Source organism: Papaver somniferum, chromosome 5 (assembly GCF_003573695.1).
Source record: "Papaver somniferum cultivar HN1 chromosome 5, ASM357369v1, whole genome shotgun sequence".
Taxonomy (NCBI): domain Eukaryota; kingdom Viridiplantae; phylum Streptophyta; class Magnoliopsida; order Ranunculales; family Papaveraceae; genus Papaver; species Papaver somniferum.
In genome coordinates this window covers 99,506,159-99,578,247 of record NC_039362.1, presented here as the reverse complement: position 1 = coordinate 99,578,247, position 72,089 = coordinate 99,506,159, and the positions used below count along the sequence as shown (strand labels likewise).

General features: G+C 38.4%; 2 protein-coding genes, 1 long non-coding RNA gene and 1 pseudogene across 3 annotated transcripts; 2 read left to right on the top strand and 2 right to left on the bottom strand.

Annotated features, from left to right (window-relative positions):
- The first annotated feature begins 9,741 nt into the window (after positions 1 to 9,741).
- LOC113279385 lies at positions 9,742 to 10,713 on the top strand. Its single transcript, XM_026528078.1, has one exon. It carries the CDS (start codon positions 9,742 to 9,744, stop codon positions 10,711 to 10,713), a length of 972 nt encoding a protein of 323 aa, XP_026383863.1.
- A 17,799-nt stretch (positions 10,714 to 28,512) lies between these two features.
- On the top strand, positions 28,513 to 30,476 carry LOC113278633. Its single transcript, XR_003325589.1, has 3 exons — positions 28,513 to 28,585; positions 29,339 to 29,416; positions 30,058 to 30,476. It is a non-coding gene; the product is annotated as an uncharacterized LOC113278633 (long non-coding RNA).
- A 12,384-nt stretch (positions 30,477 to 42,860) lies between these two features.
- Positions 42,861 to 46,709, bottom strand: LOC113279384 (annotated as a pseudogene).
- Positions 46,710 to 68,150: 21,441 nt separating this feature from the next.
- On the bottom strand, positions 68,151 to 69,397 carry LOC113277681. The gene is made up of 2 exons (XM_026526716.1): positions 68,549 to 69,397; positions 68,151 to 68,307 (listed from the first exon to the last, which is right to left on the bottom strand). The coding sequence occupies exon 1, from the start codon at positions 69,345 to 69,347 to the stop codon at positions 68,640 to 68,642; it is 708 nt and encodes a 235-aa protein (XP_026382501.1). The 5' UTR covers positions 69,348 to 69,397; the 3' UTR covers positions 68,151 to 68,307; positions 68,549 to 68,639.
- Positions 69,398 to 72,089: the final 2,692 nt, after the last annotated feature.

Sequence of the window (72,089 nt, the reverse complement as noted above, 5' to 3'; positions counted from 1 at the left end):
ATATTCTTATCTTAAAGATAATAAATCATTTACCGGTGGAACCAAATTTCCCGCAAATATTCTTTTTGAATGTTGAAGATGAAGGGTGCCTCTTATCCTTCTGTTGGGGTGCGATAGTAATTTGGGTGTTGAGAACAAATTTGGGATGCACATAACCGCGGGTTCCCCTTAGCCAAATCTGAGGTCCGCTTAGCAAATGTCCTCCGGGGGTGCCTTTAGCAGTTTTTCGAGCCGATTCTTCCAAAAACGTTTATTTTCCAAAAATACCTACAAACACACAAAACACCAAAATTAGTACAAAATCGAGTACCAACAATACGAAACATTGAGGACAAATTAGACATAAAAATGCGTCTATCAAATACCCCCAAACTTATTATTTGCTAGTCCTCGAGCAAAACTAATAAAAAATAAAACCGAGTTAATCTCGGGAGGGTTTACCAGAGGTGTACCCACAAAACCAAGACTTCTAATTGGTCACAAGTATCCAAAGAGCTATGAGGACATACGTATTCTCAACCTATCGCCAAGTAACTAGAATGCCAGAGAAATTAAAGGTGCCAGCTCTAAAGCTGACTGAAGAAAAGGGGAGACACATCCGCAACACTGCTAGATAAAGAGATATCCGCTACACAACTAGATAAACATTGTAAGATGCGTCCGCTGCTTTACAGCTGGATAAGATTAGGAGAGAGATAAAGATGAGAGGGACATCTGCTACACAGCTGGACTAATTACGTGTGATGAGTTAAACCAGTGCTAGAAAGATCTTGTGCCAGATTGAAAGCGGACTAACAAAGCAACCAAATGTATCTTTCTTCGACTCTCTCATAGTGCTCAGTAGAAAAAACGTCTTCTTCGGTCTTCAACTGTTGATGATAAACTACGAACCTCATAGAACCTTGACAATTAACTCTTCTCTTCGATTTCTTGCTTGACTTAAAAATTTCTACTTCCCTATGGCCTTATTGAACAAAAAAACAAAAAACTAATTATATAACAAAAAGAACGTAATGATGATTTTCTTTTCTTTCATTTTTTTTTTTTTTTTTTTTTTATTTTTTTTTTTGAAACAAAAATTTACATGGCCATGAGAGAAGGACTTAGAACTTGGATCTTCGCAACTTGTGATGTCTTGGTATCATGAACTTCAACAACTTAAATCGCTTATTTTCTTTGCTCTTGTAACTCAGTCTTCAACTTTGATTTTTGAATTATTCTTTTATATTGTTGCTTCTAAACCTTAAACGTCTTCAACTTTCTTCATAGATTTTAATGTCGCTTCGCTTGTTGATGATGATAAGTTTCTACTGAGAGAGAGTCGTAATCCAGTAACTAAGACTACATTGTGAGGTTGCTTTGTCTTTCTGGCATTTCCTGACCTACTTGCCTTTCCATCATGGATGGTTAGGTCCATCACGGTTACCCTCTAAAAGGAACAAGTTCTCTCCTGAATTTCAAGGATCTCAATGTCTTTTTCTCTAATGTCTCAAAAGATTGTTATCTCTAGCATTCCAATTTCTATCTTTTCGGTGAGAAACAATATGTAAACTTAGCTAACCGGATACTATGTGACGCTAGAAGTTTCTCCCTTACCCCCAAACTTAAATCTAACATTGTCCTCAATGTTCTAAAGATAAAATTAAAAACATGAACAAGGAGAAACTATTACCACTTGAGGGAAAAGAAATAAGGAAGAATATTACCGTGTCGCATGAAAATGGGTTACCTCCCAAGAAGTGCTAAGTTTAAAGTCTTCAGCCAGACATTGGAAGAATTAGTCACCTCGTAGAATCGTATAGCAGTAGCCGAAATAATTGTGGGTCATCTGGATCAAAAAGTGTTACCCACAAGAAGAGGAAACTGCAACAGACCAAGAAGATACCGAACATACCCTTGCTTAAGACAACTACATCTAGTTGTGGTTCAGGTTCAGGCTCTATAAAAGGGTCTAAATAAAAGGTTTTCATCGGTTGGATTTCCTCAAAGCTAAGATCCGGTTCAGGTATTAGAGTCTGGAAAAACTCAACTAAGAACTTAGAAGCACATAACAACAACCTGAATAATTGGGGATCCTCTAAGTCAATTAGATTTGACTCACAAAGTTGACCATAATAATGGTCATTCTTAAGAAAATGTGTCGACCCTAATATCCTAAAGTAATTAGGTTTAGTCTCAAAACTTAATAACCGACACATCTGAAAATCATATGTTCCCACAATTGGAAGAAAAGTTTTTGGTGGGAAAACAAAGTCAATTTTGGTATCATAGCCTGGGTTAACCACATCAACCAGAGGATGGGTTTCTAACGACTGAGCTTCTTTCTGGACATCATTAGGTTCGGGAAAACATGTATGAAGATAATCTTGTAAGATGGTTGAGGCATAAATGTCAAGTCCTACACGAGGGAACTTTCTAAGAGTTAAAGCACATGGAGAATGATAATCACCCCCAAACTTAGAGTTTTTGTGTCTCTAGAAAGACTAGTCACAACTTCCCTAATTTAGGTCATCAGATTCCTGGAAATGGTCAATTGATTCTTCTAAGTTGGGTTCATCCTCACTCATTTCTACGAGTTTATCATCTTCTAAGACTAGTGTTTCTAAATCGCTAGATTCTAAAACAGTATTCTCAGGGTAAACTCTTTCCTCTAAACCATCATCACAATCATATAAAGGATTATCAGCGGAATTTTCTAGTAAAGGCTCATTAACTAAGGTGTTAATCATAATAACTTCCTCTGATTCACTGATAGGCACATCAAATAATGGATTATCCAACACACAGCAGGCTAAAGGATCATGTACTGCATCGTCTAAAACGGTGGTATCTCTAGTCAAATCCTCATCCTTTTGAATAGGTGAATAATTATTAAAATTATTTGGATTTGAACTAGAAACAACACTATCATTATAAAGCTCAATTGGAGTAACAAATTCCTGATCACTATGCCTACATATTTCATGTTCTTCATCAATACTATCCTCATCATAGTCATCATTATTATAACATGAAAATGATCGAACCTCATCTAAACAAGTTGTGTCACCAATTCTAACCTCTTCATCTTCATTATTATAAAAATTATCCTCATTTTCACGGGTGAGATAGGAAAGAATATATTGGCAATCACGAGTAATTCGAGCAGTTCTTTCTTCCGTCTCTAATTTATGCATACGTGTTAACTCAGCAAACTCACGTGTTGACTCAGTTAACTTACATGTTGACTCAGCTAACTTCCTGAGGTTATCTTCTAAAGAAGGTTCACTCACCGTTAAAGTTCTTTCGTCCATAACTAAGTCATCTGTGTCCGCTAACTTATGTGTCGACTCAAGTAACTTACGCGTTGACTCAAGTATCTTACTGCTTCATCTAGAGGAGAGGAATTATAAGAATCTTGCTCGCATGACTGGTATGCATGTGGATAGTAATTTGGCTCACCATGGTATGACCCATATCCTTCAAAAGGATGGCGTTCCCAACCACTATTCACACTCTGGTCATAATAGGAATAATGTTCATACTGCTCAGTCGGATACTCATTGTATTGGCTATTATAATACCAGTTCGACATCCTAACTGCAAGGGAATTCTAAACAAACACAAAGAAGGCTGACTCGACCACAACAAGCCTAATTTATCTAGCAAACAAAAAGCATGATGGCTCCACTTAGATTGTTTCTAGACCAGCTTCTAATCCTTCGAAAGGGAATTCGTTACAATTTAAGCAAACCCCTCTGGAATCAATCCGAGTCAAAGTAAGTTGAATAGAGGCGAGGGAAGCTGCGTGGAGCTTTGATACCCAAGGCCTCACCGCATTACAAGGCGGCGCAGTCACGCATTCAACTCACAGAAACCATCATGAACTTTGAAGTATGCTTAAAAGAGTAACCAATATTTTTCGAATGACTTTCCTATTAAGCTCGTTACCCTATCGGTCTCGTTCTAGTCAGTATTTTAAGCTTAGGTTCGCGTAGGTTACGTGTTCCTAAGACGGGCAAGAAGGAAACGGTGATGAAATCCGAGTCCTTATCTTGATTTGGCCAGGCCTTGCCCTTTACTAGAAAATTAAATCCGATTTCAGGTCCTCAACATATATGCATACAAAATCATCCAGTAAACCCGCTGACAGGGGATTCGCGGGTGTTTAGAATTCTTACCTCCCGTTCCAGACGGGGGATGAACCGTTGAAGTCGACTCGGGCCACAACTCCAATGTCGTGTACGAACCCGAGGGGCCGAGACGATATCGTAATCGTCGTCCTTCTCTGCACACAGTTTATATTTAAAACTACCCTTCCGTAGGGTTTAAAAAATAAAGTCCCAAAGTTCAATGTCCGAAAATAAAAAAATGTCCAAAAATAAAAATTACAAAAATAAAAACCTTAATTACAGTTTCTAAAAAAAAAAAAAAAAATATCTATATACAAAAATTTTCTTCTTCACTCCTTTTGGATTCCTCCTTTCTTTTCTTCTTTGGCTTCGCTTTTGTTTTCAGCACTTTCTCCCCTTTTCTTTAGCTCAGTTCCAAATCTGAAAGCAAACAAGAAATACCAAAAGGCGTAAAAAGGAACAAATAAAAAAAAAACTAAAAACAAATTTATAAACAAATCCACGTCGGCGGCGCCAAAAATTGATCGAATTTTGAATAGTGGTAAATAAGGTTGTCGTTCACTCGGACTTGTTGAAATTGATTCTAGGCTTAAATATAAAAATACTAAAAATAAGAAATTATATACAAAATATGTCACGGGATGAAGAATTCACTGGGACTCAGGATTTCACTGCTTTCATATTCAAGTGGTTCAAAAATTAATCCTAGACATTCATCGCTCAAACAAAAGAAATATCAACTCTAATATTATGCCAAGGATAGATTTCGAAAAAAAATAAATTGTAAATTACAAGCATAGTGTATCTAAAGCACCTAAGACTAAGCATACACTATCTAACAAGATGACAATTGATTAATAGAAATCATAATCATTTAAAATCGGGTGCAAAAAGTAAATAAAAGAATTAATCAAATTACCACATTGATGAAATCCAGCTTCCTCCGTCATCCCAATGTTGGGTTTAGCTCATTAGGTTGGAAACACGCTCGAAATATAATTTCATTGCTCAAAGTGTTTACAAATAATGAAAATGGGAGAAAATTATTAACGCAATGATTTTATTTTCTCTCCCCACTCTCCCCCTCAAATGTGCTCTCTAGCTCTCTATTTATACACACAAATACACATTACTCAAATATATTCTTCCATAACTCCAAAATCTTCTTCTTTTTAATTAAAAATATCTTCAGGAATTTTTCCTTCTCTTTATTCTCCATATTTCTTTACTAAACTCATATCTTCTTTAATTCGCAGAATAAAATCCAAGATAAAATCTTCCAAGGATATATGTCTTGTTTAATACGAGATAACTTCATTTTTCTTCAAATTCTTCCTGTTTATAAGGCAAGAAGATATTCTTATCTTAAAGATAATAAATCATTTACCGGTGGAACCAAATTTCCCGCAAATATTCTTTTTGAATGTTGAAGATGAAGGGTGCCTCTTATCCTTCTGTTGGGGTGTCGATAGTAATTTGGGTGTTGAGAACAAATTTGGGCTACACATAACCGCGGGTTCCCCTTAGCCAAATCTGAGGTCCGCTTAGCAAATGTCCTCCGGGGGTGCCTTTAGCAGTTTTTCGAGCCGATTCTTCTAAAAACGTTTATTTTCCAACAATACCTACAAACACACAAAACACCAAAATTAGTACAAAATCGAGTACCAACAATACGAAACATTGAGGACAAATTCGACATAAAAATGCGTCTATCATGACTCCACAATAATTTGTTCTACTACCATATAGTTAAGTTATTGTGAGGTGATTGATATTTCTAGGTTGTTCTTCGGGAATACAAGATCGGATTATCAATTGGTTCTTGTTCACCTTGATTTATCAAAAGACGGAAAAAAAACTTCGTAGGTATTTCTGTGGGAGACAGATGTATCTATCAGAATAGACTTTTCTGTGGGAGACAGATTTGTTTATAAATTTTTCGACTTTTGGTCATAACAACTCTTAGTTGTGGGTGAGATCAACTAAGGGAATCAAGTGCGTAGAGTCCTGCTGGGATTCAGAGACGTAAGGAACGCGACTGTACCTTCATCAGTGTGAGACTTGGTTTGGGCTCAACTACATTCCAGTCTGAAGTTAACTTGTAGTAGGCTAGTGTCTGTAGCGGCTTAATACAGTGTGGTGTTCAAATCTAGACTAGGTCCCGGGGTTTTTCTGCATTTGCGGTTCCTCGTTAATAAAACTTCTGGTGTTTGTGTTATTTCTTTTCCACATTATATTTGTTTATATAATTGAAATATCACCGGTTGTGCTTAGTTCAATCAATTGGTAAATCCAACATTTGGTTGTTGATTGAAATTGATTGACATTTGAACATTGGTCTTTGGTACCGTTCAAGTTGTTTCTCATAATAATCAGGCTCACGGATTTCTATCTGTTTGATGAAACAGAGATATAACTCTTGTATATATTTCCTTGATTGAGTCTGATTGTTTGGTTGATTCTCTTGGAATTATATTGGAGTTAGTCCATACAGATTGTCGAACAAAATATTGGGAGTGGTTGTTAGACACCCACTTTTTCTATTGGAATTATATTGGAGTTAGTCCATACAGGAGTTAGTCCTACTCCTCAAAACAAAAGCTCCTGCCCCAGTCACCACAGCTCTCTGCTCCCTTTTTTGGTCATTATGGATAGCCAGGAACGACCCAGTCTATCGCCACCAACTTCCAAATCCGACGAATATAACGTAGATGACCATCAAACTCCAGCCGGAATATACCTGGGCTAAAAACCACCTACCGCAGGTACTGCCTGAGATGCAACCCTATCCAAACCTAGCGCAAATAACACTAGCAACAACAACTATCTTCGTGGGATGGCTCAAACCCCACTTAGATTGGATCAAAATTAACACGGACGGAGCAGCAAGGGGATATCCCGGAATAGCGGGAGTAGGTATTATATGTCGAAACAAGGGGGCCGACACAATCTTAGCAATAACACAACCACTGAGTATCACCACTGCACTTACATCGGAAACTTGGGCCATGCTCACTGCTTCTAGGACGGCAACGGAACGGGGATGGCCAAAAGTTCAATTTGAACAGACTCGTAGAACTTAACGTGATTTTTAACCTCGGACGGCGACGCTCCATGGTATATTTCTGTTCAGATTGCAGAAATCAAGTATAAATTTATCCAAATTCAGCAATATACCATTAGACACGTATACAAATAAGGAAATCAAGTAACAGACGGTCTGACAAATCGAGCGGCAGATGATTGCTTTATGAGGAAGTTCACAACAACAATGTAGGACAACGTAATCCTCCCACCCATAAGTTCGATTGTTATAACAGACTCTATGGGCATAACATTTCCATGTACAATCTCAATTTAACTTAATAAAATGCATGTTTCATAAAGAAAGAAGAAGAAGAAAAAGAAAAAAAAAACAATCTTAACCTAGCTTTGGAGTCGACTTGTTGTATTCGAGGGATGTAAAGTATTAGTATTTGAGGGACACTTCACTTTACAAAAGCTTTAGTATTCGAGGGACACTTAACTTTACAAAAGCTTTACACAAAATTGGGTAGTGCAACTTTTTTTCCCTTTGAGATATCAAATGCACATGCTCTGCCTGCACTTGGGTCCTTTCTTTTGAGCCCACCATAAACAAATTTTAAAGTCTTACATCCGAAAATATTACTTTCAAAACTATACTAATAAAACCGAACATTCGTCGCATGGTTGAGCTATCTAGAATGAGAAATATGCTGGTGTCGTACGCTTAATCAATGCAATTATATCCAACTTAGTAAAACTAGGGGTGTTTAAATGACAACTATGCAATAATCAACGATTGGTTACTACTCAATGTTGGCTATCAATGTTTTTGGTAATACGACTCTATGATTAAAGTGGCATGGCTCCATAAGCAGTAGTATGATCCTTTCTACTCAATATTCGCGCATCATAATCTAGTGGTACTTCTTTCACTTGGGTCACTGATATCGTTGAGCTTCCGATCTTGAGTCAGATAAAGCTTACCAAAAAGTAAGTTAATTTAGGAGTGGCTTTACTTTTACTCGAAGATGCCTGCCTGCCGTATCCCTTCTGTGTTCAGTGGTAGTGGTACTAGAATAAATTACAAATTCTTGTTGGGGTTTTCTATTTGACATTATTGTTTTGGTACCATTCATTCAACAGCCATCACCATATGTTATTAAAAAAAATGGACCAACCCATTCCTAATTGTATTCTTAGCTGCTCGCCTGTCATTGATGATTATCGAACAAAACAAACAACATACCCATTGTTTTTATGGAAAGATTGAAAAACTCAAATGAAAAAGAAAACAATGTGTAGTTATCTTTCTGTCTCAACCTAATGATAATTGAGGATGAAATGTATTTTTTTCTCTCGGATTTGTTCAGTCTTCCTAATTGGTAATACTACATGATTACGAATGCCGAACCACCGATTAAAGAAACCGATAATCTCTTTTCCAACAATTAGGAATGTATATAAGTTACAATTTAATTTTGCAGCTACTCAAAGTTGAATCAATTTTTTTTTTGTCATCAAACGAATAAATGTACTAGTCGTTAGCAATCATTTACGGGGTATTGATTGTTACCGCTTTATCTACTCACCTTAAACTCACAAATGCATAGTAAAACACTTTAGTTTAGTCAGCTCTGCAGCTACAACTACAGACATAGTTTCAGCAATAACTATACCAACCCAAGATTCTCTCTATTTTTCGTTTTTTTTGTCACCAGAAAAGAAAAAGAAGAAGGGTTAACCTATGGAGAACAGTGGTTCGGTATTTACCATAAGGTACGATGTTTACCGTAAAAAAAACCTCTGAAAAGATCTCCTGAACTCCTTTTGGACAGTTCTATGAGAAGCGAGACACACCATAATGTTGAACCACGGTCAGTTTAGCATTTCTGTGTTAAAATTGTCTAAAGATACACCATGTCTTATGGAGCCGCAAACACATACCCACCCCCTCACGGGACAAACCAACTAAGGTAAAATTTCATCTCCATTATTCTTTCCGAAGCATATCTTTTTTATAAAGCCCGTTAACCATTAAATAATTATTCCTCATATGCCTCCAAAAACTCTGTGCATAAAAAATCTAAACACCATATCTAGTGAAAAGGGGATTTTTCTCTCCTTTTTACTATGAAAGAAAAAGGCAGACATAAACCAAAACAGTATCAAAACCATCTTGGATTTAAAAAGTGGTTTAATACGAAACAACTAAAAAGATAATAATAACATTTCAAAAATAAGTAGTGGGCTCTTTCTTTAAAGGTGTAAGAATTTGATGAATATAAGCAGGCTTCTTACTTATTCTTTCACTCATCACTACTCACCTGCCTTCTTCTTCTTCTTCTTCTTCTTCTTCTTCTTCTTCTTCTTCTAATTGTCAGTTTGGAAGTATTCAGAGGCTTTTCTTATTTTATGGTAAATGCTTCCAAGAACACCTCTCTGGCACCAGATCTGTCTACCGTTCCATTTCCATCTAGTCTTATATTGTTTCAGCTACCAGTCTCTCTATATCTTCTACATTACAAGTTCATCTTCATTTCCAACAGATTCTATATTTCCGGTTCTGCGTTTTCAAAAAAGGTTGATTTTGTATTTGTTAAATATGATGCAAGACCCGATTGGAATTCCTACTTGTTTTTCATATGGTGATAGATTCACGGATGACCCCGCTGCGGTAACGAGGTCAGGTCAGAGTGTTTTCATGTCTATATACCAAACAAAAGTCGCAGGTCAGTGTCGTCTGATAACCATTACATGGTGTAAGAATATGTTGCTTCACGGTCTGTCGATCTCTGCGGATGGGCAAGACGGCGAAAATCATTACAGCTGCAAAGTTGAGGTAAAACCGTGGTATTTCTGGAGGAAACAAGGGTCTAAAGGATTTCAAGTAGACGGTGAAGCAGTAGATATATTTTGGGACCTTAAAACAGCAAAGTTCAATGGGGAAACTGAACCACAGTCAGATTTTTATGTTGCCATTGCTTGTCAAGATGAAGTTGTGTTGCTTCTAGGTGATCAAAAGAAAGATGCATACAGAAAAACCGGTTGCCGGCCGGCACTTATCGAACCGATATTAGTTTCGAGGAAAGAGCACATATTTGGTAAGAAAAAATTCACAACGAGAGCTAAATTTCTTGACAAAGGCAAGTCTCACGAAATCTCTGTTGAGTGCAATAACAACAGTTGCAGTAGCAATTTTGGTGGGTTTGATCCAGAAATGGAGATAAGAATAGATGGGAATCTAGCTCTTCATGTTAAACATCTTCATTGGAAATTTAGAGGTAATGAATCAATCTTTGTTAGTAAAGTAAGAGTAGAAATATATTGGGATGTTCATGACTGGTTATTCAGTCCTGGTTTAAGACATGCATTATTTGTATTCAAACCAATTTCATCATTGTCAATGTCTCAGTCATCGATATTATCTAGTTCAACATCCTCATCATCTTCAACACCATCAGTATCATCAATGACATCAACGCCATTGTCTTCATATCATCAAACAGAAGGTTATAATGGTAATGGGTCATCGCTCGGGTACACCTTATTTCTATATGCTTGGAAAATTGAATGAGCTAGCTGAAAGTAAATTCATTTTGTAAGTGTGCTGCTAAGTACATTTTGGTGTTCATATCAATATAAAGTTTTTAAGGATTCAACAACAACAAAAAAAAAAATCATTGTTGGAATTTCACTGTAGTTTCCACCTCTAAAGAAAATTACACATCCACAATACGCTATAGTATACACATCCACAATACGCTAAAGAATAAAGACTTGGATATTACTGTCGGTGTCCGAAAATGAAGATGAGGTTTTTGTGTTGCAAATACTGCGGAGAGGAGAATGAATTATTGGAGGAGAGGAAGTGATGAGCTAATCAGCTGTCCTGTCCAAGCTTGGTCCATTTATTGAAAATCCAGAGCTAGTTGTAACTAAATTCCATCATATTTCATTAGAGCCAACTCGAACACATGTGATGACCACATTGGCTTGTTTCTTTTCCTCTCTCTCTAGATATGTACTATTATTATTGTTTAATTGTTTTTTGTAATAATAAGAAAAACATTACATGGAGGTGGTAGGCAACCGCGACAAGCTACGCGCCGACAATTGCGGGATGGATTCATATATATATATACTAGATTTTGTGCCCGTGCTACGTATCGGGCATACCCGAAACCATCCATCATCATTTTTTTTCTTCTTTTGATTATATTGTGATTTAGTATAATTGATTTCGTCTTGTCCCGTCGTACATTTTTAGTTTGGTTTTGCGGGGCTTCTCTCCGCCCTATTGCAATGCATTTTTGATTTGGTGTGTCTCGGGTTCGCCTCGCCTTGTCCCGGTGCATGCTTAAGTTATTTGGTGTGGCTCGGCTTCGCCTCACCCTGTCCAGATGCATGCTCAGGATTTTTGATTCGGTGTGGCTCGGCTTCGTCTCACCCTGTCCAGATGCATGTTTAGGATTTCTGATTGGTATGGCTTGGCTTCGCCTCGTCCGTCACCATGCATTCATGTTTTTTGTATGATATTAATTTTTATTCAGATTTTTGTGTTTGAAAACGATTCTTTCATAGTAAATATGTGGCTCGACCCACGGGGATGCCATCCCTACATAAAGAAATGTATATCGACTCTTAAGGCCGTCTATGCTTGAACATGTTTCCCGATAACTGTAGGTACACATTTCATCTTCCGCCACGTGTCCACAAAGACACGCGACACGCGTGGAGGACATGCGGTTGAGAGCATCAAGATATGATATCACACGTGGACAGCCAAGAAACGCGCCTTGTCGAGATAGCGTCGCCACACACCAGATCCAACGGTAGAGGATCGAGGAAACAGAAACACTAGAACACTGCGAAGCACTGGAGGATAACCCAAGAGTCACTTTATCCTATCCCCAGAAAGATCTAAGATCTACGACTGGGGATAGTCTAACTGACGCAGACAAGACAGGGGAAGAGGACAGCTGTCTACCGCGGACAGACATCTCAACTACCCGCATTAAATACCGTCAAACAGCATACGTGTCAGTCAGCCTGTGGAGGAAGCGCAGATAGCACTGCATATTCAAACGGAACACGCAGAGAGAACCGAGAACAGGAATATTTCTGCGTAAGCGGCACAAGACACAAGAGGATAAGGTTATAACGGGTTTCAGAAGTGGACCCCACGTAACCACCCTATAAATACCCCTCTCTCCCAAGTGAAGGGGGGATCAGAGAAGATTGAGAGGAGAATAGGAGAGAGACAGAGAGAGATAGAGAAAGTGTAAGTGAAACTCCTCCTGTTACGCAGGCCTACGTTGATCTCAAAGTCATTCGACTATTTCTGTAACCATCGTACACATAATGAAAAACCCAAACCCGCAGACAAAGATCTGAGTGCTGAATCATATAAGTTAATCGTTTCATCTATATTCATGCATTTATATTTTGCATATTCGATTCGATACTTATGGTACATCATGTTCGTACGTTTTATACTTCATCCATTATTTATCTTATTATGCGAATTAAGAAATATTATTGTAGTTGATGAGACGAGGAAGAGTTTTAGGACTCTGAGTCAAGGATTCAACATAACCGATTCATCCCCCTCAGGTGCAGCCTATTTACTATATTGTCATGAGTCTGCGCGCATTATTTGTGAACACACCGATGACAATGATCTTTGTGTTCACAATCTGGCGCTAGAAACAGGGATCTTCATCCAGGTAAAAGATTTATCTTCTCCTGTGATTTGTTTCAGGCTTCGTTCTCTGAAAATAACGATGCATAGAACACTACAGTTTTTTCCGTGCATAATTTCAAAAACCAAAATTATGAACAGACTACGTTTACCTAAGTAGATCTGATTTTCCATGTTTTCAAAGTTTTCACATCTATGAAAATCAAAACTTCGAACAAATCTACGTTTATCTAAGTAGATCTGCGTTTTCATACATTTTCAAGATGTCACGTCTTTGATAATCAAAACTATGAACAGATCCACGTTTATCTAAGTAGATCTGATTTTCCATGCATTTTCTAAGTTTTCACATCTTTGAAAATCAAAACTTCGAACAGATCTGCGGTCATCTAAATAGATGGGCGCCTTATGTATTTTCAAGATTTTACACCTTTGAGAACTCAAAACGCTAATAGATATCACGTGGGGCCCATTGTCTTCGTAATTTTTTCTCTCTCTTTCAAAACATTGAAAGATGGAGAAAAGCAAAGATTCGGGAAGGCAAAAGCTTCGTCAAAAGAGACGCCAAGGACAACCCCAGTTGTAACCAGGAGTAAGCAGAGAGGTGAAAATCTAAGGTAGCGGATAGGGTACAGGATAATGCAGAAAGCACGACCCCCATCAATGCCAACATCATCGCAGCAAACGCATTAAATGCCGCGGCAGCCAAAGCTGGAGCTTCAAGAGCTGGCGGATCCAAAGTTGGAGCTCCCAGAGTAACCAATGCTCGACTACATGAACATCAGGAAGTCGTAGCAGAGTCAGGAATACCACAACCCCTCTATGGGATGCCCTTAACCAACGAACAGAACATACCCTTTCCAGCCAAACAACCGCTTCTAATAGCAGGTCAACCCGCACAACAACCGTCGGGATCCCAAGGTACACGGTTAGACCCACCAGAACCAGTGATACAGATCGTGGATGAGGAACAAACCATAGCCGCTGATGAAAATTGCGGGCAGGAACACCAAATCAAGGGTCAAATCATTCCGCTCAGATGATGGCCGAGCTGACAGAATTAAGGAAGAACCAGAAGGCATACGCAGATGCTGTGGCGATATTAGCACAAGAGAACCAAACGCTCAAGGAAAGAATCATTCATAGCGCAGAGGTAGAAAACCAACGCGACGAAGCTAACTCCAAGGCCCTAGCACCTAATCAAGACAGAAGAATGGTGGTCGCAAACAACCCACTTCCATTGAATCGAAGAGGAGCAAGGAGCAGCCAAAGATCAGACCCTGATTACAATCCTGAGAACTCGGACTACTACGACGGTACCACCCTCCTACGAGCGAAATCTACCATTCATGAAGAGCACCAGATCGCAATGGAAAATCTGCGTGCTGAGATGCTGGCAGAAATCAAGGAGCTAAAGACTAGGCAGGGAGGCGGAAGACTAGAACAAGTGATGAAGGAAGCAAACACTACCCCGCTGACGCAACACTTGGCCAGGGCTTCCATACCGCAGAAGTGTTCGGTTCCCGCCTTCGATTGCTATGACGGGTCAACTGATCCTGCGGCTCATCTTCGATATTATAATCGAATGATGGCCCGTTGGGATAACGAAGACTCCATACTATGCAGATACTTCCCATCAAGTTTAAAAGGGTCCGCGTTGTCATGGTTTGATAACTTGCCATCAAACTCCATCGACTCCTACGACCAACTCACAGAAAAATTTCTAGCAACATACATGTACAACAAGGTTGTCAATACCGGCATGGACAAGCTATTCTCGCTGGAGATGAAATACAAAGAGACCATCAGAGAATATACTGATAGATGGCATAAGATTTGCCAAGCTATTGGCAACGTAGATCCCGTGGTTAGTATCAACTGCTACAAATGGGGGATGGACAGGATGAGTCCTTTGTTTGTCGAGATCCACGGAACCATCCCAACCACCGAAGGAGATCTCCGGATAATCATAGAAAAGCATGCAAGGTTAGAAGAAATTCAGCGTGAAAATCCCAGAGCTCATACTCAACGTCCCACACGCACAAATTCCGTGGATCAAGCCAGCGGGTCCAAAAGAGGAATCACAGAAGAGCGTCCCAACGAAGAAAGGAAAGAACGAAGGGATGATAGACGAAAGATGATCGAAAATTTGAAGATCAAGTCTATACCAAGCTGAATACCAGTTATTCGCGCATCCTGAGAGAGATCAAGGGAGAGAACTCGATTGGCCATGGTCCAAGGGAAAGCAGCCTCCTAGATCAGAAAAATCCAAGGAATACTGTGAATACCACTGTTTCAACGGTCATCAAACAGAAAAGTGCAAAAATCTCAAGATAATGATTCAAAAACTAATCGACGCAGGAGACCTGAAGCAATATATACAGAAGATTGATAACGAAGATAGAACCAAGAGAGGCAAGCAGGTTCAATTACCGAAGGCAACCGCACCCTCAACACGATTTCATGTTCAGAGATTCAAGGACCATCCCTAACCGCCCAGATTGGGAAGAGATTGAGAAAACAATTCGAAGATTATTGTGAGCTTTATAAGATCGATGGGAAAGAGGTAAACGAGCACGAACAATGGATGGACGCGCCCATGACTTCGATGCAGACGATGTGGAAGAAGACATGGAAGACCATAATGATCCTCTAGTCCTCACACTCCCAATAGCAGGGTGCAATGTCAAGAAAATTCTCATCGATGGAGGAAGCTCGTCAACGTCCTGTTCTATGACACGTTCAAGTATGGAACTCAACGACGAGCAACTGCTGTCATCTTACTACACCATCTACGGATTCAACGGCGCAGCTACAAAGCCCCTAGGGGACATTGTCTTGCAAGTAGACGCGGGCCCATGAAAGTGGACACTCGATTCAGCGTCGTAGATGCACCTTCACCCTACAATGCCATCATCGGAAGAAGATGGGTTCACAAGCTCAAGGGAGTAGCTGCAACCTACCATCAATATCTCAGATTCCCAACACCTCTGGGAGTCATGGAAATTAAAGGAGACCAAGTAACTGCGCGGGAATGTCAGACCTTACAGAATCAGATCAATAATGAGCAGGAAGAGAAGCACCAGTCCCGAAGAGCCAAAAATAAGAAGATAACCATAGATGCATATCTGGAAGAAATCTCCGGAAAAAGCCTTCTGAACGTAAGCACCACGGCAGCGCAGAAGCAAGCACCTCCGCGACAAAAGAAGACGGAGAGCCTACCAAATAGCAATAAAGAATGTTCCTCTCTTGGGGGAACCAAAACCCACGTTTACACCCGTCGAAGCAGCTAAAGAAGTCAATATAGGGACTGAGGAAACCCGAAGATGATCAAATAGGCACCTTGATGGATGAAGAAAGAGAACCGCGCTAATCAAACTTCTAAAGGAATACGCGGACATCTTTGCTTGGAAATTGGGGGACATGCCGGGAATTGACCCAAATTAGTTCATCACGAACTTCGAATAAAACCAGGTACCCCCCCCCCTTTTAGGCAGAAGGTGCGCAAAGTAGCTCCAGAATACCATCGAGCAGTTGAAGTGGAACTCCGCAAACTACTGGACGCAGGATTCATCAAAGAAGTTAAGTACCCAACATGGATCTCTAACATGGTCATCGTACCGAAGAAAAATGGCGGAGTAAGGATATGCATCGACTTCACCAACCTTAATAAGGCTTGCCCAAAGATAGCTATCCACTGCCAAGCATTGACCAACTTGTCGAGGCAGTCGAAGGATACGAAGAAATGTCATTCATGGATGGATACTCTGGATACAACCAATTATTCCTAGCAGAAGAAGATCAGCAACATACAACATTCTATACACCGCACGACCTCTATTGCTACGTAAGAATGCCCTTTGGACTTCGAAACGCAGGGGCAACCTACCAAAGAATGGTGGATGCAATTTTCAAACCGTGGATTGGAAGTACACTGGAAGTATATGTGGATGATATGCTCGTCAAAAGCAAGCTGCGCAAAGATCATCACCAAGACCTAAAAGATATTTTCCAAGCAATGAGAGAGCACAACATGAAGGTAAACCCAGAGAAGTGCACTTTTGGTGTACTTCCGGAAAGTTCCTCGGATATTTGGTGACGAAGAGGGGCATTGAGTCGATCCCGCTAAAATTGAAGCCATCGTAAGAATGCCATCCCCAAAGAATTAAAAGAGGTTCAGAAACTCAATGGTTCACTGGCTGCGCTGGGGAGGTTCATATCCAGGTCCTCGGATAGATGTAAGCACTTTTTTAACATTCTCAAAAAAGGAAGCAAATTCGAATGGACGGCAGAGTGCGAGGAAGCTTTCAAATATCAAAGAATACCTAGCTGAGATCCCTATACACAAAAACCAGACCCGATGAAGTGTTGGCACTATACATAGCAGCAACAGAAGATGCAGTCAGCGCAGTATTGGTTAAAACCAACACGAAGATAGAGCAGCCCATCTATTACATCAGCAAGACTCTGAACGCAGCAGAAAGGAACTACACGAAGATCGAAGCTCATCTTGGCATTAGTATGGGCAACCCTGAAACTCAGAACTTACTTTTTGACTCACTACGTCCGCGTCCCATGCAAAGCTCCGCTAGAAGCAGTCCTTAAAAACGCAGGGAAAGTAGGCAGAATTGCAAAATGGAATACTCACCTAGATCAATTCAATATCATCCATGAGCTACAACACTCTCAGAAGTCACAAGTATTAGCAGATTTCCTAGCAGACTTACCGTTGGATAACTACGAAGAAGTCATCATCGAAGGGAAGGCAGCAGGACTACCAGAAATGACGAAGGTAAAGACCCTATAGACATCTTGGAACCAAAAAATCCTAGGCAATGGGAAGTCTTCGTAGATGGATCGAAAAATAAAGAAGGGGCGGGGATAGGCATCGTAATCACCACCCAACAGGAGACAGGATCATACATGCTTTCAGGTTAGAATTCAAGGGGCATACCAACAACATAGTTGAATATGAAGCAGTGGTGCATGCCCTTCAGTTGATAATAGAAATGGGCATAACTGACGTGCGTCTGACAAGCGATTCGCAGCTGGTCATCCGACAAATAGGGTTGCAATATAATGTTTATGACAGAACATTGTCAGCATACATGGAATTGGTGCAAACACTGGCATCACAAATTCCAAACATCAAATTCCGACACCTGGCAAGGAAGGAGCTCAGGCACGCGGACGCCCTGGCCTACATATCATCGATGCTCAGAAACGAGGACGTCAAAGCAATCAAAGTAACCAGGATTTACGAGCCTTCAATTGATATTCAAGAATTGCGCTGCACAGCAAGGAACACGCAGAAGAAGATATTGCAGATGATGACGTGGGAGAATTCATCGCGGATGATTTCCAAGAAGACGACATCATGACTAAGGCAGACCAAGATGAAGACTTCAGCAAAGAAGAAGATTGGAGATCCGAGATTCATCTTTTCCTAAAAGAAGGAATACTACCCTCGGATCTAAAGCAAGCCATAAAAATACAGTCAAAGGCAGGAAGATATGATCTGAGAGAAGAGATTTTGTACAAAAAATCTTTTCTCGGACCGTTATTACGCTGTCTATCCAGATCTGAAGGCCATTTGATTTTGAAATACATACACCGCGGCGACGCAGGCAATCACAGCGGAATGAGATCCCTAGCAGATAAAGCGAGAACTCAAGGATAAAACTGGCCAACAATGATACGAGACACTGCAAGAATGTCACGAAGATGCGAAGAATGCCAGCGTTTCGCCAAAAAAACCACGCACCCGCAACAATGTTGAACCCAGTAGACAGCCCTTGGCCATTCTCAAAATGGGGCATAGACATCGTGGGTCCCCTAATCGAAGGATCAGGGAAGAGAAAAATTTTGATAGTGGCCACGGACTATTTCAGCAAATGGGTAAAGGCTAAATCCCTGGAAAGGATCCGAGACGCATATGTCTTCACATTCATCTTTCAAAACATCATTTGCAGGTTTGGCATACCAGCTGAGATTGTATCTGACAATGGCAAGCAATTCAAGGGAAAAAACATCGACTTACTCTTCGATACTTTCAAAATTCGAAAGAACAAGTCAACACCAATTTACCCTCAAAGCAATGGTCATGCAGAGGCCACAAACAAAACCCTTGCACCCATCCTCAAAAAGCAGTTAGACGAATACAAGAAGCGTTGGTGCGAGCAACTACACAACGTTTTGTGGGCTTATAGGACAACTCGAAGATCAGCCACGGGAGAATCCCCATTCTTACTCACCTATGGAGCCGAAGCTATTATCCCAACAGAAATAATCATGCCAACTACGAAGACTGAAGCATGGGAGAAGAACCTCACAGCGGACATGATGTTGGAAAGTTGGATGATCTAGAAGAGAGGAGGGAGGCAGCACTACAAAAAATGGAAAACTATCAAAGGAAACTAGCAAGGGAGTACAATAAGAGGGTTAAGCTTAGAAATTTCGTAGAAGGGCAGTATGTGCTGAGGACCATTCCCCAATACCAACGAGAAAAGAAGTGGGGAAAATTAGCACCAACATGGGGGGGACCCTTCGTCATACATGATGTTGCAGGAAATGGATCTTATTATCTACGCAACCTAAAAGGGGAGATCCTCAACACCCATGGAATGCAAAATATCTCAAGCCATACTACCCGTAGAAAGCAACGCAGACCTGCATCTGCGTGAAGAGCACCAGAAGAAGAAAACGACGCTTGCGATCGACATGTTTCTATCTCTGAGAGAGGAATAGCAAACCTCAACCTATCAATCAAGCAAACTTTTGGCAAAAAAATTCAAAACATGGAGCAACATAGTAACAAGACGACCGCGTGTAAATACAACACCTCACGAGAACCCTACACCTGTAAATACAGAAATGACCTCCGCGTCAATACTTCATTCTCCTATTTTTTGCTATTTACTACCTCAGAGGTTCCATCAATGGAATTCTTCTAAATGTAACTCAACAAACTAAAGACACTTTTCACCCGTGGACGTAGACACTCTGCTGTCGAACCACGTAAATACTTGTGTTAATTGTTGTTTTATTTTACTTGGGGAAAGTAGTCACCTACAATCTCTCGGGACTCCCCTATCAGCGTCTATAAGTGTAGGACCATGGGGAAGGCATCCAGCAGAAAGAGATACCCAACCAATCTTATGGCAGCGGGTTGACGGAATGAATGTACATTCCAAACAACTCATATCCTAGAACGCTGCCCCGACCCCCACCGTCTGGGAATCCTCTGGCCCAGGATTAGCCAGCGGGGTGACAGGTCTCAAGACGTTCACGAAGATACACATATCTTCGGGTTCGCACTCAAACACTTCGCTATCCTTGATTACATTCAGTTATATTCCAAATTAACCGTAACAATACTTAAAAGGAAATCGGACAACACAGATAAAAATTAAAACGATGATCAATTCATTAAAAGTTGATTACAGGCTTGGCAATGATACGCGGGAACAAGAAAATACAAAAGGAATCTCACGAAGCCTTATAATCAACAAAGATCAACTTCTACAAAATCTACTTGGATAGTTCAACCCCACCAGCAGGTTTAGCAGTCTTCCCCTTCTGCGATGAAGGTACGCTCCCACCCGAGGAAGGCCCTGAAGAACCAGACATAGGAGGGGGGTTTCTCACGGCGCGGATAGTCCTTGATAAGGCCATGCTCGGTCTTAAGATCATACTCGATGCTTCCAGAATTTGTTAGTCTCTTCCACTAGTTGACACGAGCCTTGTACGTAATAACAGTATTCATCATCTCAGCCTTTGACAACAACGAGGAAAGGCGACTCACTTCCTTCGAAGCGGCTTGGGCAGCCTCGTCCCTTGCTGTAGCTAAACCTTTGTGATGATAATCTGGCTTTCCTGATGCACTAATTTATTGAGCCTTCGCAAGCTCTTCATTTGCAGTGCGAAGCTGTCCCTGGAGCTCTGCAAGGAAAAGAAAAATGCAGATGGTTAGGTCCAGGAAATTACAGAATGACACTCGATAATATAAGCATATACCTTCGACTCTCGCCGAACCTATTTAATATTCGTTAACAACATCATCACGGGCTTCATCAAGAAAGTCATACTCATCTGACAACTTCTTATAATCCGCTTGAAGGGTTGAAAGAGCGTGCTGACTCGCATCTAATTCTACCTGTTTCATTGAATCCAAATGACGAAGATGGTTGACTTCGTTGTTTAATTCCTCCAGACCCTTGTTGAGCCGATACATATTTACTTCAAGATTCCTCTCAGACTCAGCTTGGCGTACCACATCGGCCCTAGACGCAGCTAAAGCTTTGCTAAGAGCGTCAGCCTCAGCCCTAGCGTCATCTCTCTCCCTAGCAAGACGCTGAATGTAATCTCTAACATTAGAAGACTGGGAAGAACGAGCTTGACCCAATTCTTCTTCCAAGAGATTGATTCTAACTTCTAAAGATGAGACCTGTTCTCGGGATTCACGAAGATTATCACGCGTCCACAACAACGCTCCATTAATCAAACGACGATCATTGTTATATTTGTTCTGCATATCAACCATTTGGACTCGTCTTCCCCGCCACTCCTCTGCCATAACATTATGTTCATCGGCATGAGCATTCCACTTATCAGCCTCGCTCTTTATCTTCTCTACCAACTCTGCGATGCGAGATTTTTGACGTTGCCGCTCATTCCGAAGCCATACTAACTCGGGAACTCCACCCACTGAAGATAGGGTAGGGGAGGGAGACTCAGACAGAACACTAATTACAGTAAAGGACAACATCAAGGAAGAGAAAACAGATAATCGAACCCGTAACATCCGAAGAATTCTTCTTAGCCTCTTCCAACTCACTACGAGCCATAGCAAGTTCCAAGCGAAGCTTCTCCTCCTCCTTGCCTTGTTGATACTTAGCCTTGAGGAGACTCTTGAACTCACCTATCTCCCTATCCCTATTAGAGATAACAGTCTCAGCCGCGGTAAGCTCCTCTTCCCGAAGACGAAGCTTAGCTTCCAACTTGAGGAATTTGGCCTTAAAAAACTGGTACAACATGTGGTTGCAATGCTCACTCCTCATCATCTGCGAATCAGAAATTAGAACACCCATACTCTAAAATTGCTAAATATTGATACAAGGCGAAATGATAAGAGAACTCACTTCTAACATCCGCTGCTGGGGATATCCATACCGATACCCATCAGCCAAGGCCATCATGTCAGCAACAGTCGAGGGAGCGTCGATCACTAGAGCAGCCTCCAAGGCCCGAAGATTCTTATCCCAAACTTCTGCGACCTGGTCCTCGGGAGATAATTGCATAATCTTACGGGTATAGGCATCAGATTTCTTATCACCCTCCACCACAGGAGATGGATTGGATACGAACATCAAATTCTTCTTTTTGAACCAAGCTAAGATGGCATCATCACCCTCAAGGATCAATTACTGAGGAAAATCATCGTGAATATCAATGTTATGTGAATATCACTAGCATTCACGACTTCCTTGCCCTTTCCATACGCCTTGCTAGAGTTACCAAGCACATCCCAATCATCGTTTGGGGAAAGCAGGTTGAACTCAGAAGCCAGGCCCAGGGAAGCGTTTATATCGAAACTATCCCCCGCAGAGTAAATCCGGCCAAAGGAAAACTCCTGGGACGCAGCGGGAATTTCACCACCAACACCCTGATCACCAAGGGCAATGTTATCATCACCAGCATCGCTGCAACCCGCGGGATTAGCTTCGGCACCAGCACCATGGCCACCTGCGGGATTAATTTCACCACCAATACCGCTGCCACCAGCGGTAGTATTCCCTTCAATAAATTCTTCATCATCATGACCTGGAGGGGATGTATCAGTACGCTCCTCCCTATCAGACATATCTTCATCCCCTCCAAGCTCAGTCACAGGACTGTTAACTTCTTCATGAACCTCCGCCTCCTCTATTGTTGCGGTGGTGGACTGCTTGGGATTTATCCTCCTCTTCTTCATCGCCTAAAAAAACAAGGCATATAGAAATAAAAATCCCTGGCTTTGAAAAGAATTAAAACTGCCTCAACTAAAGAAGGACAAGGCATATGGAAATCTTACCTTGACAGCCGCAGTATTCTTCGTCTGAAGATCAGCATCAGAACTCTCTTCGTCATCTCCATCAACAACATCGAGGGCATATTGGAAATTCATGCCCTCAAAATTCAAATGCCAAGGACGGAAATTCCCATAACGAACAGGAGGAGCCTCACGTATCTGTCTATCTGCGGTAGGACGCCATCCTTGCGGACCTGGAACCCACCCCCAAGCCCAGGGACCAACAACCTCAATAACAGTCGCGTGCCACTCATAGTCATGATCACGCTTGATCCGTTCACGAGTAGGAAATACCAATTTGTTAGTAGAATTCTATGTACCCTGGACGTACTTCACCTTAGCACCACTTACTTCACTCAGAAGACGGATTTCACCACGCGGAGCGGCAATATTATGGAGACTCACACTCCACGGTTTACGATTCCTACTGTTAACATAGTCACCAAAAGACTTGTTAAAATTCTCAGGCGTATACCACTCCCTTTCTTCAGGTTTGGGAACATAAAGGGTCATCATTGTCTCTCCTTTGCTCCGAAGATAACACTCCCTCAGTGCGACAGTGAGTGTTCTTCGAAGAGCCCTCTCGACCAGCCAGCACATCATAATAAAAGGAATTCCCAGACTTGTACAAAGGCAACATAAGACCCGCTTCAAAGGCCCCCACCGTGGCCAGCAGATGAAATTCATCAAACTTATACGTCGATATCATCTCATAATTAATATCATCATCAGCAGCGTAAAAACGAACATCGGATAGCTGAAGACCATGCTTTTCCTTAAAAACCTCCAGATCAATATGTTTGAAGGTCACTTTCTTCTCCCCAACAACGATGCTGCGTATTTCCTGAGAAATATCTTCCTCCTCCGCGGGATCAGGCGCAGAATCCTTCGAAGGATTTCTATCGGAAGCTTTTCTCTTAGGAGGAACCTTAGATGCCTCAGTCTTCGAAACCACTTCTTTCGAAGACCTCCCCTTGGGTTGAGACACTGGAGGGGGAGGTAAAGGATGTTGCTGAGACGCGAAAGGATCCGCCACTAACCGAAGAGGCGGGACATCCCGGGTTTTCTTGGTATCATCACGCGGATTAACAAAGGGATGAGAAATAGCATACCGGGAACAAGGAGCCTCTTTTGGCCGGTCCCCTTTCTGCGTGTTCCCTCTCTGCGACTCGCCCTTCTTAGAAGATGAGTACCTCTGACCAGAAGAAGACGAAACCCTATGAACACGGGCATCACCTTGGGAAAACTTAGACGAACCTCCACCAGGCGGAGAAACATCAAGATCTCTACGCGGAGGAGATCTATGCGGACTCGGCGGTGGAGTTTGATAAGAAACCCGCGGACGATCAGCCATGTCTGCGAATTACACAAACAAGTTTCATATTTCCGCGGAGACAAAATGAAAATCAAAAAACGCACTTTCATCCAGTTCTTCATAATCATGAACCAGATGGAAAATAAGAACAAACCCTAAATAAAAAGGGGAAATAACAAATAGGGGAAAGCATACACGAAGGAAGATATCATTATTGTTTGTAATGACGAACAGGGACAATCATACACACATCTATATATGTTCTTCATCACAAACACATATAGCAACAGCAGAAAACGAATATATTTTTCATCAAAAGATAATCAAACACAGTAGGACCACTTACCTATAAATGAAAAATCAGGGTCATGAAGAAAGCCTCGACAAACAACAGCAACAGTAGAAAGCTTTGAGGAACAACAACAGCAGCAGCAGAAAGCTTTGAGGAACAACAACAACAACAACAGAAAGCTTTGAGGAACAACAACAGCAGCAGCAGCAACAAATACAAAAACAACAGTAGCAACAGCAGCAATTAATAACAAGGAAACAAAAGCAAAGAACAAAAAATAAAAGTTCTGAGAATTTATGACTAGAGAATTTATGACTAGAGAAAGAATGAAATTTATGACTAGAGAATTTTCACATTCCTTCTCATATATATACAAAGAGAAATAAAACCGCCCCACTACCCAAGAAGAAGTTATTGCAAATAGTGGGGAACGTTCCCTAAAATCTAGGAAAATAATAAAGAGAAGAGAGTAACACGTTTTTTCTTCCCACTACGACTAATCCCCCAGTAGGATGAAAAGGGGAAAATTGTAGGTACACATTTCATCTTCCGCCACGTGTCCACAAAGACACACGTGGAGGACATGCGGCTGATAGCATCAAGATATGATATCACACGTGGACAACCAAGAAACGCGCCTTGTCAAGATAGCGTCGCCACCCACCAGATCCAACGGTAGAGGATCGAGGAGACAGAAACACTAGAACACTGCGAAGCACTGGAGGATAACCCAAGAGTCACTTTATCCTATCCCCAGAAAGATCTAAGATCTACGGCTGGGGATACGCAGACAAGACAGGGGCAGAGGACAGTTGTCTACCGCGGACAGACATCTCAACTACCCGCATTAAATACCCTCAAACAGCATACGTGTCAGTCAGCCTGTGGAGGAAGCGCAGATAGCATTACATATTCAAACGGAACACGCAGAGAGAAACGAGAACACGAAGACTTCTGCGTAAGCGGCACAAGACACAAGAGGATAAGGTTACAACGAGATTCAGAAGTGGACCCCACGTAACCACCCTATAAATACCCCTCTCTCCCAAGTGAAGGGGGGGATCGGAGAAGATTGAGAGGAGAATAGGAGAGAGACAGAGAGAGATAGAGAAAGTGTAAGTGAAACCCCTCCTGCTACGCAGGCCTACGTTGATCTCAAAGTCATTCGACTATTTCTGTAACCATCGTACACATAATGAAAAACCCAAACCCGCAGACAAAGATCTGAGTGCTGAATCATATAAGTTAATCGTTTCATCTATATTCATGCATTTATTTTTGCATATTCGATTCGATACTTATGGTACATCATGTTCGTACGTTTTATACTTCATCCATTATTTATCTTATTATGCGAGTTAAGAAATATGATTGTAGTTGATGAGACGAGGAAGAGTTTTAGGACTCTGAGTCAAGGATTCAACATAACCGATTCATCCCCTCAAGCACAGCCTATTTACTATATTGACATGAGTCTGCACGCATTATTTGTGAACACACCGATGACAATGATCTTTGTGTTCACAATAACTTTTGCGCTTGCACACTTGTGGGATTAATTGAATTTTATATGGCTCGTGTAGACCAATTTCTCCGTTAAGATAATGCAATCCCAACACTGGTTGGTGAGTGTAAGTAGTGAACTGTCTGCCTTACTTTGCATTGTTCATTAGCTAAGTTGCTATATGGGAATCCGAGAAGGTCAAATGTATTAAAAATGTAGACTCAAGGGGCTAAATACGTGTTCGAAGGCTCCATGCATGTGTTGCACCTGTTTAATTTCCTTAGGTAGCAGGGTAGTGTGGTCATTTGCTTTCTAAATAGATAGAAAAACCCTCGATCCTTTTCTATTCATTTTTTCTCCGCTTCCCATACAACTTCAACATTTTTCTTCTCTTCTCCTCCTATTTTTATGTTTCTCTCATTTTGATCATCAGTGAAAACCACAGGGTACACTACCAATTAGTTCATGTGATTACATCTAAAATGAGAAGGAAAAAAAAAGAAAAACCTGACGTTTACCAAAATATTTTTCTATCTTTCTTCTTCTGTAATTAGTCGAGGATTTTATCATTTTAAAACTGACTTGAAATTTGTTGCATCTAGGATAAATTGATGTATGCACTCGTCTTATTAGATTAATTTGAAAGTTTGATTAGGGGATTTAGAATAATTTTATTAAATTTTTCACTTCTAGTTTTTGCTTGTTTATTTGCATCTTCAGATTGGTCTCTTAGTGAAGTTGTCCTATGTTCATATTTCTCTTTTTCTTCTGGATTCTTTGTAGTTTCATACTCCTTTCGTTCTTTTTCAATAGCTTGATTTTGATTTTAGATAAAATTAAGGAAATTAAGAGAATCAATCGTTGAAAGTGGTCCACATGACACTTGTCAATAAAAGAAGTGAAATGAAATGGTACCCATGACACTTGTCAGCAAAAGAAGTAAAGTGAAATGGTCCATAAACACTTGTCATCAAAAGAAGTTAAGAGAAAAGTGGTCCCAGACAACTAAAGTAACATTTGACTTTCCCAATTAGGAAACCAGCCTATTTTTTTCAAACATTTATTTATAGAAACCAGCCCATTATTTAAGAACGGATGGAGTATTTGATACGACATTCTTATTGTTTTTAGATTTTTCCTTGTGTATTGCAGCACTGTGATGAAGTCTTTTGGTTATCACTGTGATGAAGTCTTTTTTTGGTTATCAACGGCATATGGAAGGGATCATGGAGCAAAATAGAAAGCCTTAGCCTCTTAGCAAGCTTGGTGACCTCCTTAGTAAAGACTGGTATCTCATGAGGAAGAATCATGGATGTGTTGTAGTAGAAGAAGAAAACTACGGCAGGAGGAAAGCCCAAATATGTTCAGAATTTCAGAATCCGATAAACCATACTAAATCTGGTTAGGTTCTTCACGAATGTAATGTACACGTAACTGCTGTGAATAACGTCCAGTTAAGTATTTTGTGTAAACCAAGTGTAAGTTATTAGTTGTGTGTAAATCCACACATAAGTATTGTACACCCACGTCTGTGCTAACGGTTAGTAACGATGTTACTAACAGGCTGTTAAAAACAGGGTGTAAACTCAGTGTTATTTAATTTTTATTGATCCTACCAATAGAATCCCGCCACTTGTCCTCTCCAGAATTGTTATAGTTGAAAGGTTTTATCTAATTTAATTTGAGAGGGGTGTCATTCTCATCGTGCGACGTGAGGGCACATATACTTAGTGTCTTAAAAGAGGGGAGATGTGTAGATATATATAGATATTATTATTTAAGTATAAAATGAATTGAATTTGGTACTACAATGTAAGTTTGGTTGCTGAATTTGGTGATGATGAGTGCAATATTTGGTCTGATAATTAACAAAACTCTTCTTTGGTATATATAATTTGTTTTCTGTTTCTTCATTCTTTTCTTTCTTTTTGGTATATATATATACATACTGTTTTCTAAATTGCTTACTTTCAGTGTTGGGTTTGAACTCAACAAAAATGAAAAAACCAAAGTTTTGCTTGCTTTAAGGGTTGCATCATGTGGCGGCAAACATCCACTAAATCAGTCGATTTGTTTGCTTAGAATTTCATGTTGGATGTATCTACTCATTTGAATTCTATTAGAGCCGAGGAATTAATCAACTTACTAGCAGTGGTCCTTTTTTGGTGATGGTGAATTCGTAACAACAGCTTGACTCAATGGCCCAATGGATAAGTCTACGAAACCGGAGATTCTGGTCTGGGTTCGATCCCCAGTTGAGTCGTTACTTTTTGTAGAAATTGACGTTTAGTTCCAAAATTATTGGGATTTGGACGTTCTACTCCAAGCCTCGGAGGCCTAGTACTGGTTAGACCTAATTTCTGAACACGCTAACAATATAGTCCAAATCTGTACGAGTTAGTCCAAAATTTATCCGATTCAGAAAATAATATTTTTTTTTATTTCGTTATTAGCCTTTCATGTTTCCGAATTCATTTTTAGATCTTAGATTTATTTATTTTTGGAGAGAGAGAGATTCAGATGCGTTTTAGTGTTGTTGTTCTTAAGCAGAGATTCGTACTCCAGGTTAGCGTTTTATCTTTCCATTTTATGATTATCCGATTAATTTCTTCTTTGGCGCCTCTTCAATTTCTAGGTTTGATATGTTTTTCGATTTGATAATAAATTTTTGATCCGTATTTTTCAGCTATGATTTGTAGATGATAAACTTGTGATGCGTTTTTGTTCATTTTTATTTTTGAGTTTAATTTTAAGACCAAAATGTTGAATTTGACTTTTGTTTTTTCTGTTTTTTATTTTGATTCGAGGATTTTTTTTGTTTCCTGTTTTTTATGTTATAATTCCTACGTTACTGTATAATGTTAGCAAACTCCTTGAGAAAGATGCACCAAATCAACACAGTCTGTATTGGGTGGATAGGGTGCAGTAAACAGTTTCCATAAGAAATTTTCTTCACCCTTGAAATGAACAATGACCAGCAACATATAGAAAAGTGTTATTTTGGACTAATATGGATCTTCATGGATCTGTTTATCATCTTGATCCAAAAATTCAAAGGTCTTAAGAAGAAAACAATTTAGTCTCTTCAAACATTTGTCTTGAAATGGTTAGTGTTTTCTTAGCATTTTGGATTCAATTGCTTCTATTCTTAGCTTTATCAATGCAGTTTTTAAGGAATCATGTAGTCAGATATAAAGTCTATGAGGTTAACAATCTCAACAAATTTTAGTATGGTCAGTCCTTACCAAAATATTTTATGTTTAGCGTGGTTAGGGTTTTGAGATTAATGTTTGTAATGGCTGGTGGTATTTTTGGTAGGTGCTTACAAGTACATGTCAAAGTTCGGAGGAAGAAACAATCCGATGGGATGGAGGTTACAAGGCCAAACAGGTTAAGGTTGTGAAATATCTTATATCTCATCTTTACTTGCTGTTTTCGGTCCATTTGATATCCACATTGTGCCGAAGCTTATGAAACGGTGCAATTAGATAGAAAAATGCTATGCTAAATATTATGCAATCCTGATTTTTAAATAGGTTTAAATTTGAATTGTCCGTGTTTTGAATTTAGGTCATTTTGAATAAATTGTTAGTTAGGTTGTGGATTGCGTGATTTTCATGAAGCTATATATGAATAAATTTCCCTCTTCTTTGTTCATTTGCAATGTTTGAATGATGCATGTTAGGCATCAGGTCATCTGTTATTAGTAGTAGACTTTGAAAATGTATGCACTAAGCTAATGATGTGTATGTCTTTAGAACGTCATGTTCTTTTGTTAAAAGTGACAGCTAATTGTATCATATCAAGCACGTATTTTTAATTGGAACCCCCTATCATGGGTTCGGATTATCGATGCGAGTTATTTATTTGTTTTTATACATGTTATTGGGGTCTCTACACATGCAGATATTGTTGCTTTGCTATTTATGTTTATAAGTATTTTTGAATCATGGAATCATTTGTTACGTGCTATGCCGTTGCGGCATACATTTCCTGTTTTTCCATTGTAAATATTTGTGGGATGTCTTACTTTGCAGGGATACGTCATTTATTGTATACATGTTAGACGTGGTGGTCACAAGAGGCCTATTCCATAGGGTATTGTGTACGGTAAGCCTAAGAAAATGTATTACCCAACTGAAATTCCAAGGAACAATAGATCAGTTATTGTGGAACATGCTGGCTATAAATTGGATGGTCTCTAAGTTCTCAACTCCTACTGGATTAGTTGTTTTGGAACATGCCCGTCATTTATTGTATACATATGTTGATTCTTAATGTGTACATATTTGTACACATGTTGATTATTTAGGTGTACATAGTTGTACATTTGTTGATTTTTAATGTTTTTCAATGTGCACATAGTTGTACACTTTTTGAGTGTTAATGTGCACATGGTTCTATGCTAATCTATTGATAACAAAACACTCGTACTATGGACCTCCAAGTTTCTGTACTTCATTTCCCTGACAATGATTATAAAAGTGCTATTAAGTATTAACTAATCACATTATTCTACATTGAGAAGGTTGACGACAAGTACTACCAGTACTCAGCTTGAAAGTAAAGATAACAAGGTTCGTGGTTCGATATGCACTAAACCACCTGTTGGCTTTTGGAAAGCCACACCAAGTGATGATTTACACATTGGCAGGCCTGTTAAGCAAGATCTTTCTTACCATGTTAAGCCCACGACTCCCATGGTAAGTATGTCATTTCATAAATTTGCATCTGCAATTAGAATGAAATGCTTCGGGAATTCAAAATATAGTACCAAATTTCGGCTTTTATGTTTAATATTAAATGTAGATTGGTAATCCACTTATACAGTGTCTAGAGTTTTATCGGAGGCGCTTTTAAATGTTTTTACCACAATAATTTGACCTGGATAACCAATTTAATTATTTTCAAAATTATTTTTAAAATTTATGATCCTAGAAAAATCCTCTAAAAACTTGCCTTATCAGTTTGTGAAGATTTTGATTTTGAATTGTTAACGTGCACGCAGTGGTACACATGATACTTAATATACACATAATTGTACATATGTTGATTGGTAATGCGCACATAATGGTACACATGTTCAAACTTGCGGGTGTGATCATAGTTGTACACATGTATTGGGTGTTCAAATTAAGTTGTACACATGTACACATATTGATTATTAATGTGTATATAGTTGTACACTTATTGATTCTTAATGTGTACATTGTTGTACATTGATTCTTAATGTGTACATTGTTGTACACCTTTTGGTTGTTAATGGTACAGAACCTTATTAGACCTTGATACACCTTTGACGTCAATATTTTTCTGTAACAGATGCATGAAAGACTTGGTCGCAGTTAATGAAGACTGTTGAACATGGGTATGCCACAGAGATGATTACCTTTTGATTAATCTATTTATAAATGGTGGATATCCCTAGCGTAAGTTTCTTTATCTTTAAGTTTAATATCTTCATTGTTTGATTTCTACTAGGGAATTCAGTTAAGACAAATTATTTGGCATTCAAGTGAGCTCACAAGAAAAACCTTCGCAGTTGAACTCTAAACCTTATTCGGAGTATAATTTACCTTAGTAGTGATGTGGATGATATTCGATTTGATGATATGTCATCCTTCAGACATTTTAGGTATAATTTGGTTTTATATGTATTAAATTTAGGGACTCATAAGCTCAAAAGGGTAGATCGTGCAAGCCTATCACAAGATTTACGGAGGTTGGAAGAAACCAAACATCACTTTTTTCCTAAACATCCACTCACTGGATTTAATAACCCGTACTTGGACAACTTGGGTGGTAGGGATCTTTAGCAGCTGATGACTAGCGATATAAAATGACAAATCAATTTTCCACATGCATATTTGCCCTGCACAGCTCCCATCAAAGCTTGCACAACTCTTCTTCATACCACTACCTTCTGTTAGAACAATACGATGTACACATGGAACACAATTCTGAGCCAAATATATATAGGCTTCACAAATATTTAACATCTCAAAAATTTCCACAGGTTCAAACGGTTGACCTTCATTAGAAGGTTCAAAAACGGGGAAAGTTAGAGTTGCCCAGACCTTATGGTTCGAAGCATGAATAATCCGTAGACACACGTTCTTGCTGTAATACTTGGTAGTTCCAAGTTCAAGTAGTTTCTGACGAAAACGCCATAACTTCTTTTGGACAGACTGACCCCTATAGACTTGGTGAATATGAGCAGCAGTTTGAGCACTTAACGAATCCTTCAGTGACAAATCCGGAGTACCAACAATGTCTGGCATTGGATCGCGCTCTGAAAGTGTTTGTACAACTATCACATTAGAGAAGGTCTCTCGATGGTTCTTCCATTTTCTTTCCTTCAAATCAAACGTAGAATCAGCAATTCCTTTGCGTCCGCAGGCAGAAATAGGATTAGTTGTTCTAATAGAAGGAAATTTCGGACTAGGACCTGATAATGTTCTAGGAGCATCTTCTAACGTTACTAGAGCACCAATAGTACTCCGCTTTCTTCCACAAAAAGCATCCCAGTGAAGTGCAGTCCATTCATTGACATTACCGAAAGTGAGACTACCAGATTTATCAACATTTTCATATACAGTAGTTGAATATTTCCCTTTAGGCTCCAAAATAGTTTGTTTAACGTTGAATTTTGCTGAGAAACAAAGTATTATTTTTCCAGTAGAAGTTGATCTCGTGAATGCAGCCTTGTCGCCGTCCATGTATCTGGCAGGAACTCCAATTACGAAGATAACATTTCTCACTATTTTGTCTTGAGCAACAGAAATTTCGCCAAGAAGGACTTCAACTTTTCCATTAGTATCAGCATTAAGGTTTGGAAACTCTGGATTTACGGCGCCACATACAACTAACTCTCAAATATCAGGTTCATATGCCTTCTGCTCAAAAGTTGTGTTATTATCTGCACATTTTAGCGCTGAAAAATCCATAGATGGATCTTTTATATAAAGAGAAATTTCAGTACTCTGAGCAGCTGTTTGTAGTGGCAGTACTTGTGGAATAAGTAATGTAATCAGTGAGTTAGCTGGCTCCCGTCCAATATAATTATGTCTGTTCTTCTCAAAACTTGCAAATGAAAGAAATGGTTCCGAATATAGTACTGAATGCATGTCCATCACCAGTTTTCGAAGTCCAACTTTGTGGGCTTCTACCAGCACATTCGTGTAATTGCAAGACTTTTCCTTGTAAAATTCTTCATTGTAATAAGCAACAACATGTGCACAATAACTCCTGGAAGATTTGCGAAAAGAAGAGCATAATTCTCACAGTTACAGTCCACCAAATCTAACTTAGTGTTAGCATCGTATTCATCGGTTTGTGTTAAAAGTCTAGGCTCGAACAGAGATGAATGATTTGAAACCGAAAGGGGTAGATGCGCGTTGTCCAACTTATACTTCTTGCTGGTCGCAATCGAGTATCATTCATGCAAATACCAACGTCTTGATTGAAAGACATGTTGCTTCTTACAAAATATTTTCCCGTACCTTGTGCCAACGATACTCTCTCGGCGCTTGAGAAAATTCTACCACGAAATCGTCCATTGTAATTCTTTATACTTATATTTTCTTGAGATAGGTAATCAAGATTATAGTCAGAATTATAAAAAAATGATATATAGTTTATTCCTCTAGTTGGATATACCATGAAAGAAATCTCAGGAGTTAACTCAACAAGATGATCCTTGTTAGGGTTTACATGAGAGACGATTGTACTTGTTTCCCCATGAGTAAGAACTTGATCATTCTCAACAGTAGACGAAGAAGATAAATCTATATCATGAACTACTAAATCATTAGGTTTGTCGAAATTTAAAGACTCACCATTAACTTCTAGCGGAACATGTGAAACCTTGTCGTCTTGACTTTCTTCTTCTTCTATAGAAACAACGTTCTCTTCATAACCAGCTGATGTGGTCGAAACAGCGATAGTATTATTAGAAAACAATGATTCCTCTTCAGTTGACAACGAAACATGTTTAAACTGACTGTCATCCTGCTTTCCAGAAGTAGCTTGTACATTCACATAAACTAATGTATTAAACTCTTGTGAAACATATGGAACCTTATTGACCTGTTGTTTTACTTCTTCCTTTTGAGAAGTAGTTTTGGTTTCTGCACTAACTTTTGTTGTGGAAATCATATCAATGTTGTTTTGAGTTGAAGATGAATCTGTTTGTTTAGCAACGACAAATCTCTCAGGACCAAAACAAGCACGAACTAAAGGGCGAAACTCTACCCATGTAGTAACAGTAATCGTGGTCTTCTTCCAATGATACCAAGCATAAGCATTACCTTTAAGATGCGCGGAAGCGATAGTTATTTTTCGATTGTCATTTACCGTGTGTAAACTAAAATATTGATCGGCACTAAAAATCCAATCATCAAGGTCATCTCCATCAAAAGTAGGAAATTTCAAACTAATAGCTCCAGCATGAATAGGGTTTTCAAGAATTCCATCACCAATATTAGGGTTAGTAGTAAACTGATGATTTTTTTGATGACCAGTACCATGAGCAATAGGCTGAGGAAAAAAATCACGAAACACAGTACGTAAAGAGTTTTTTAGTTCCGAGCTCAGATCTTGTGTCAAACTTGATGTCAGAGATTTTTCATGTTCAGCTAGGTCAAGTTTACGCTTAGCTCTGTCATCTTCACGGGATAACTTTTCTTCTATGCGAAATTCGCGTAAAATCTTCTCAGTGTAAAACATTGTAAAAAAAAAATTGGTCGAAAATTGAGTATAATCTTGACCTGCTCTATACCAGATGTTAGGGTTCTAGACCAAAACACAAGGTTTATATGATAAAAATAGGTATAGAACCTGGATAGTTGAAGAATTAAGATATTTAGAAGAAGATTAAGAAGAGAATAAGAAGATTAGAGAGATTGAAAAGAGTTTTGATATTAATTCTTGAGTCTTTTACAAAGCTCATGAGTTGTATTTATAACTACACATAATTGTGAAACAAGTAATGCTAACTATGGAGTTTAAACTAAACAAGGGAACTAATATAGAGAAACTAAATAAGTAAACTAATATGAATAATTGTGTTGGTACCGCAACAACCTAAATAGAGGATCTGGATAGAAAAATTGATGTAAAGACCCAGGTGGTCGAAGGTGGAGGTATCTTGATGAAGGACTTAGCGAAAAGACCTGGTGGACACCGATCGACTGTAGAAGTTATGAATCACGTCTAAGAGTTGCTGCCTGCATGTTGTATGCTCAGGAAGCTGTATGAACCTCATACGACGTCGGAATCTGATGCTTGACCCCAACTTTTGAAGCTAAGAGACTGAGTTGTCAGATCAGAAAAGAATCACTCAATTTGGAGTTGTAGAGGTCAGCCAACGAAGCGTGCACATTTGTGATTTGTAATCCCGTACAGAATTTTCAGATTTCATAAACCTGGCTGTAAAGGCCATATCTTTCAGCTCGAATGTCCGATTAATACGCCATTTTGGTATGTTGTAGAAGAGACATAGACGAACATATTTTATTGAGGAAGCATTGTCCCATTCCTCAACCATTGGTAATTTTTTGCAAACCCATGGCCTGAAGTGTGTTGTATCTCATTTGTAGAGGTGATGAGAACACATCTTGTAGAAGACTTTGGATTATGCCCACCAGTCGTTCTAGCTTTGGGAGGACTTTCATGTGAGCATGTTATTAGGTCTACACATATTGATATGAATCATTGGTTCTTAGAGAAGTCCGCTTCATGTGTAACACTTCAAAGAATGATTAGTTGATGAAGCCCTGAGGATGTTGCTCCTGAGACTGTTGTTGGTGCTGAAAACATGAATGATTACGCTCCAGAGATCCTTGTCTATGCTGAGACCATGGTTGAAGTTGCTCCAAAGACCGAAAAGGATAGAACCATGATTATAGATATAATCTTTGCCCATTTATCCAGTGAGCCTTTTACATTCACGAACTAGTTGATGAGTTGAGCGTCCGTAAGATGAAGGTGTACTGAGAGTTCAACCTGAATGCTCCTGAAAGCATAACTTTACCATGAACTGGCTTTGTCAGTGAGTCGACATTGTTGTGGTAGATAGCATCAGCAGTTTACATACTGGATGTGATTGGTGAAGAGAGAAAGTTCCTCAATCATGCAGGGGCTTGTGATGTAGAGAAATCCCGTTGATGAAGTTTCACGAAATCACCTCAGGTTGCCCAGTGTATATTGAAGGAGTTAGTGCCATCCATGTATGAATGATGTTGCATATGCTTCAGAAGTCTTATCATGGGATAATGAAGATTTATCAATTGTAGTTTAGTTACACTTTGATCGTGCTGGTGTTGAATCAATGTATCATCGTCGAGATATTTGTGCTGAAGCTGTACTCTTTGATTGGGAGTACAATTTGATGGCTTTTTAGATGCTTGAGCGTTGAAGCGTATATTCCTTAAGCATCAAATGTCTTAGGGGTGATCATCTCGTCCCTGGAGTATCTTCTGTTGATTCAGCATCCCTTTCGTTGCAGTAGTGGGATTCGACACTCGTGAAGACATCAGAGCTTTCTGAGTTTTTGGAACACATGTAATTGCAAGAGAAACGCCCAAAGTGTTCTTTGCCATGTTTGGACGTCAGTAATGAATGTTTCAGTACTTGATTCGGAGAAACGTCAGATTCAACCACTTGGTAAAACACTAGTGCGGTGAAGCTACCATTCATAACGTCTTGTAGAGTTGCTAGCATAAGTAAGTCCCCATGCTAGGATAGCATGTAGGGAAATAAATGACATAGACATGGAATGAGACTTGCCTGAGTGCGGAACCTCTTGATGAATGTCTATGCATGTTTTGCAGGTTCTTGCTTCAACCTCGTCAAAGTTTGAAATTCATAAAAGTACTCTGATGATGGAATGTCCGTCAAATCTTCTGGATTAGAACTTTCTTCGTTGGAGAGATGTGTAACCAAAGGCGCTTTGTAAGTACCCATCTTTTCAGCGTGGATCCACGCTCGTCTGAAGGAAATGTCATATCCTGGATCTTCCTGATTATGTGAAACTTGGTTTCTGTCCAGGTTGAACTTATGTTCACTTTGAGAATGATGTAGCCATAAGTATTTCCGAGCGCTCCTTCAAGGTCTCTGATTGAGATGGAGCATGAGTATCTTATTATCGAGTGATGCATGTGGATCCGATGGTTTTCAGTGGAATGTTGTTGATGGCGGTGTCAGCATCGATCAACGTTCTTCCAAATTCGTTTCTTCTGAGATTGACTGTGGTAAGCAGTCCCCAGTCGTACATCTCTTGGTCTGTGGCTGGAGGCTCAAGAAGTATTTTCGGAATGTACTTCTTGACACGATGTGGTTCAGTACTGTGAACATGTCTCTCCTTTGTGCCTTCGACAGATAACGCAATTCACGTTCGACCAAGGATTGAACTGCCTCTTTGATAGGTTGTTCAGAGAGTGTAAAGGTTCTGACTGGGAGAGGATTCTTGTGTAATCCTTCAGTCCCCAGTTGAAGCTATTGTGGATCAACCTTCTCTTTGAAAATGTGCTTCAAAATATTGTAGTTGCTTGCCGGATGATTGATAAATCTATGAAGGTGACAGTACCTGGGATTCCTCATTTTTTCTTCAGTTGGCTCTCTATGATGAGCAACGATTTGATTGCACCATCTTGAACCCAGACTTCTAGTAACTCGATCACTCATTCATGAGAAGTTTGAGTATGTCCGATCATTTCCCGTTCATTGATACTGGGTCGAGGTTTGTGCAAGATTGGTTATCCTTCTGTGATGCTTTTGTAGGATGAGGTGTTGGATGTCGCATGTTTGAGCAGAAGATTTCCTTTTGCTTCCTTGAGCAACAACGTTCATGGAAGGTTGGGCATTGTACCGTTTGTTGATCAGGCGTCGGTTGCTCCGAGGTTCCTCGACCTTGTAGACTTTGCTCAGTAAAGCAGGTGTAGTAGTCGCTGATCGTTTGGCTGCTTCATGAAGTTCTGAGAAAGTATGGAACCGGAGGTTTTCCAGCAAGGCTCGGTAGACCGGGATCATTCTGTTGATGCACAAGTCTACAAGTTGCTGCTATGTGACGTTTGGGTCGTGGAAGTCCAAGGCTTGAACTCTGAACCTTTTCACATAATCATCAGGATATTCTCTGCTCCTTTGAAACATCATTTCTAGATCAGAGAGAGTGACTTGCTCTGACACGAAGAAGTATTTTCTGTAGAAAACATTAATCATCTCTCCCCAATCGGTGATACTTCCCGGTGCGATGTTGTTGTACCAGGTCTATGCTCTGCCAGAGACTTTAAAAATTCCTTCAGACGAACGACATGGTTGTGCTCGTGTTCGCCCAATAATTCCAGAAACCAAGAAATATGTTTTTGAGTATTGCATGTTCCATCATAAAGAATGAATGTTGGAGCGGTATAACCTTTTGGAAGAGGAATCCTCTGTATGGCAGCAGGATATGAAGGTTGGTGAAGATGGACAGATGATGTCTTGTCTTTTCCTCGATCCTCAAAAAAGTGCTCCAGGTCTTCACGAGTGATGAAACTTGCAGGTTCCATTGTTGGAGAGTCATCTGCAGCTTTGCGGAATTCTTCATCATGTACAACATGGATTGGAGAGATTTCAGGATCAGCAGTTGAAGATGTTTCTTTAGATTTTCCTTTCTCGCGCTGAGGCTGAGTTCGTTCAGACGCAAGCTTGTATGTGAGAGTTTTGAGATAAGCACACAACTCTTTTTGTGTTACAGCCACGTCAGACTGAACCTTCATGAGATCAACTATGGTAGGCTGATTTCCTATAGTTTCTTCAGGAGATCAACCGAAGAGTGCATTCTTGATAGCGACAGTGCCGTCACTTGCAGGGGTGATCACTGGAGCACCAGTGCTTGGAGGAGTGGCGTTAGCGGAACCACTAGAGCTTGCGATATTAGGATCGGATGTTGAACCCGGATTGGCAGACCTAAGACCGACCATCTTTGTGAGAATTGAGATTGTAACCGAGAGAATGATCTCCCACTGTGGTCGCCAATCTGTAGATGGGGAAAAATGATTTGCTAGTTTTCACGGAATTGAGGAGACGACTGTACGGAGGAGACTCCTTGAACCGAGCGAAATGTTCAACCTCACACAGATGCACTGCAAGAAGGGAGTGCTTTGAATTCGAGAGATCAATCTGTAGTACTCCGTCCTAAACCAAGACAATGGTCGTTCCAGAGTAAATTCGGTCACAAGAGAGGATGGGTTAATCTGTAGGAGGGAAGATGAGAAATGTGTGGAATCAATGGTAATCAAAGATTGTGGGTGTGTTGTTAATTCTGAATAAGATAAGTTCTGAATGATTGAATCTCTGTTGAGAGTAATTACTCAGATGTTGAGTTAAGCTCGTGTTGTCTGTAAGACGTGAGATCGTTGTTCTATCTTCAATCATGATTCAGAGACTTATTTATATTGCTTGAATTGTAGACACCATGATCCCATGAAGTGTGACAGTTGATGGAATCAAAGAGTGGATAAGTGGAAATCGTGTTTGAAACTAGTTGCTCATCGTGCGGAGACTTGGTCGATTTTCCATCCACTACTTTGTTAACTCCTTCAACTGATTGCACGACTTGCTCACATTTCATCGTGTGTATGAACACACGTGCAGTAGACCGCCAGACCAAAACCCTAGTTGATATCCCCCCAAGTGACACGATTGATGTCTCGTGAACGTGGAGTCTGCAGGGCAGACGTGTATTTAGTCAGTTGCTGACTTCATGGGACGATGAGTCCATGTATTTGCTGAGTTGAACATGATTCTGCAAAATGTTCTGAAACTCATGAATTGAACGTGTCCGTTGAGACAGAGGTGTAATTCTCACGTTGAGGTGAGCAAGTATTGCTCATTCGATGAATTGTTGAATATTGATAGTTGAACCAATATTCCTTGGTTTGAGCAAATATTTCTCATATGAGCAAGTGTTGCTCGTCTGATGAATTATTGGCAGCGTGACCGAAATAAAACACTAATTAGAATACTGGTAGTTGAACCGAGTATAATAAAATGGTGATCATGAGATCGTCGTAAAATTATTAGCGTTAGAATCTGGAATTATGATCCTTGGACTCAGAAACCCTAATTTGATCAATTGATGACCGAGTGATAGTTTATTGAAACTCTAACCATGGAATGAAGGGGGACCGGCTACATGAGACCATGGGTCGACCATGTAGCGTCCATATGCTCGCGTGAGCAAATACCAAGACCCCTTGAAGAGTTGGTGAAAAGATGATCAAATGCTGGTTCAATCATTTTTCATATAATGCTCGTTTGAGCCTTAGGTGATAAAACCTAATTACTTATGGAGAGGTGAGAGACCGACCAAGGGGTCATGAAACCAACCCTGGATGGTCGTGGGATCGAATGACGATCACTTCATGAAATTCCAAAATTATTTGGAAGAGTCTTGGACCTAATACGTGCAATTGCGCAAATTAGGTCAAACCATGAAAATACGCGGGACCGGCTCATTGCGAGCCAAAGAGCCAACCCTGGTCGGTCAAGGTAACATGCTCACGTCCGTGTCTCAGTCCTGAGAATCTTGATATTTTCTGGCATGCGTTTGCGTAACCATTTGAGAAAATATGACAAAATCAGGGTTTTGCTGAAACTGAGGAAACTTTATGAGATGAAGGAAAATAATTATAAAATGAAGGAATATGAGGCGTGGGACCGCTGGAGCCAAGGCATGGCCGGCAGGCCAGTGACCACGGTCCCATGGTGCCTTTTCCTAATTGTATAATATTTTTCATGATTTTATGAAAATATCATGAAATCAAGGAATTTTGTTGAAATTAAGGAGTTTCCTTAAAGTGAAAGAGTTTCCATGGGATCAAGGAAGCAAATAATATTAAAATAATAAAATAAGAGTGAGTGGGGCCGGCTAGGGCATGGCCGGCCGGCTTGGGCTCGGTCCCACAAGTTTCCCTAATTTTATGTAATTTTTGTGTATTATTTTCCATGATTTGAAGGAATTTTCATAATTTGAAAGAAATACCATGAAATCAAGGAATTTCATGGGATCAAGGAAACCTTAAAACAATAATAATAAAATAAGGGCTGTGTGGGACCGGCTGAGGCATGGCCGGCCGGCTGGGCACGGTCCCACGAGTTTCCCTAATTTTATATTATATTTTCATGGTTTTGTGAAAATACCATGAGATTAAGGAGTTTTCATGAGATTAGGGAAATAATAATAAAATAATGAGGAACCATGAGGTGTGGGGCCGGCCGGGATCAAGGCATGGTCGATTGGCCAATAATCACGGCCCCATAATGTTATTCCCAATTTTATATTATTTTCTTGGTGCGAAGGAAACACCATGAAACTGAGGAGTTTCCTCAAAACGAAGGATATTTGTTCAAATGAAAGGATTTTCATAATATCAAGGAAAATAACAAAAAATATGATAAAATATAAAACTGGCGTGGGATTGGCCAAGGCATGGCCGACCGGCCGGTGAGCCCAATCCCTCAGCACCTTGGTCAATATTTAATTATTTATTATTTTCCTTCCTATTTTGCGTAGGTTCATCGTTTCGTCGTATTTTGAATTCATGCGGTGATTGTTAGTGCAATCATCGTTGAGTACACTTACACCATTTGAGTCGGGGCTTACTCGGAGGTAGCTCAGACGCCCGTGCGTTGAATATTTATTACTAACCCATGGAATTCTGCTGGGAAGAACCATAGATTGAAGTAACGAAATATTACGAAAATATTTGAATATTTTCGGAAATTCAGTGGATGAATACAAGAATTTAGGAATAATTAATTGATGGCTCTATACTAGCAGGCAAGCTGTCTAGGAGAATTAATTATTCTGAGTGACATGAGCTTGCTGGAGCGTCATATCCTTTATATAGTCAGGGAAAACTGTTGTTTGTATCCTGAAGACGTTATTGCTCTATACTAGCAAGCAACTGTTTAGGAGCCGTCAATCTCGTGATTCTATATAGAAGTAATTACTGAAGTGTTCAGTATTCATGAGATATGGCGTTGCCTAGCCGTGAGACTACATATCTGCATGTACTCTGAGAGACAGTATTCTCAGTCAGAGATTCGATGAGAGACCCGTGTCTCGATACTCGCATCTGATTGCTGGATCAGAGGTTCGTATAATTATGGGTTTACGATTTTAGCCTTTGTCGAAAATCCACCATCTGCACTTAGATTAAGAAAAGCAGTTGATTTCAAATCTATTATAGCTTTTCAAATTCAAAAAGATTATGAAGATTCAAATTATTATAGCTTTTCGAATTCAAAATTTTGATAGTTCTGGCCTTTATAGATGGTGAAGTCATCATTAGGGTTAAAAATTGATACTCCGATCATCAGGAAAAGAAGAACCCTAAAATGTAGTGGATCTTTTAGTTGCAGAAATAAGAAGAGGGAAATAGGATATCGCAGTGATTATTTAGATGACTTTTCTAGCGAAAAAATAGTGAAGATGTTGGCATGTACCACACGTAGATAGCCACACCAGATTTGCGGTCACTGAAGCTGTTATGGAGCGGTTCATATAGCATTTTCGAGGAACTAGGAAGATTCATGTGAGAAGAATACCTCCTGAAATTCAGTAGATGTATGCCCATTATCTGGTGACAGAAGGAAGGTTGAGGTGAATGTGATGCTTACATCAGAATCCATTGGCAGCTTTGGCTATTGGAATTTCGTCTTCATGGGAGTAGTAGTTGTTGAAATCGAATTACGCAAAGTTTATCCACCTTTTAGTTATGAAGTGCTACATCACGGCTTTCATCATCATTTACATATTCTAATGCTAACAACACTGAAATAAATATAGGCTGAATAATCAAACTTGTACATATATTAGTCAAAATAGTACCCCTTAAAACAATGCCATTACTAAGATCTGGCTACAGGTTATTAGTATCACAGATTCACAACTTTTTCTCCATAACATATATTGTGATAACTAATTTCCTTATAAGCCATTAGTCATGATTAATGATATAGATTGTCAACGGTGCTTATAACAGGCTTCAGTGATGGGGATAGGTGGATCAGAGAGTGCACCGCCAAGAATATGATTAGCAATCCAGTGGTTCGCTGCATGAGTATAATGAACTCCTTCCCAACTAATGTACATTGATGGATTTCCACAAGATGTAGCATAAATTTCGGTTCCATTGATATACCTCTTCTGCCCGCACCCAACATGACGTGCTGGATCTCGTTCATAAATCCCACAGCATATCTTCAGAGGATCAACAAATCCTGCAAGAACAAAAATTACCCATTTAATCGAGGAGACGGATTTAACCAATCATATTTAAAAGAGCAGTGTTTATTTTACCGTGCTTCCTGGTATTGCTGATCAATTCATACTTTGCAGCATAGACATCAACATATGTCAAGGCAGCATGAGAAAGTTGTGACCTTAACCCCACCACTCTTTCCTTCAGTTGTCTATTGTACTCCACGGCAACATCGTTGTGTGATTTGACACAACCATTCTGGTCGTAAAACCCGGGCCCTGAACCAGAGAAATAAACACGCGACAACGGCAAGCAACCTATGGGACCCGTGTTGTGTATCCAAAATGTTCTCGCTCCTTGGTGGTATAGTTTCTAGCGTCGTACAACAAAATATTAATTAAGTTTATCTTGGAACTGGTATTCTTTCAGTCTTTTTATTATATGTTTAATCAAGAATAGGTGCAACGAAACATGAAATTTCAGGTTCCAGCAATACTTACTGTTACTGCCATTACAAACTGATCAAGTAGTTTTGGGATGGATGCAACGACTACATCTATAGGATTCACAAAACCCGAAGCAAGGTCATTCTGCCCGATATCAATAGTATAGATTGCCTTAGAGAAATCATCTGGTTTAGGTAGATTCTTTCTTTCTGACGAGTTCTTTGCTGAAAAATCCAAGTTTCTGATGAATAACGACACAGGATAAAGATAGAGATTTGATGGAAGATTTGCGTCATGCATGTACCTTGCCTGTAGAGTTCCCCACTTCGCGCTTTGAATTGATCAAATTTCCTAAGCTGGACATCAAGTGAGAAAGGACTAACACCAGACTGATAAAATGAGACATTTTACGGCTGAATTGTTGACCCTCCAGTTGCAAAATTTGCTCCATGCTCAAAGTTCGATCTGATTGAATCCAGATATGCATGTAGGTAGGGTAATCCCAAGTGCTCCGCTGCACATAGAGAAAATTTATATAACAGATCAGTATTCATATTACCGTATGCACCAAAAATTGATCACGAGGAAGGAATTTCTTTGTAGTTTAAATTTACCAATGAAATCTATCACGAGACGACCATCACTGGTTCTTCCTGAAGGCCTACCAAAGAAAGTCTCTCCATTAGGTGGTGGAACAGCTAAGAAAGCTGCCGATATACCACCAGTGTCGGAATTTGAGTCGCCAAAGTTGTAAATTGCAGGGAAATTACATGGTGGCAAACCGATAACCACTTGACGATCTCCAGCACCTAAAACCCATAATGTAACCAAGAACCAAACCACTACTACTCTGTCAAACTCCATGGATTATGAATGTCACTGAACTACTAAACCACTTTTTATTTCTATTAGTGCAGTACTATTGTTTGTTAGCCAGGGGGTAAACATGTGAGGTTCCTACTGAAATTCAGGTCAGCAAATGTATGCCATATTCAAAGTGTCAGAAGGAAGGTTGGTGTGATGCTTGATCCTCATCAGAATATAGTGGCAGCTACTGGGCGTTACACTTGCTACTGTAGAGCTTTTCCTGTTTTTTTGTTATCTTGTGCTGAGAGCTGTTGGCAGAAAGAAACTTTTATCCACTTTTTAGTAATATGTGCCCACATGATTTAGCTATACTAGTCTTAAATTACAAATCCACTTTGTAACCGATGAGTTGATGAGATGTTCAATTTAATTTGTACACATAAAAGATACTAGGGATTCATGCAATGCTCATGTTTCATCTGTCAACTTATTCTGTTGTTCTCCAAATGTAGCATAAAAGGATCATACATATAAAATAATCACCACTGGTCAGTCTAATAGAAACTTCACTTAACGCCACGTCACAACCATCAATGGTATCAGCTTCGCGCGAGGGTTTTATCTCGTACTGTGATAGATAGTAGTTAGGTTCAAGTTTGGAGAACATACCTGACAGGTAGTGTAATTGACTGTTTATACGGATATATACAAAGTTTATTTTAACAGAATGTAAAAATTCTAACAATATTCCATCAGAGTAGATCCATAAACAAGATATCAAGTTTCACGAAACTCATTCGACAAGTTATAAAAACCAGGAAGATGCTGACCTCAAAGAAGTAGCCTGAACTTACAATCCAGCGGAATATAGAAGAAGATGAATTGCACCGTGACTGAGTATACTGAGTTTCTCCAAGAAGTAGCATAAACTTCGGTATCACCGAGGTACCTCTTATGCTCACACCCAACATGATCTGTTCTTGTTCATCATCCCATGTCATACCTTGAGAAGTCCGTTTAACTAAGACCTGATAATACTCTACAGTAGTTTGATTTCTCCAACTGACAACTTGAGATCCCTGAAAACTCAAGATAACACTCCTATTATTCCTCCAAAAGTTGACCTCCTACAACTGCAAGTTGAAAAGTCATCAAGTTCGCGCAAGCTTTAGATTCTACACTTCCACAGTGTCCTGCGCCTCTAAGTCCTGCAATTACCCCATCATGTATCAGATAAACTTTTCCGTAGGTAAAGTGGTGAGAGATCTTATTAAATCAAGCATTAAACAAGTCGAATAACTGGGGAATAATAAACAATCTGACAGCATCAAAATGATTTGCCATAAACTAAGCTCTGTTTAAATAGTAATGTTACAGAAGAAATATTTTTAAAAAATGTATTCTTCTGAACCTTAACAGGAGTGATCGAAGTGTCTTACCACGAGCGTGGTGGAAGTATTGTCTAAATGATTATATCCCCACCAATGTGGTTGGGTAAGCTCATCATATACTCTTGTTCTGATGTTGTATGCCCAAATGTATTCCATGCTACCAATCAGAACAACATTTTTGTTTACTGGACTGAAACCTAAAACCTTGATTAGGCTACGACAATCAAATGATGCTGAGACACCACAAAATTCGGTATTTATTTCTTCCAAGAGATCATCTAATCTAATATCGTTGTGCAGAAGCTCTCCTCCTCAGTCACCCAAACACTTACAGTCCCCTGACGTATTTTCACTCGAGCATAAAGGATCAATCCTTCTGACTACCCTAGACAGTGTGTATAGTGCTCACTGAGGGAGCTAAAGGGTAAATCAATCAACTCACACTAAGAAACATCAGTTTCATTGTTGTCGAGATTGTAAGCTCCCAATCTGCTTCTATCCTCAATCCACAATTACATGCTTGGTAGGCCTTCCCATAGAAACCACCCTGAGGGTATGACCCCTCATATGTGTTCCATTTGCCCGAATCAGAGGTATAAAAATACAAATGATGCAAGTACTGCCTTGTAACTAGTAGACATGGAAGACCATTCACATATGATATGAGACCAGCAACAGTTTTGCCATATGTTGGTGGTGGTAGAGGAAGTGAAACCCTTTTGAGTGGGATTACAAGCATAATAATACCTTTGATATCTTTCTTGTTTAGGAAAGTGAACCAAAACCCAGAAGGCATGTTGTGTTATCATCTGGATGTAAGAATCTAAAAGAGAAACCACTCGAAATACACTGACAGGGTGTTAGTTCTCAAGGGAGTTGGGGGAGTTGGGTGTAATTTGGTTTTTTCCTGTTAGTCGTGGGGGAGTTCAAAGGAGTCTCTCGAAATCTCTGTTAGTCGTGGGAGAATTTAGAAGAGTCTCCCAAACTCCCTAGAAAACCATGTTAGTCGTGGGGGAGTTTGAAAGAAACTCTCAAACTCCCTGTTAGTCGTTAAAATTAGAATGCTAGGGAGTTGGTGTTTTGGGGGGAGTTCTGGGGAGTTCTAGAGAGTTTATAGTGTATTTTTTCCTCACTCCAAATCTCTCAAAAAAGTAGAGATTTCTGGAGAGTCTCTCAAACTCCCCACACTCAAAACACCAAACTCTCTCAAACTCCCCACACTCTCTTACACTCCCTCAAAATCTCCAAGATTCAAAATACATTAAACTCCCCCAAACTCACTCGTGGACTAACCCCCTGTGAGAGTGAGAATCAGAATCAAGAGATGCAACTGAATAGTATCCGTCAGAAGAGCTTCGTTCCAAATTGTAAGCCACGGTCCATGGAAGATCAGTAGATTTTTTGAATTGAATCCATTGGTATACGAAACTAGGGCTAGACAGATGAGAATTCCATACCTTCGATACACATTTGAAATTGAAGATTCGATGCCAGATATCTTCTTAGAAACATGTGTTTCGGGTTTTCATAACTTCATTACTTGATAATTCCTTTTCACCACTAGATGAAAAACTGACCATTATATTTCTTGTTGTGTTTTGTTTTCTCCAAAACTCTCACAGACTGAGATAAAAAAAAACTTAACACCTCGTTTGGTTGAGAGAATTGGGGTAATCCAATTTTCTGGGATAAGAAAACTAGCCCTCTCTCCTCTTTTCCTCTCTCTCAACAAGAAAACTCTAACTACCCAGATCTGCTCCTCCTCTAGTTCTTAGTTAGGGAATGCTTTTTATCCTCCCTTGCCGGCGGCAAGTTGTGTGCCTCTTCATGACGTTTCTATGCCCTTCCAGCTTCTTTTATCGACTTTAATGGTTGTTTTTGTTGGGATTTTTAGATTTTATGTACATCAAAGGTTACCATCGGTGACCGGAAGTTACGTCGGAATCTTTATCTGTCCCGTCAAGATTTGAAGCAAATCACTCATATCTTGGGCATCTTCTTATATAGAAGAAGATAATCATTAAAAATGGTGGATTATTGATCCGAAAACCATTTCTCGTCTGATTCATCGGTTTTCTACTCATACATGTTTTTAGTCTTATTTTGATGTTCTTTTTTTTTTTTTGTGATAAGTCTTTTCTTGTTAGAATGCTTGATGTTGTACGATATTGTATGGTATTTCAATTTGGTTCTTAAAATTTGATGTATTTGAACTCTTTGTAACCTTGACTTTGAATCATCCATGAAGAAAAAAAAAACAAAAAACAAAAATTGGAAGAGGGTTGCATTCGATTCAAATCCTAAAAGTTCATGTTTTTTTAGGTAGTTCAATTACCTTTGCTTTTGGCTTCTCTTAAATATAGCTCATGATTTTATTAACCATAAACCAATTTATTTATAACTTGTAAGAAACTTTTGGTTTATTAACTATAGCCCATTTCATAACCCCAAAATATTGGAACTGAGTTTATAAGGGTTTTTGAACTAGTCAGTTGAATCAACTCGAAATGAAACCAATTCTAACCCTTGACCTGAATCAATTTAACACTACAAGCCTCAACTAATTTAGCGATTTATGGTTTTATCACTAGAATTAAACAACCTAAATCTAATACGCTATCTTGCAAATTAAAATTGGATTCGAGTTAACAATGAGTAGATGTAAAGGCTTCAAAACACAACTTTCTCGTCTCGCACACCCTATCATCTAAAATATAAGACTAACATTAAAAAAACCCGAGTATGATTAGTCTCTCTAATTTAATCCCATTCACAGTATCAAAGTATCTCATCTGGCAAAGTATGATTAGGTCCGCACATAATTCCTCTCTCTTCTTTCTCTGCGATAAGAGAAACCCAACAAAACTAACCATCTCTGACGGCTCGGATCTCCTCCCTAGGGAGCGATCTGAGCCGGACACCACCCAAAATCTCTCCTTTATACTCAATATTTTTGATCCTCTTTTGTTTGTGCTCTTTTGTGATCGTTTTAGGTGTTTCTTTCTCCTTTTTCTGTTCCCGGGGTTTGATCTTTATTAACCTTTTATTTCAGTAATAGATTAGATTTAAATCTTGTTTAGAACTAGGATTTTAACATTTGGGTTTTTTGGTTTTTTTTTTTTAAAAAAAATTGAAGGTTATATTAAAGTTTAAACCCCAAAGAGGTCTACTACCTCCAAGCCCAGGTAGCTAGGAAAAGAAAGAGAAAAATCCCCTCACCCCGATGCTGACGAGTTTCGAACTCAGGTCGCTGATATCATCACCCAACGACTTTACCACTGTAACATCTGCTTTTCTTAAATATGTAAATTCATAAAAAAAACTAGGGTTCTAATTTTTTTCTTCAGATTTGAGTTTTAATGTTTAAGATCTCTTGTTTACTTCTTAAGGTTTCCTTTTGGGGGTTTGTCATTAGGGGATTTTATTTCAGAACCTTGCAGGGTGGTTTGTCTTTGCTTACTCAAATCATGATGAGGATGTGGTTTATCTTCATTGTTATGGTGGTTTCCAAAAGAACACCAGCTTCAGGAAGATTGAAATCAATATCAAACTCTACAACAATAGCAAAATCAAAGACAACATCAACAACAACAGTGAAATCAAAGACAATATCAACAATAACAGCAACAACAAAAAACACAGTAACAACAACAACAACACCTATCACTCAGATTCAGACACAACTTCAGACCGTTTCAGATTGCCAAAGACCGATTCATACCGAGCTTGTTACTTTATGCTACTTTAGTTTTAGATTGTTACTTTAATTATTGTACCCTAGAAAATCTTGAAAAATGGATGGATCATATGCTAATCCTAACTCCTCTGCCTAGTGCAGTGGTGTTAAATTGTTTGGTGTTGTCTTCTACAAACCAAACATGGCCATTTAACTTGCTTATGAAAAACCTTGAGAATTGGTTGGTTTACTTGTTGATCCTAACATCTATGCGATGTGCAGTTATGTTAAGTTGTTTGGTATTGTCGAGAACAATCCAAATTTGTCCAGTTAACCCTGTTTCGTCTATGTGTTATTGGCATTTGATGGTTTTGATGGTTGTAATGGTGGAAATCCTAGAACTGTGGACAATCTTGAGTGTTGATAGTGGTAGTTTAAACTCTGAGAATGTTGTGCTGGAATACTATGTAATGGTTGAAATCTCAAAGCATACTTGTAAAACCTTTGAAACTATATTAATGTAAGAGGTTCGCCTCCTTTTCGGAAAAAAAAAAGTATCTCATCTGGGCGATTCACTAAATTTAGCAAAAATTGATTTTTGATTAAATAACTTACTCCCTTCAATAGCTCATCTAAGTTACCAGACAGATCAGACTTATCATACTTCTCAAATCCTCGTGTAATGGTGGCCAAACAAAATCCAACTTTCAAAAATACAAACTTGGAATATGAATAATGCACAAGAAACATGTGCGACTAATTTAAATTGTCAGGTAGTGAGAAAAAACTGTAGTTCTTTTGCCTCCCTAGTTTGAAGCCTATTTATATTATCTGAGGCATGTCACTACAAGACCAAAAAAAAGACATTTAAAATTAAAAATCCAACTATTTTACTTAATGGCTAATTTACTCTTGATTAATTAGTGTTAATTTAGGTGATTGGTTGATGTTTAATTCTGTTAACCTAGAAATCAACTAATTTATAATCATCATCAAAACATGTAAAATTCTTCTTCTTTTTTTCGAAAATCTTAACCCAGAATCGGTATACGTTTATGCACTTGTAACCCGATTCTAGATATCGGTGTATAAGACTTAGAACATAGGCCAATTGTAAAAAATTTAAGAGTTTTTATGTGAATTTTTTTTGCTAGAATCGGTTCACATAAATTCCCACACCAACAGATTATAAATCTGGGCATTTCTTTGACTGTTTTGCTCATAACTTCTTCGTCCGATGTCGGAATGACCTCATTCTTCTTGTGTTCAGCTTGTATTTACATGCTCTATATTATAAAGATAAAAATTTCAGTTTTCTGTAAAAATTCAAACATGGTTTTTGAATCGGTTTATGTAGACATTTACATAATCCGTATCTAGCAAAAAAAACATACAAAAAACTGGGTATTTTTCCATACCAGAATCAGGCGATACGGGCATGAACATCAACCGGTTCTGGATAACTGTTCTTCAACCATAAAACACAAACAAAAATCGGTTGACACGGTCATGAATATAGATCGATTATCATATGAATCAGCCAATGTGGACATGGACATCGACCGAATATGGTCAAACACAGAAACCCAAGATTGTTTGTAATTTTCAATTTTGAATGGATAAATCAATCACAAGTATATTTAAGAGTAATGGGTTGCAATCGACGATGTTTAGTTTGATTTTTAATTTAAAAAGGGATGAAGAAATTTCATTTAAATCGAACGATGTAGTTAGATAGAATTGATGAAGGTAGGTTTTAATTTTAGTTTATGAGGGAAATGAATTGTATGGGTTTTGTTTTTGAAAGAATTTGAATAGTTCTAAAATCTAGAAGGACATGGCTTAGGATTGAATGTTAATATTGAGGATAACTTAGTATTTTTACCTAGTTTAGACACCCCTTATCCCCTTAATCTATGTGGGTGAAGAAATCTATAAGCCGCAAATAAACCCCGTAGGCCTCAAACTAGGAAGGTTATTTTGCTTGTCTAGTCAAATATATTCATGCCCAACTCGCCAGTGTAATCAGTGTCCACCATGGCCAACTTAATTTGATTATCCTCTTCTTCGATAACAGGACGATAACATCAAATTGAATAAGGTAAAAGATTTCCTAGCATCAAATTACCATCACACTATTCTGATAAATAATTTTTGAGAATCTCTACCATTATATATGTTCGAGCCAGAGATAAGGAGAAAGAGGCAGAAACATTGAGATAGACTTTTTGGTCAATGAGTCATTGCTCATTAATTTCGCGACTCACAAATAGATTGACTCACTAACCTAGTTTTCAGGCTATGAATAATAATTGAAAAGGTCAAAATTAAAATAATAGTTTAATTCTACTAACTGAAGTCAAATGGACTATATTCAAGAGAAGCATTGTTTACCATGGAATCCAATTCTATTGCAATGCAAATCTATTATTTTGGATTAAAATTCTTAATCACATAGAGTCTATTTTCCCCGTTCGGTTCAAGAAATTGGACGCATTCCCTATTAATTGGATTACCCGGCCTCCAATTCCTTGAAACGAACACGTTGTGAGGTAAATGATTCCAAGTAGGAAAATTAGGGCACAATTATTTAGATATATGAGCCCAAGCAACTTGCCAAGTGTTCGACCCCCATCCGGCTTTTTTCTTTTCTTTTTTCTTTTTTCCTTTTCTTTTCTTGGTACATTGAGTGCCTACAAATAAAATAAGAAAATATCATTTTGAAGTCATTTTGGAAGCTTCGTATCCAACTATTTTGTGGATAAGATGTGACTTTTCCAGAAAAGGTGATGTTGGTTAAAGTTTCCACAGAAAACTGATGTTTAGTCTTAAAAGATGAAAGATTAACTGAAAAGTTCAGAACTGGAAAACATATATCATAATATTTAATATTCAGCTGAAATGTTATAAAAGCTATTGAAGGGACGATAAGATCGGTTTATTTTTATGAAATAAAGATGATGAAGCTAAATCATATCAACATTTCATATGAAAGAGATCAAGATGATGAGATGAAGCTAGATCTATATGATTTTTAGTTGTTATACTTCGATTTAGAGATAATACAGCTTAGATCATGCGATTTAACACATATTTGAGATTAAACTGATTAAACATTCATAATAAGTATAGTTGAGATCAGATCTAATTAGCGATTAAGCAGGATTTCATAAAGGAAATGAGATAAAAGATAATTTTCTCATAACATGCTCAAATCTAGATTTCAAACGATTTACATCAATAATGTTAAAAATGATGAATCTCGAGGCGTTTATGCATAATACAACTTAAATTAATATTTGTCATATCAAGAAATCATGTAGAGGCGCAATTTTTTCATAAAATCATTTTTCTTCCCACATTTAAGATTATTATGCATCAAAATTTTCATCAAGAACAAAATTAAAATGATGAATTAAGAATTATTGAAAAAGCGGGGGTATAACAACCACACCCAATAATTCGTTCGGAAATCTGTATGGACTAACTCCAATATAATTCCGAGAGCACCGGCTTATAAAGCGAGCTCAATCAAGAAATATACCAAAGAGTTATATCTCAATTTCTCAATACAATCTGCAATCGAACAGATAGAAATCTGTGAGCCCGATTGATATAATAAATAACTTGTACGGTACCAAAGACCAATGCCCAAGTGTCAATCAATTTCAATCAACAACCAAAGGTTGGATTTACCAATTCATTGAACTACGCATAACCTGTGATATTTCAACTATATAAACAAATATAATGCGGAAAATAAATAGCATAGACACCAGAAGTTTTGTTAACGAGGAAACTGCAAATGCAGAAAAACCCCGGGACCTAGTTCAGATTTGAATACCACGCTGTATTAAGCCGCTACAGATTCTAGCCTACTACAAGTTAACTTCAGACTGGAATGTAGTTGAGCCCTAACCAATCTCACACTGATTAAGGTACTTTCGCGCTCCTTACGTCTCTGAATCCCAGCGGGACTCTACGCACTTTATTCCATTAGCTGATCTAACCCACAACTAAGAGTTGCTACGACCAAAAGTCGAAGACTTGATAAACAAATCTGTCTCCCACAGAAAAGTCTATTATGATAGATAAAACTGTCTCACAAGAAATACCTATGAAGTTTTTTTTCCGTATTCTGATAAATCAAGGTGAACATGAACCAATTGATAATCCGGTCTTATATTCCCGAAGAACATCCTGGAAATATCAATCACCTCACAATAACTTAACTATATGGTAGTAGAACAAGTTATTGTGGAATCACAAAGAATGAGACGAAGTGATTTGTGATTACTTTTTATATCTTACCTATCGGAGATAAATCTCGAGCAAATATTAGAGAAGATAGTACTCAATACGATAGACCAAGTAAGATGAGAACACACAACTACAGAGAAAATAGTTGGGTCTGGCTTCAGAATCCCAATGAAGTCTTTAAGTCATTAACCTATAATGGTTTCAGGAAAAACCTAGGTTAAAGGAGAATCGACTCTAGTCGCAACTAGTATCACACATGAGGTGTGGGGATTAGGTTTTCCAGTTTCTAGAGTTCTCCCTTATATAGTCTTCAAATCAGGGTTTGACTGCTTTGAAACAAAGCAATCAATATTCAGCGTTAGATGAAAACCTGATTTAAGATTCAAGCTAAGTCTGCTTAAAACCAAAGCAGTATATCTCCACCGTTAGATGGTCTTAGCTTGTTACACAAAAATGAAATATACCTTCATTTAGATATGCGTAACCGTACCTAAATGTGTATATTGAGTAGGCTCAATAAAAATTAACCGAAGTTAGCCATATGAACACTTTTGTATTAACCACATTCATCTTAACACTTCTAAATCAAATGAATGTAATTGTGTTACTCATAGAGTTGTTCAATTGTTTATATTCTCATAGAAGTATACAAGACATAATTGAAGCAAAATCGGATTGATTCAAAAGAATCAGTTCATGAACATTTTAGCCACAGTTTGCAAAGATTGCATTCCTTAATTTATAAATGTATTTGTTCATGAGTATGAAGTCGTACTTAACCGATTTTATAACTTAAACCAACTCATTTTGCAAACGGGTACGCAAACTAGAGTTCCGGACTTTGATCTTTTCTGACAGTTTGCAAATGGGTACGCATACTGTCGTTCCAGACCGAACTCAGGTGAAATAGTTTGCAAACGGGTATGCAAACTTGGTTCCCAGACTTTAACAGTTAAAATTGTTCGCGTACTGGTATGCCAACAAGGTTTCCGGACCTGAATCATACCACAACAGTTTGCATACTGGTACGCATACTGTGTTGTATCCAGACAAAGGTTAATTTGTTCTAAACTCCCATTTCAATCGCTAAAATATCCTTAGAAGATGACAACAACTGTCTCACACAAACTATTAGCTTATAAGTAATTTTAAGTGATTGAATGATTAACACAAAATTTTTCCGAGTCGACATCAAATGATTGTCTCACACCAATCATGTAAGATGTTTCAAGGCGATTTTCACATGATCATCTTTTAACTTATTATTTAGTTTCCAATAAATAAATTGTTTCCAACTAAACTCGTCAAGAATATGATGAACATAGCTAAAGCAAAAAGCTTCCAACACATATTTCGAGAAATAGATAACCAAGTTAAAATCAGCTCGAAATATCAAATGTATATAATATAAAAGCCTATATAGTTATACGACTTAGTCTCATTAGGAGATAGAACAGAATAGACTTCTGAGTGATAGATAAGTTTTAGTCTCCACATACCTTTTGTTTGTAGTTGCTGGAAATCCTACAACACACCCCTTGTAATAATTTATAGATCTAAACATAAAAATGATGAAAAGAATGCTAAAATTGTAAAGAGACACAAGGTTTACGTGGTTCGATCAATATGATCTACATCCACGGGGTTAGGGATCTTCACTATGATTGTTTGTAATTACATATGGATTACAATTGAGACTCCATTAATGAGTATTTGGAGCTCTCTCTCTCTCTCTGGTTTTTGGGGAAGAATAAGAAGATAATAATAATACCAGTTATTTTCTCTCTCCTTCCTTTCTCTTTATATAGGATGCTACCTAGTGGATGACAACTCATATACAGCTAAGATTTCCTCTAATTTTGGATCTGGCTTGCGATGATATCGCAAGCTTACAAATGTTAATTTCGCAGATCTTCCAATCTTCGCAAAGTTATTACATTTTTCTTATGTTTAAGCTAATATAACCTATTGTGTCGTTTCTCAAAGTGCTCTGCGACATTTTTGTAATGCGTTGTTAAGAATTTCGCGAGCGTATCGTTGTCGCGAAATTCTGATCCTACATTGTTGATGAAGAGAAATTCTAATACATGGTAACTCTGAAATCTTTGTAGTTTTGAAATCTTTGTAATTCTGCGATTCTATCGCGTTTTGTAAATCAAATAAAAAATCTTGTTATTCTCTGCAAAAGAAATATTCTAGAGAAACATATAAATTGAATTTTCTCAGTTTTCTGTAATTTTGAAATCTCGAAATCTCTGTAATTTTGAAGTCTTTGTAATCTTGAAATCTTAGTAATTTTATAATCTTTGAAATCTTGAAATCTTTGTAATCGTGCGATTGAATCGCTTTTTGTAAATCAAATCAAAAAATCTTTTTATTCGTTCCTAGTATGAAGTAAAATGTTCAAGGAGGTGGTACTTATCTTTCATGTGAGTCGCTATTATTGTCAGAGAAGTGAATAAACGCTTTGAAATGTATGAATTTCGCGCAGCAAAAAGAAGTGTGAGAAGTGAGACTTGAACCCTCGACCTGCTTCTTGGATTTTCTTGCACCATACCAACTGTGCTAAGCCTCTATTGCGAAATAATCAAAGTTCTTGCGAAGTAATCAAATTCCAACTGTGTGAGAGACAACTCTGTATAAATTTCGCGTAACAAAAATAAACATGCGAGAAGCAAAAATTGATCTCGCGACCTGCTGCTTGCATTCATGCCTCGTGACTAATTGTGCAAGCTTATTCTTTGAGAAATTATCATCAACTCTCTTCTGTGTGAAATAATCATCGACTCTTTTCTGTGCGAACCAAGTGTGCGAACTCTCTCATGCGAAATAATCAAAAATAAATATGCGAGTAGCAAGAATTGATCCCATGACATTCTCCTTGCAAAGTATCACACTGAAGCATCTGTGACAACTCTCCTGTACGAAATAACTAAACAATTGTAAACCTTTATCCTCATCTTCACCCTTAATAGCTTAAATATAAATATGCGAAAAAGGCACGCGTGAGGTGGGAATCGAACTCGCGACAATGAGCTCAAAAACTTCGCACATGACCAATTGTGCTGCCTCTTGTTTGCGAAATAATGAAACAATATTGCGAAATTATTCATTTTTTCGCTCTCTGTAAAAAAGAATAAAACTATGTTCGCAGGCGAATTCGAACTTGCGACCACGAACGCACATACTGCTTTCTGGACCAATTGTGCAAGGACCTCTTTGCGAAATTAACGCATAACTTTTTTCCTTATTCTTTTATTCTCCCATGCAAATGAGAAGAAAACGAAAAATATGTGTCTCCGCGAATTCGAACCCGTGACCTATTTGTTGTTCGCTCAGCCTTGAACCATCTGTGCGAATTTCTGTTTGTGACAGAAATCACAACTTCTGACTCTTATCATTATCTTCGTCTTTCCTTTGTTTCTTCACAAAATGCCTCTTGCTTTCTCCTGAACATGAAAATCTTCCACTGAAACTTCCATTTTTTTCCTTAAATTTCACCACAACAACTAATTTTTTTCTCTCACTCTTTTCATGTCTTTGAATTGTTGATGATGTTTACTCCCTGAAAGTGTGATTTCTTCCATAAAATTTCCATTTTTGAACCTAAATTTTATAGATCTAGAAAAATATGAACAATACCTAATCTTCATGGAAATTTCTTGAACCAACAAGTTATAGGATGGATAAATCCTTTACTCGCTCCCTGTTTCTAGCACCAAAAATGTGGTTGCAAGAAATCCTACAACACACCCCTTGTAATAATTTGTACATCTAAACATAAAAATGATGATAAGAATGCTAAAATTGTAAAGAGACACAAGGTTTACGTGGTTCGATCAATATGATCTACATCCACGGGGTTAGGGATCTTCACTATAATTGTTTGTAATTACATATGGATTACAATTGAGACTCCATTAATGAGTATTTGGAGCTCTTTCTCTCTCTCTGGTTTTTGGGGAATAATAAGAAGATAATAATAATACCAGTTCTTTTTCTCTCTCCTATCTTTCTCTTTATATAGGATGCTACCTAGTGGATGACAGCTCATATACAGCTAAGATTTCCCCTAATTTCGGATCTGGCTTGCGATGATATCGCAAGCTTACAAATGTTAATTTCGCAGATTTCCAATCTTCGCAAAGTTATTACATTTTTCTTATGTTCAAGCTAATATCACCTATTGTGTCGTTTCTCAAAGTGCTCTGCGACATTTTTGTAATGCGTTGTTTATAATTTCGCGAGCGTATCGTTGTCGCGAAATTCTGATCCTACATCTTGCCTCTTTTTTCTTGAATATTGCTTGAAGAGCGATCTTCAGGAAAAAAATCCACCTTGTTGTAGTTGTTGGAGGAACGAGCGAAAGAATATTGGACTTGAAAAGTACGTACTTGCCTCTATTCTTTTGTGAAGTTCCGGAGCGTTGCGAAGTAAATAAGAAGTATTAACCCTTGAAGTATAAGAAGTATGAAGTATCCTTGAATAAGTATGCGAAGTATGAAGTATCCTTTATGAAGTATAAGAAGCATGAAGTATCCTTGATGAAGTATAAGAAGTATTCAATCCTCGAAATATAAGAAGTATCCGTTCTTGAATGAGAATAATAAGTATTGCCTCTATTCATGCGAAATTATTACTCCATTTTTGGTGATTCTTACCGAGAAGATAAAGAACATAAAATGTTTTCTTGGTAATCCATAGTTGCCTCTGTTATTTATCTATGAGGGTAGAATCCTTGAGAAAATGTTGAATGTGCGAATTGTTTCTTCATTCTTATCTTGCCTCTGTCTCATGTTTTGTGCTCATGCGATAGTATAATCTCTTCAAGTTGCTTATAATTGTGCAAAATAATTGAGCGAGATAATCACATCATTCGAAATAATCACATTCTGCGAAATTCTGACACATTCTACGAAATTTCGAATCATTCTGCGAAGTTCTGAATCATTCTACGAAGTTCTCTGAATAATCTTGCGAAATTCTGAATAATCCTGTGAAATTTTGAGTAATCCTGAATAATTCTGCTAAATTCTGCGATATTATTGCGAAATTCTGCAATATTATTCCGTACAGTTTTGTAAAGTACTTGTGCGAATATAATGCTTATGTGATGATTATGTTATGAAATGTGTATGCGATGTTTATGCTATGAAATACTTATGCAATGCTTTTATGATGCGAGTATGATGCTTGTATGATGAGAATGCTTATCTATTGCAATGTATAGCTAATGTTTGTGTTACTTAGCTCATTTTGCACGCTAAAATTGATGTAGCTTTAAATTGCCTCCATTCTCCATTTCTCTGGATTTTTCTTTAGTGTATGCATTCCTCTTCGTGTAGTTATTGTTCCTCACAAGTTCTTACTTGTGTTTCATCTTTCCTCTTTCCTGCACTATTAGTATCTCATAACAATATGATCATAGTATCAAGTCTGCGGCATTTTTACTTCCTCAGTTTCATTTCCATATACATATTCGCAAGCTTATTTGCTTACTCATCTTCTTATGTGGTCTTATTTTGCCTTCCTAGTTAAAGGTCTTATTTTTCCACCACTTGTCATTGCGACAAAATCGCAGGACGTCTTTGCACTTTCATGCAAAAACCCATTGATCTTGCCTTAACTTTTTCTTTTGTATTATTGCCTCTTCAGGATTCTTGCGACAATATGACAGGCCTAAATATTCTTGCGAAAATAAAGCCCCATGACATTGCCGTCTTGCGACGAAATCGCAGGACGTCTTCACACTTTCATGTAATGACCCATTGATCTCGTCTTATCCTTTTCTCTAGTATTATTGCCTCTTCAGGATTGTCGCACAAATATGACAAGTCTTAATACCATTGCGAGTAAAAAGCCTCATGACATTTGCGTCTTAAGACACTTATCATCTCCCTAATGGAGGGTGCCGCCCTTATCTCCCACCCCCCGGTTGCCCCTTCAAGGAGGCGTACTTCTACCATACAAGGTTAGCTCCTCACATCCGGTCTTAACAACAACCAGTTGTTTTCGCAGCCTCTTGTCCCTTTTACCTATAGGGCTTATGGTTACGAGACTGCACCCTAAGTGGGGTTTTCTTCGGGCCGAGTGCAGTATAAGCCAAGACTTGTCAAGAATGACAAGGTACGCTCCAGACGCCCCTGGCACTCTTGACTCAACCGTGTACCTTGGCGCCTTGATCAGATTCTGCACTCCTTGGGAGAGTCCTTATTACCTTAGTCGCCCAACCTAAGTCATAAGCTTAAGCTGAGAATCCAAGGTGCCTCTCCCGGATGGGATTTATTGACCCCAAATCTCTATGACTCAGGTTCCGGGGCGGTGTAACCTTTCCTTGAGCCATGCAACAGGTACCCCCTTATATCACGTACGTTAGGTCTTACATTTGCCTCTTGCGAAATTTTATTCGCGAACTAGGATGTACGCCATAAAGGTTCTCCCCTATCTGCGAAATTTTATTCGCGTTTCTGCGAAATTTTCGCGTCTCTTTGTTTCTGCGAAATGTTCGCGTTTCTTTATTCTCTCATTCATCTTTTCATTTTTGTCATCTCTTTCATTCATTCTTTCATTTCTGTCATCTCTTTCATTCATTCTTTCATTCTCATAATATCATATCATTTGAATCAAAAAAAATTTCAAGAGAAATTCTAATACATGGTAACTCTGAAATCTTTGTAGTTGTGAAATCTTTGTAATTCTGCGATTCTATCGCGTTTTGTAAATCAAATCAAAAATCTTGTTATTCTCTGCAAAAGAAATATTCTAGAGAAACATATAAATTGAATTTTCTCAGTTTTTTGTAATTTTGAAATCTCGAAATCCCTGTAATTTTGAAGTCTTCGTAATCTTTATAATCTTTGAAATCTTGAAATCTTTGTAATCGTGCGATTGAATCGCTTTTTATAAATCAAATCAAAAATCTTTTTATTCGTTCCTAGTATAAAGTAAAATGTTCAAGGAGGTGGTACTTAACTTTCATGTGAGTCGCTATTATTGTCAGAGAAGTGAATAATCGCCTTGAAATGTATGAATTTCGCGCAGCAAAAAGAAGTGTGAGAAGTGAGACTTGAACCCTCGACCTGCTTCTTGTATTATCTTGCACCATACCAACTGTGCGAAGCCTCTCTTGCGAAATAATCAAAGTTCTTGCGAAGTAATCAAATTCCAACTGTGTGAGAGACAATTCTGTATAAATTTCGCGTAACAAAAATAAACATGCGAGAAGCAAGAATTGATCTCGCGACCTTCTGCTTGCATTCATGCCTCGTGACCAATTGTGCAAGCTTATTCTTTGCGAAGTTATCATCAACTCTCTTCTGTGCGACATAATCATCAACTCTTTTCTGCGCGAACCAAGTGTGCGAACTCTCTCATGCGAAATAATCAAAAACAATAATCATCAACTCTTTTCTGTGCGAACCAAGTGTGCGAACTCTCTCATGCGAAATAATCAAAAACAAATATGCGAGTAGCAAGAATTGATCCCATGACATTCTCTTTGCAAAGTATCACACTGAACCATCTGTGACAACTCTGTTGTACGAAATAACTAAACAATTGTAAACCTTTATCCTCATCTTCACCCTTAATAGCTTAAATATAAATATGCGAAAAAGGCACGCGTGAGGTGGGAATCGAACTCGCGACAATGAGCTCAAAAACTTCGCACATGACCAATTGTGCTGCCTCTTGTTTGCAAAATAATGAAACAATATTGCGAAATTATTCATTTTTTCGCTCTCTGTAAAAAAGAATAAAACTATGTTCGCAGGAGAATTCGAACTTGCGACCACGAACGCACATACTGCTTTCTGGACCAATTGTGCAAGGACCTCTTTGCGAAATTAACGCATAACTTTTTTCCTTATTCTTTTATTCTCCCATGCAAATGAGAAGAAAACGAAAAATATGTGTCTCTGCGAATTCGAACCCGTGACCTATTTGTTGTTCGCTCAGCCTTGAACCATCTGTGCGAATTTCTGTTTGTGACAGAAATCACAACTTCTGAATCTTATCATTATCTTCGTCTTTCCTTTGTTTCTTCACAAAATGCCTCTTGCTTTCTCCTGAACATGAAAATATTCCACTGAAACTTCCATTTTTTTCCTTAAATTTCACCACAACAACTAATTTTTTTCTCTCACTCTTTTCATGTCTTTGAATTGTTGATGATGTTTACTCCCTGAAAGTGTGATTTCTTCCATAAAATTTCCATTTTTGAACCTAAATTTTATAGATCTAGAAAAATATGAACAATACCTAATCTTCATGGAAATTTCTTGAACCAACAAGTTACAGGATGGATAAATCCTTTACTCGCTCCCTGTTTCTAGCACCAAAAATGTGGTTGCAGGAAATCCTACAACACACCCCTTGTAATAATTTGTAGATCTAAACATAAAAATGATGATAAGAATGCTAAAATTGTAAAGAGACACAAGGTTTACGTGGTTCGATCAATATGATCTACATCCACGGGGTTAGGGATCTTCACTATGATTGTTTGTAATTACATATGGATTACAATTGAGACTCCATTAATGAGTATTTGGAGCTCTTTCTCTCTCTCTCTGGTTTTTGGGGAAGAATAAGAAGATAATAATAATACCAGTTCCTTTTCTCTCTCCCATCTTTCTCTTTATATAGGATGCTACCTAGTGGATGACAGCTCATATACAACTAAGATTTCCCCTAATTTCGGATCTGGCTTGCGATGATATCGCAAGCTTACAAATGTTAATTTCGCAGATCTTCCAATCTTCGCAAAGTTATTACATTTTTCTTATGTTTAAGCTAATATCACCTATTGTGTCGTTTCTCAAAGTGCTCTGCGACATTTTTGTAATGCGTTGTTAAGAATTTCGCGAGCGTATCGTTTTCGCGAAATTCTGATCCTACATTGTTGATGAAGTTCCTCCAAGCTCTCCTCGGTAGATCTTCGTCTTCAATCGATGAACACCGTGAATTCAAAAGCTCAATTACACATTCTATTCTAATCCGAGACATAGCTATAAGTAGACTAGAAATCAAGACTTATAGTTTTGATCACCTAAACTTGACAAACAAGCTTGAGATAGCAACGCTTGCGAGTTCGACCGAGCAATGCTCTAATAATCTCCCCCTTTGTCAATTTTAGTGACAAAACTATCAATACATATGAATTACAAAATAAATAAACTTTGTACCTTCTCATCCATCATGCTTGATTTCCTTGGTTCTTCAACATTCCTTGAATTTTTCGCCACTCCAAGTATTCTAGTGATTCTGAACGTGTTCAACTCAGCATAATTGTTGTTGAAGATCCGTAGCCATAACAATAAGAAAACATATGAAAAACATATTTTCTCAATCTATGGACAGAGTCGAGACAATACAACAACTTTGGTACACACTTCGTGTGATCATCTATGAATACGATATTGAAACAATACACCAACAAGATTACTTGTGTGATTTACTATGGATTCGAGATCGAGACGATACGACAACAAAGTGTTTACTTGATAATAGGTACGGTATTAAACCATGATCAATATCAAGTGTTACGAATTAACGTATAAGTGCAATTTATTTTAATTATAATAAAACAATTATAATGCGGAATAATAAAGTAAATGGCACAATAAGATTTGTTAACGAGGAAACCGCAAATGCAGAAAAACCCCGGGACCTAGTCCAGTTTTGAATACTCTCATAATTAAGCCGCTATACAAAATCTAATACCAACTTCGTATAGTTGAGACCAAGTAGACTATCCCTAGCTACTTAGTTTCCTCAGCATCCCTGCGCCTTCGACTTCGAGAGTCGTGCACGTGAATAGAAAGTCCTTTGGATCGTATTCCAAACAACAAAAGAAGAATTTGTTTGGTAAACACACTAATCAATCTTTGCTATAAAGATATGTGAGTTGTTGACAAAGGCTCTTCCGTTAATAAACTCCTTTGTATGGTCAAATCAATATAAACTTTGATTACCGAAATAATCAAACTCTAGATTTGCAATCAATCAATATACATCTCAAAGAGAAACTATAAGGTGATTCCGATCTTACGCAACTAGTCAATCAAGTCTATCAAAGATAAACACGATTCTAGTTGGATCCCATCCGATCAAGGTTTGTGCATTAAGTCCACAAGATACGAAAACTAATTAACATTCGTTTTCGTCTTCAAATCTTCTATTGCCTTTAATGCATGCACAACGCAACTTGAATCCTCTTGTGATCAATCACGCACAGAACAAAGTCTATTAACAATGGATTATCACAAGATGTCATTAGATCCGAAAACGGTTCTAAAGATCCCGTCGATACTTTGATCTAGTTCAAGTGACCCTTATGTCAGAAGAGAAGGCTCTCAAGAATAATCAAACTAGGTGCAATCAAAGTTACAACAACCGTTAGTCAATCAAATCAATAATCGAAAACTAAAATAACAATGCAATTATCTATTTTCCCACCAACTGTACTCGTAGAGCTTCTTGATCCCACAAAAGTCTTTAAACGAGCGGTGGTAAGATATTTCGCCTAATTAGGGTACTTTCCTCTCCGGATAGACGGCTCCACCAGAATCATAACTAAACCTTAATTCACACACATCATGAAGAAATATGTGAACCATGGAAACTTGGTTTTGCTCATTGAACCAATTATACCATCACTCCTACACAAGTTGTGACCAAATATAACATGATTCCCAAGATAGGTTGTAATCGGTTACACCTTTATCCACAAAGTAGCTTGGGACGGTTACACCTTGCTTCTCGAAGTAGCTTGTGACCGGTTACACCTTGCTTCCCAAAGGTAGCTTGTGACCGATTACAACTAACTTCCAAATTCATCTTGTGACCGGTTATACCTTGGATTCCAAAGTAACTTGTGGCTGGTTACAACTTGCATTTCAATATAGCTTGTGATTGGTTACACCTTGATTTCCAAAGTAACTTGTGACCGATTATAACTAGCAATATATTACAGGCTATGATCGGTTATACCACAACTCTCAACCAAAGTTAAGATTGGTTCTACCTAGTCATCTTGTATTGATCAATCAAAATATTCAATGAAGAACTGGATCAACAAATCATAATTTTCCTTTCGATTATGAAACAATTTCATATATCTACTTCCTTAAACTAATATAATAATACATTGTTTTCTAGGATAAAATCACACCTATATAATGCACACATAATCAAGTAACTATAAACAATAGATTATGTCCTTGTCGTATTTTTGAAGTTCAAAAGATAAATGTTATACTTCGTAATATAATTCCTTAATACTTTAATCATACTATTATGACCAAGTCTAACACTAGAGTTTCATATGTATATATCTTCGCATGTTATGTTTTCAATCTAAAACGACTTGAAAGATACGTTAGGAATGGGAACAAGATCAAGTCAATATTACTAACCTCAAGAGGAAGGATGATGTCGTCGTTGCTTCTTCACTTTCTTCGGGTCTTCGGAGTAATACTTGTACGTCTCAACATTCCCAGACTTTCTAGTCTAATCTAGACGAAGTTGTCTCTAGTATTTAATCAAGCGACTCTAGATGGGTTTTGATACTAAAATATGACAACCAAACTTGACATACCAACGCTTGGTGGGTTCAACCGAGCTACGCTCTAACACTTTATTCGGGTAAAAAGTTATATTATAAATAACTTATAATATTATCGTATTACTCCCTCTGTTTCTGGAAAAGTGAGTTCTTTTTTAGAAATGGAGGGAGTGTTGATTATGAGTTTTTGATGTATAATTTTATCGATGGATTGCTAGTAAGAAAGCAAATAATTTATCCATCCACATACCACAATGAGAGTAAAGTAAATGATGCAAGTCGCTCCAATCATTCGAGAAGATAGAGATGGAGCAAATCCAGTGGTGAAACTTGCGAAGACAACTCATCGTCGATTCACATGTGTAACAAAACCTTATATTTTAGCAAAAAATCTTCCCCCTTTAATGAGAGCAACATAATCTTATAGCTCTACTCTTCGTAGCCGCCGATCTATCAGATCTAAAATTCATCCATCAGATGTAAGGAAAATATTTCCGTGTGAACTCTTAACGTCAGCCGTCAGATATGATTTGTATTTATAATTCATCCGTTAGATTGAAAAGAACTTTTCTTATATATGGCAATTATTTGAGGGTTCATTTGGAATAAGAAACATGTACAAGGACCGTAAAAACAAACTGCAGTATTTACTCCGTTTTTTCTTTTCCTCCGTCGTTTTTTCTCCTCACTTTCCGGTCTGAATTTGAACAACGTGCATCGCACGTACACTCTGCTTGTAATTTTAAATGGACTTGAAAGAAACATATTCCTGTAGCTTTTGTAAGGGCTTATGCATTGAACTTATCTATTCTTAACATTGCTTTTTCATGAATCTACGTACTATATAAACATATGACAAAGTTAGTAGCACTTCATAATCGTTCCCGAGTGCACTTACGACGGAAGTCCGTTTGATAGGCCAAAAGTAACCATAGTGCATACGTCCATGTGTTAAGTTTGTAGGCAGTCCTCTAATCGTGGCAATATAGTAAGCGGCAATAGAATAATTCTGTTGAGTGACTTTAACGCGGCAACCATAATGGAAGCAAGGGTACACACAAGTTATGGGAAACTACATCTTAACATGTGACGGACACAAAATTACGCCCAACGAGCCAGAACGCGGGTCATAATTTCCCGATGCGCCACTTTGATGCTAGTTAGAGGAACTTAAAACTTCTCTTTTAGCTTCAAAATATACGTCCACTTTCCTTTACAAGCATGCTTAGCAAGCATGTTGCCTTAAACTTAACTTCCATACGGTTCCAACTTATCCTTGTTCTGCGAAGTGTATAAAGCCATAATCGCTAATGCCGAAACATTATTACGTGCATCACAGGATTTCGAGTCTTGTCCAAGGATAAAGCATACTTTGTACTTGCGCATAGGCCACTGTTGGCCTAATTCCACCTTCCCTACTTAACTTAGGAATTGATGACAACACGCAGTGATTTTGCTTGTGCCAAGGGTGTATCAGTCAGGTTCATCCCGTACTTTTCTTGCGTCATCCTTGTGATGCCAATGGCTTATGCAAGCTCCGCTAACTTGCGTACCAATATTACTTACTTTCCTTACCATACCCAACATGCCATTGGTGCATGCCTACGTCGAACGACTCTATGGGAAATATGAGCATCCGAGGAGTAGACTGCAACGTGCCCCATCAAGTATGGCAATAATCATCTCTTGCATCGCCTTGTCGGGTCAGATGATATGGATTACCGTAGTGTCGCAATCACCTCGCAATTAGATGATATGAGCGACAAAGTATTGAACCATCGCGGCTGCCTACGTCCCTGCATAAAATGGATCATGCACATACCATAATTCATCCTCGTCGGGACAAACAACTAAAGCCCACTCGTGTTACAAGGCCGTGGCCAAGCAATAATGGCCTTGTATAGTCCAAAAGGGACCTTTGTCAATGATGCGCAAGAATGTGCATCATTGGCCTTTCCTTTGGGTTGCACCATGGTGGTGCATCACTAGTTCGCAATGACACAACTTTGATGCCTAAGCATCATAAAGCTCTCATGACCGAAGCACGCGCTACAATGACGTTTTGGCGCCGTATAGGCTAGCTATGAAGCTTTAGACACATTTCCGCTATATGCACCTTCAACCGACTACCCTTCCCTGTATATGCTTCATTGACATTTCTACAAATCAAAGTTGGGGAGCACTTTAACATACTTGCTTCATTATTCATGGTTGTTGCCATGTATTCTGATAAAGCGCCATGACGGCTGTGCGGCCATGTATTCTGATAAAGCACCATCACGGCTGTGTTTTCGTTTCTGGACCGCCGACCAACTTCATTGTTTCGTTATGATGGCGTCATACTGCCTCGGCCAGCTTGCTCTGATCAAATGCACCGTAGTGGTGCGATATTAGTTCATGGGCCAGCGTAGCCTTCGTAATGCGCCATTGGTTCTTCCCCAAAGTAACCCACGCAATGCACCATAGTGGCGCATTATTGGCCCTAGGACAATGTTCCTCTTAATACATAATTTAAGCTTGAGATGTCATCTCAAACCAATATGACACATCTTTGAGTACGCGCCATGCGAAAAGTAAGAGTGTTGCATAACATGTTCTAGCATCTTGTAACCAAGTGAGATTGATTTGGCACACAGGTAACTTATTGGAGCTAGACAAATGCAACAAACTGCCAGGGTCAGCAGCAATAGATGCATTTCTAAAGTTCCAGGAAATGTAGACAGAGATAAGGTTTTGCATGATCCTTACTCGAGTTTTAACAGCTGAATAGGAATCTGATTCAATCCACAATGTATGCCATCCTTGAAGGACAGCCCAGTCTAAGCAAAATATGATTGCCATGATTTCAGCCATAGAGTTAGACCATATGCCTCATCCAATGTTAGAGCGACGCTGGACACAAGTAGTATCATCAATAATGAAAACCAGTTTGATAGTAAAAATATAACTTAACGATTCAACTTGTTACAAGTTATTGGTTAATCACTACATACATCCTATGTGTCTCTCTTTCTCAAATAGAACAATTCAAATTGTTTTTATACATTTACTCATACTAAATATGTATCATGCACCTAAGTGAATCTCCAACAAGATTTGGAATGAAAAAATAAAGATAAAAAATGAATAATACCTGATGGGCGCTTCATCAATATGAGAGGAAATAACATCATTGGAACCAACAGAAACGCAAAATCAAAAACCTAATTTTCTCCCTTCCATATTTAAGGTGGAACCCGATTCCGCATTATAACTTGAGTCATTCTCAATCCAGCCAAAGTAACATTACGAGCGCTAACAAAATGACATCTATTAAACAAACTCTTAATTTCCCCCAACTCATCAGCATTACATTCTTCAACAACCACCACAACAACCCCACCAGATCTAATCGTTCTTTCCAATTCATAGATAAATCGGTACGGAAACAACGCTTCAGTTAAATGAGCAGTAAACCCAAAATCAAAAACTCCATCGAAAAATGGTAAATTATGAGGATCAGCTCTACTGACCAAGGGTGGAGATTCAATGAGTTCGACACCTGTTACATCAATTACACCTAATTGATTCAAAGCCATAACTTCATGTCCAGCACCAGCAGATACACACAATGCTTTTGTATAGTTATTGAGAAGCCTCAACCCCACTTGATTCTGAATCTCATGGAATAGTTCTGTTAGTGATTTGACCTTTTTCACCCAATCGTTAGTTGACCAGATACGTTTGTTTTTCTTATCGATTGAGACTAATTCACGGTGCGTGTAATCACAAGATGATTTGGGGAATTTTATTATGGAATTGGAGGAGGATTTTGATGAGGATGAAAGGCATGTTTCAGGGGTTTTGGTTATTAGTAGAATTAGGGTTAATGTGGCTATGGTAATTGAGGCGCATGATAGCCTGTTTAACAGGATTTTTATGTGTTTTTCCATTTGTTTTCTGATGCCGAAACACTGAGGAAATTTTCTCTTTGATCACACACACAGGAAACAAGGAATTCATTCTAACTTGCTCCACGGGGGAAGAATACCATGCTAACATGTACCCTGGCTACTTGTTTCCGTGAGGTCTTACTAAGGGCACTCTCGCAGTGGTAACTAACGTTTCGCCACATGTCTACGCCGTAGTCATTCTTGATTTTGTTGAAGCCGCCTCGCCGACTCTTGAATAACAAATGTACAAAGAGTTTACAAGAAGACCCCAAAAATTTACAAACTACTTAAATCTATAATAGGGGACATTAGGATATTCAATTGAATCAAGAAAATTCGGTCCCCCTTCATAGTTCATGGCTTCACCATTGTCCCTTCATAGTTCATGGCTTCACCATTGTTTAGCAGACAACCCCTTTGAACCAACCATTGCATCCGCTGTAAAATTCGCCTCACGATAAGTGTGCTCAAATATAATACTACCTCTGTTTCTGGAAAAGTGAAAGTAACACTTTTCCAGGAACGGAAGGAGTATTAACATAACTTCGATGAACCATAACCAACGCTGCCTAACAAACCAAGGAACATCAGAATTTTCCAAACTCGTGATTGCTCCCGTAGAATCTGAACGAATTATAATATTCCACATGCCAAATTTTGTGGCCCATTCAAGACCAACAATGATACCAAATAATTATGCCAAAAAATTATTAGTACTCCAAGACTAAAACTCATAGCCTCCAACACGTTACAATCTGTATCCCTAGCTACCATGCCTGACCCAGCTCTCCCAGGGTTATCCCTTGTCTCACCATCATAACAAAGTAGTAGCTCATTAATATTTGGATACTTCCAAAAACACAGAAGTTAATTGAACAAACTTTACTTTTCTGTAGGATAACCGAAAGCAATCAAGAATAAATAAGTCTTCAACTGTGTTATGCATGAAACTTTTGATCCTCACTGGATATTCATGGATTAAATGGAAAACACGATGCTTGATAAAATGCAAGTTTGTTGTCCTCTTTTCAAAAGTGCACCTGTTTCTCATATTCCATAACTCAGATTTAATCACCAAAATAGCCAATAATCACAGATCTTTTTATGATGCGACTACGTCCCTTAGCAAATTTATAAGAAGGAATTAGGGAGTATTGAGGTTGCAAATTAAAAATACCCGCAATCCAAGTCCAAACAGACGCTGAGAAGCTACAACTCCACAGAATATGCTCCAAAGTCTCTTCCAAGGATTTGCACAACTGACATTTGTTAGCTAGATTAATTTTGCACCTACTTTTGATTTTATCTATTTTTGCACCCTATGAATTATGGAATGTCATACTCCACTGCTATTATTCTGAATGACCCTTCTAAGGGAGAATGGTTTTTAAGTTTTCTTTATGGAAGACCTTATAAAGAAGAACAAGATGAACAATGGGATTATATTAGAGAACTTAACAAAGTTGTTAAAATACCTTGGGTAGTATTAGGAGACCTAAACATTACTCTTAATTCTGAAGAGAGATCAAATCATGCTTCTTCTTCGAGTAATAGTAATATTACTCATTAACTAAGAGAAGCATACCTCTCTGATTTAGGTTTTAGTGGTAATCCTTTTACTTGGACAAATAATAAGCATGGAACTGGTAGAATCAAGTCTAGACTTGATAGAGCTTTAGTTAATAGTGGATGGTTTTTGAACTATCCTCACTCTAGCTTGTCTCATGTTACACAAAATGGTTCAGATCATACTCCAATTCTGATCCAGCTATATAATAACTTATCTGTTAAGGGTAGAAATTGGATTTGTTTTTAAAATTGGCTGTATAACTCTAATTGTGTTTCTGAAATAAAAAATTCTTGGACTACTAATGTTTCTGGCTCTGCAACTTTTGTTTTTGTTAATAAGCTCTCTAATACCATAAAAAAATTGTCCTTGTGGAACAAGGAAACTTTTGGCCATATCCAAAGAACTATTACTGATTTGAAGGAAAAGTTAACTATTCTTCAACAAACTGATTTACATAGAAGTAACACATATAAGGTTCTTCAAATTGAAGTTGATATTGCTCAATGCGATGAAATTGAATCAAGTTTCAGGAGGCATCAAGGTAAAGATAAATACTACACAGAGATGGATATGAATACCAAATATATTCATAGAAAAGCAAATATGAGAAGGTCAATAAATAAAATTGATAGTTTTTTTTATCTCCTGATGGAATCTGGTGCAGTGAAAGGGTTGATTTGGACAATTTATTAACAACTCATTTCAAGAAGATCAATACTTTTGTGGCAATAACAGATTCTTATTCCTTGTTGCTGCATATCCCCCAGTTAATAAAAGATTAGGACAACTCAGAATTACTTCAAATTCCTTCACAAGCAGCGAGTTTTAATACTCTCATGTCAATGGAACCTTGTACATCACCAGGTCCATATGGTTTTTCCCCTGGATTTTATCAAACTCAATGGAACACAATCAAGGTTGATCTTGTAAAAATGATACAAAATTTCTTTCATTCTGGTTTTGTTCTTAAAGAACTCAACAAAACTAAATTCTTTCTCATTCCTAAAACTTCAACACCTCACAAACCACGAAGATTTCAGACCTATAGCTCTTTGTAATACTTCTTACAAATTGATTTCTAAAATCATTACAAGAAGAATGAAAAATTATATAGGTAAGATCATATCCCCTATGCAAGAAGCATATGTTCCAGGAAGATTAATATCTGAAAA

Bases quoted from the DNA above. Each gene is read 5' to 3' on its own strand.
- LOC113277681 (XM_026526716.1), bottom strand. From the start codon at position 69,347: ATGGAAAAACACATAAAAATCCTGTTAAACAGGCTATCATGCGCCTCA.
- LOC113279385 (XM_026528078.1), top strand. From the start codon at position 9,742: ATGATGCAAGACCCGATTGGAATTCCTACTTGTTTTTCATATGGTGAT.